We start from the raw sequence: 72,089 nt of genomic DNA on the forward strand, positions 1-72,089 counted from the left end.
AAGTGCCATTCATAAAAAAACATGAGATTCAAGGGACAATATAAGACATGTATACAAAACCAAAGCCTGACATTGACAGGGGAATTTGTTGCATTTAAAAAGTCTTATGTCAGTCTTCTCAGCCAAGACTGAGTTTCTAAACTATAAACACTTGAGAGCTCACTCAGTTTCAGTTGTTGAGAGGAATCACGAAGATATAAATTGATGCAGATTAGAGACAGTTAGAGCAGCAATATCTAGTTTGACATCACCTTATCTAAATCCAGTGAAGTCTAGGTTTCATCTTCCCAAGTTATTAAATTCCAGTTCTCTTGTGTACCGGTTGGTTAGATCATTAGCTTGCAGTGTAAGCTTGGAGAGGACATTGTAAAGTCCATTTAAATGGTGGTGAAACAGCTGTTGAAGGTCTCCACACTCGACATCTTCCTCTCTGGCTTTCCTGGACTCCAGGTCGGATTTTACTTGTTCATCCAGAATGCCCCACTCAATATCATTTCTGATGGACTTCAGGAGCAAGTAGTTGTCGTACAAGTCCCTCTGTTTGGAGACGTTGCTTTTTCTGTGATTGTCCTCTTCTTCCACTGGGATATCCCGCAGCAAACTGGGCACCATGATGGTTTCGCCCATGACGGTGGAAGCCGTGATAAATCTGTTTATAGCATTGAACAGGGAGTGACGGTTGTTCTTGAGTTCTGTAATCTGCATCATTTTACACAACTTGCAACAATGAATCTAAAATGGGGAGAAACAAACCAGAAGTCATTGAAAGTGAGGGACATAAATGCAACTGTGCAAAATATGAAAAGAAGTTCTCAGAAAGCCATATTTTGGTAAAGGATAAAAACAATTACAGCTAGATTTGCAAGAAACACAATCAAGTAATGACAGTGAGCCAAAAGAGCAGAATTTTAATTATAAGAAAATAATAGCGTAATCATAGAATTTAAAACATAAATATAAAATGCGCAAACCCGATCTCCTTTAATGAATAAAACCTACCAACAGCACATGTGTCACAGAAACTTCCTGCAGCAAAGTCAGGAGGAAAATAAAGTAAGCTGGAAAAAAGTTATTCAAGTTCAGCTTCAGAGCATTTCCCCTCTCACTCTGCTGGCTCTGCTTGGCTGTATAGTACTTTTCCGGTTCAATGGGTTCAGCACAATGTGTCCTTGGGCACTCCCTGTGTTTAGTAGCCTCAAAGATGACTGACAGCTTCATTAGTCAATCTATAAGCCAATAGTAACCATAAATACAGGATTTATATTTGCTATCAACCTATCAGCACCAGATTGGGGGGTGGGGGGGAGGTTATTGGCTCAGTTCAACCCATTTGCAATTGCGTGCCAATTTGCATCGACTGTTTGTAAACTGACCCAACCAATCAGAAGCGTAACTCTAGTGTAAACATATATTTCAGACAGGAACTCATACACATATGAGAAAAGAAGTTCCTATCTAAATAAAGTCACTGTGCCATCAGAGATACTGATTAGGGAATAAACACAGCCTCTATGGCTACAGAGAGTGCTTAGTGAAGAACAGTGTAAGACTTATTTTACCTTAAGACTTGATATCACTTCAAAATATCCAGGTACAGCACCAATTTTATCACATCTTCCGGTTCTGAATCTCCTTAAGTGACCTCTATCAGAGGTGAACACTTTCTCCAAAGTAGGAGTATCAGTCTTCAAATAAAACAATTTGTTGTATAGTATTAAACCAACTGAAAGAACTTGTATTTATATAGTGTCTTTCATGACCTTAGGACACTCAAAGTTCAACCAATTAAGTACTTTTAAAGAGTAGGCACTTGTAATGTAGCAAAACACAGCAGCTAATTTGTGCACAGCAAGGTCCCACAAACAGCAATTAGATAAATGTTAAGATAATTTTTTTTAAGTGATGTTGGTTGTGGGATAAATATTGGCCAGTGAACTAGGAGAACTCCCCTGCTGTTTTTGCAAATAATGCCATGTGATCCTTTACATCCACCCGAGAGGACCTTGGTTGAATGTTTCATCCTCTAGTGTCAAACTAAATTAGGTGCTCCACTCTGAAGTGTGGATTGAACCCACATATTTGACGTATGGGAGAAAATAGGACCATTGAGCCTTAAGCTGACAACTAAAATCTCAATACAATAGCAAAATACTGCGGATGCTGGAAATCTGACATAACAGAAAACACTGCAAAAACTCAGCAGGCCAGGCAGCATCCATGGAGAGAGAAACAGAGTCAACGTTTCAGGTCGAAAAACTTCCGTCAGAACTGGAAAAAAGCAGGAAAAGGAACAGATTTTATAGCACGTTTAGGGGCTGGGAAATGGGGGAGGGGATGAAAGAACAAAAGGGATGGTCTAATAGTATGGAAGGCAGGAGAAGTAAAGAGGCATTAAGAGATATTCAAGGCAAGAGATGGATAAGAAACAAAGGATGGCTCTAGGTGAAGTGTGAATGGCACTGGCAGAATGAAAGACAGCTGCCATGTGGGAGGGAAGAAAAAAAGGGGAGGCGCAAACAAAAAGTGTGGATAAAAAATGTGATATAGGGGCCGAGGTTATGATCTGAAATTGTTGAAACTCTATGTTGAGTCCGGCAGGCTGTTAGGTGCCTAATCAAAAGATGAGGTGCTGTTCCTCGAGCTTACGCTGAGCTTTCGTGGAACAATGCAAGAGCCCGAGGACGGTGAGGTCTGAGTGGGAATGGAGCGGAGAATTAAAGTGAGAGGCAACCGGGAGCTCGGGGTCCCCCTTACGGACTGAACGGAGGTGTTCCGCAAAACGGTCACCCAATCTGCGTTTGGTCTCCCCAATGTAGAGGATACCACATCGTGAGCAGTGAATACAGTATACTAAATTGCAGGAAGTTCAAGTAAATCGCTGTTTCACCTGGAAGGGGTGTTTGGTGCCCTGAACAGTGGGAAGGGGGGAGGTATAAGGGCATGTGTTGCATCTCCTGCGCTTGCACAGGGAGGTGCCGGGCGAAAGGGAAAGGGTGCTGGGGGTGATAGAGAAGTGGACTAGGGTGTCGCGGAGGGAGCAGTCCCTATGGAATGCTGAAAGGGGTGAGGGGAAGATGCGTTTGGTAATGGCGGAGGATGATCCGTTGAATGTGGAGGCTGGTGGGGTGAAAGGTGAAGACAAGGGGAACTCTATTGTGGTTTCGGGAGGGAGGGGCAGGGGTGAGGGCAGAAGTGCGGGAGATAGAACGGACACGGTCGAGGGCCATGTCAACCACAGTAGAGGGGAATCTCTGGTTGAGGAAAAAGGAAGACATGTCGGAAGCACTGGTATGGAAGGTGGCACGTCAGAGCAGATGCAGCGGAGACGGAGAGACTGGGAGAATGGAATAGAAACATAGAAGATAGGAGCAGGAGTAGGCCATTCGGCCCTTCGAGCCTGCTCTGCCATTCAATGAGATCATGGCTGATCATCCAAATTCAGTACCCTGTCCCTGCCTTCTCCCCATATCCCTTGATCCCTTTAGCCTCAAGAAATATATCCAACTCTTTCTTGAATATATTTAATGAACTGGCCTCCACCGCCCTCTGTGGCAGAGAATTCCACAGGTTCACCACTCTCTGGGTGAAGAAATTCCTCCTCATTTCAGTCCTAAATGGTGTACCCCTTATCCTTAGACTATGACCCCTGGTTCTGGACTCCCTGGCCATCCAGAACATTCTTCCTGCATCTAGTCTGTCCAGACCTGACAGAATTTTATAGGTTTCGATGAGATCCCCTCTCAATCTTCTAAACTCCAGGGAGTATAAGCCCAATCGACACAATCTCTCCTCATACGTCATTCCTGCCATCCCAGGTATCAGCCTGGTGAATCTTCACTGCACCCCCTCCATGGCAAGAACGTCCTTCCTCAGGTAAGGTGACCAAAACTGCACACAATACTCAAGGTGCAGTCTCACCAAGGCCCTGTACAACTGTAGCAAGACATCCTTGTTCCTGTACTCGAACCCTCTTGCTACGAAGGCCAACATACCATTTGCCGCCTTAACCGCCTGCTGCACCTGCATGCTTACCTTCAGCGACTGGTGCACAATAACACCCAGGTCTCGTTGCACTTCCCCTTCTCCCAATCTATTGCCATTCAAATAATAATCTGCCTTCCTGTTTTTGCCACCAAAGTGGATAACCTCACATTTATCCACATTATAGTGCATTTGCCATGTTTTTGCCCAATCACCCAACCTGTCCAAATCGTACTGGAGTTTCACGACATCCTCCTCACAGCTTACCCTCCCACCCAGCTTTGTGTCGTCTGCAAATTTGGAGATATTACATCCAATTCCCTCATCCAGATCATTAATATATATTGTGAACAGCTGGGGTCCTAGGACCGATCCTTGCGGTACCCCACTAGTCACTGCCTGCCACTTGGAAAACGACCCGTTTATTCCAACTCTTTGCTTTCTGTCCGCCAACCAGTTCTCTATCCAAGTCAATACCTTGCCCCAATCCCATGTGCCTTAATTTTGCACGCTAATCTCTGATGTGGGACCTTATCGAAAGCCTTCCGAAAGTCCAAATACACCACATCCACTGGTTCTCCCTTATCTATTTTACCAGTTACATCCTCAAAAAATTCCAGTAGATTAGTCAAGCATGATTTACCTTTTGTAAATCCATGTTGACTTTGTCCGATCCTGTCACTGCTTTCCAAGTGCTCTGCTATTACATCTTTTATAATGGACTCTAGCATTTTCCCCACTACCGATGTCAGGCTTACCGGTCTATAATTCCCCGCTTTTTCTCTACCACCTTTTTTGAATAGTGGGGTAACATTAGCTACCCTCCAATCCATGGGTACCGTTCCAGAGTCTATCGAGTTCTGGAAGATGACCAGCAATGTATCTACTATCTCTAGGACCACTTCCTTAAGTGCCCTGGGATGTAGACCATCAGGCCCTGAGGATTTATCGGCCTTCAGTCCCATCAATTTCCCTAACACCATTTCCCTACAAATACTGATTTCTTTCAGTTCCTCCCTTTCATCAGACCCTATGTTCCCTGGCATCTCTGGAAGGTTATTTGTGTCCTCCTTTGTGAAGACAGAACCAAAGTATGTATTTAGTTGGTCTGCCATTTCCTTGTTTCCCATTATAAATTCCCCTGATTCTGACTGTAAGGGACCTACGCTTGACTTCACCAATCTTTTTCTCTTCACATATCTATAAAAGCTTTTACAGTCAGTTTTTATGTTCCCTACTAGCTTACTCTCATATTCTATTTTCCCTTTCTTAATTAATCCCTTTGTCCTCCTTTGTTGACTCCTAAACTGCTCCCAATCCTCAGGATTATTGCTTTTTCTAGCCAATTTATATGTCCTCTCCTTGGATCTTATGCTATCCCTAATTTCCCTTGTTAGCCACGGTTGAGTCACCTTTTTTGTTTTATTTTTATGCCAAACTGGGATGAACAAATTCTGTAGTTCATCCATTCGGTCTTTGAATGTTTGCCATTGCCTATCCACCGTCAACCCTTTGAGTGCCATTCCCCAATCAATCCTACGCAACTTGCTCCTCAGACCATCGTAGTTTCCTTTATTTAAATTGAGGACCCTTGTCATAGAGTCATAGAGTTTTACAGTGCAGAAAGAGGCCCTTCGGCCCATCGTGTCTGCGCCGTCCATCAATCCCTGTCCAGTCTAATCCCATTTTCCAGCATTTGGTCCATAGCCTTGTATGCAATGGCATTTCAAGTGCCCATCCAAATGCTTCTTGAATGTTGTGAGGGTTCCTGCCTCTACCACCCTTTCAGGCAGTGAGTTCCAGCTTCCAACCACCCTTTGGGTGAAAAAGTTCCTCCTCAAATCCCCTCTAAATCTCCTGCCCCTTACCCTGAATCTATGCCCCCTTGTTATTGACCCCCCTACTAAGGGGAAAAGTTCCTCTTTATCTACCCTATCTATGCCCCTCATCATTTTGTACACCTCAATCAGGTCCCCCCTCAGCCTCCTTTGCTCCAAGGAAAACAACCCCAGCCTGTTTAGTCTTTCTTCATAGCTGAGGCGCTCCATCCCAGGTAACATCCTGGTGAATCTTCTCTGCACCCTCTCCAAAGCAATCACATCCTTCCTATAGTGAGGCGACCAGAACTGCACACAGTACTCCAGCTGTGGCCTCACCAGCGTTTTGTACAGCTCCATCATAACCTCCCTGCTCTTATATTCTATGCCTCTGCTAATGAAGGCAAGTATCCCATATGCCTTTTTAACCACCTTATCTACCTGTTCCGTTGCCTTCAGGGATCTATGTACATGTACACCAAGGTCCCTCTGACCCTCTGTACTTCCTAGGGTCCTACCACTCATTGTGTATTCCCTTGCCTTATTTGTCCGTCCAAAATGCATCACCTCGCACTTTTCAGGGTTAAATTCCATTTGCCACTTTTCCGCCCATCTGACCAACCCGTTTATATCGTCCTGTAGCCTGACGCTTTCCTCCTCGCAATTTACCACCCCACCAATTTTCGTGTCATCCGCGAACTTACTGATCATACCTTTTACATTCTCATCCAAATCATTAATGTAGATCATAAACAGCAAGGGACCCAGCACCGATCCCTGAGGTACCCCACTGGACACAGGCTTCCAGTCACAAAAGCAACCTTCGACCATCACCCTCTGCCTCCTGCCACTCAGCCAGTTTAGGATCCAACGCGCCAAGGCCCCCTGGATCCCATGGGCTCTTACCTTCTTGACCAGTCTCCTATGCGAGACTTTGTCAAAAGCTTTACTGAAGTCCATGTAAACCACATCCACAGCATTTCCCTCATCCACACACCTAGTCACCCCCTCGAAAAATTCAATCAGATTGGTCAGACATGATTTACCCTTGACAAAGCCATGCTGACTATCTCCGATTAATCCTTGCCTCTCCAAGTGGAGACTAATTTTGTCCCTCAGAATTTTTCCAATAATTTCCCTACCACAGATGTTAGGCTCACTGGCCTGTAATTCCCTGGTTTATCCCTGCTACCCTTCTTGAATAATGGTACTACGTTAGCTGTTCTCCAGTCCTCTGGTACATCCCCTGTGGCCAGAGAGGTTCTGAAAATTTGTGTCAGAGCCCCTGCAATCTCCTCCTTTGCCTCACACAACAGCCTGGGATACATCTCGTCCGGGCCTGGGGATTTATCCACTTTTTGGCCTGCTAAAACCGCTAGTACCTCCTCCCTCTCGATGCTAATATGTTCAAGTATGTCACAGTCCCCTTGCCCGACTTCTATGTCTACATCGTCTTTCTCCATAGTGAACACAGATGCAAAAAATTCATTTAAAACCCCACCTACTTCATCTGGCTCTACACACAGATTGCCACTTTGGTCCCTAATGGGCCCTACCCTTTCCCTGGTTATCCTCTTGCCCTTAATATACTTATAAAACATCTTAGGATTTTCCTTTATTTTGCTCGCCAGTGTTATTTCATGGCTCCTCCCCGCCCTCCTAATTTCCTTTTTAAGTATGCCCCTGCACTTTTTATACTCCTCTAGGGCTTCCTCCGTCTTTAGTCTTTTGTAACTGCCAAAAGCCCCCCTTTTTTTCCTAATGCATTTTTGTATATCCCTTGTCATCCAAGGTTCCCTTTGCTTGTTGGTCCCACCCTTGACCTTTACGGGAACATGTTGGCGTTGTACTCTCTCTATTTCCCTTCTGAAAGTCTCCCACTGTTTTGATGTGGATTTTCCTATAAGTAGCTGCTCCCAGTCCACTTTGGCCAGATCCTGCCTTATCATATTAAAATCGGCCTTCCCCCAATTTAGAACCCTTATTTCCGGGCCGTCATTGTCTTTTTCCATGACCACCTTAAATCTCACCGAATTATGGTCACTGTCGCCAAAATGCTCTCCTACAGACACTTCCACCACCTGCCCGGCTACATTCCCTAGAATTAGGTCCAGTACCGCCCCCTCTCTTGTAGGACTTTCTACATGTTGGCTCAAAAAGCTCTCCTGGATGCACTTTAAGAATTCTGCGCCCTCTAAGCCTTTCACACTCTGACTATCCCAATTTATATTGGGGAAGTTGAAATCCCCCACTATTATTACCCTATTATTTTCACACTTCCCTGAGATTTGCCTACATATCTGTTCCTCTATCTCCCCCTGACTGTTTGGGGGCCTATAGTACACTCCCAGCAAAGTGCTTGCCCCCTTTTTGTTTTTAAGTTCTACCCATATGGCCTCATTAGAGGAACCCGCTAATATATCATCCCTCCTTACAGCAGTAATTGACTCCTTAATTAATATTGCAACACCCCCTCCCCTTTTACACCCCCCTCTGTCTCGCCTGAAGATTCTATACCCCGGAATATTGAGCTGCCAGTCCTGACCCTCCCTCAACTATGTCTCCGTGATAGCAACAATATCGTACTCCCATGTGTTCAACAACAACTTCAGTTCATCCACCTTATTTGCAAGACTCCTTGCATTAAAATAAATGCCTTCCAGCCCTGCCATATTCCCTTTTGCCTTCACATATTTGCTCTGCCTTCCCTGCTGACTTGTTTTTTCCTCCGTATTTGGCTGTAAATCACCCCCTACTATAGCTCCACTCTGTATCCCATCCCTCTGCCAAGTTAGTTTAAACCCCCCCCAGCAGTGCTAGCAAACCTCCCCGCAAGGATATTGGTTCCCCTCTGGTTCAGGTGTAAACCGTCCAACTTGTACAAGTCCCACCTTTCCCAGAAGCAGACCCAGTGATCCAGGAAACTAAAGCCCTCCCCCCTGCACCATCCCTTTAGCCACGCATTCATCTGTTCCATCCTCCTATTCCTATACTCACTAGCACGTGGCACCGGGAGTAATCCAGAGATTACAACCTTTGAGGTCCTGCTCTTTAATCTTCCACCTAGCTCCCTAAATTCTTGCTGCAGGACCTCATCCCTCTTTTTACCTATTGATGTGCCATCAATTACTCAAAAGACTGAGGTTGAGCGAGTAACAATCAGGCTTTTATTAACTAAAGAATGAAGGTCTTGTCTCGAGTGGTCGACCCGTCCAGAATACTAAGGGACTGGCAGGTAGTCACTTATATACCTGGAATAGTGGGAGGAGTTAGCCGAGGCATGTCCAGACCTGTACCTAGTGGAATACACATACCTCTACAGATAGGTATAACAGTGGTTTACCACATTCACCCCTTGTTTAAAAATGAGTCCGGCGGGGTGAAGTGTATTTAAAAGTTCGTGTATTGGAGTCTCTCCGGAGGTCTTGTCTGCCGCTGTGATCGACGTGGCGACGGCAGGGGTGGTGGAGCTTCTGGCGTCGCGTCCCGTGTAGGCTGGGGCCCTGGAGTGTAGTCCTCGTGGGTGACGGTCCAAGGCGAGCCGGCTGCTGGGGTTGGATATCGGGTCGTGGGGGGGGGGGGTGGTAATGGGTAGTGGGTTACAGCGCTCCCCGAGGGTGCGAGGTCTCGTATGGAGACTGTGTCCTCCCGCCCTACAGCGGTCCCCGAGGGTGCGAGGTCTCGTATGGAGACTGTGTCCTCCCGCCCGTCCGGGTACGCAATGTAAGCGTACTGGGGGTTGGCGTGGAGGAGATCGACCCTCTCGACCAGGGGGTCCATTTTATTGGCCCTCACGTGTCTTCTCAGTAGTACCGGCCCTGGGGACGTCAGCCATGGCGGTAACGATGTCCCCGATGTGGACTTCCTTGGGAAGACAAACATTTTCTCGTGAGGGGTGGCATTGGTGGCAGTGCAGAGCAGTGACCGAATCGAGTGGAGCGCATCGGGGAGCACCTCCTGCCAGCGGGAGGTCGGAAGGCCCCTAGACTTTAAGGCTAGTAGGGCGGCCTTCCAAACTGTCGCATTCTCTCTTTCCACCTGTCCGTTCCCCCGGGGGTTGTAACTGGTGGTCCTGCTTGTGGCTATACCCCTAGCGAGCAGGTACTGGCGGAGTTCATCACTCATAAACGATGAGCCCCGTTCGCTATGGATATAGCTGGGGAAACCGAACAGGGTGAAGAGGCTGTTCAGAGATTTAATGACCGTGGCACTGGTCATGTCCGAGCAGGGGATAGCGAACGGGAAACGGGAGTACTCGTCAATGATGTTGAGGAAGTACACATTGCGGTCGGAGGAGGGGAGAGGCCCTTTAAAATCGACGCTCAGGCTTTCGAAAGGGCGAGTGGCTTTTATCAGGTGGGCTCTGTCTGGTCTATAAAAGTGCGGTTTGCACTCAGCGCAGACTTGGCAGTTCTTGGTCATGGTCCTGACCTCCTTGATGGAGTAAGGCAGGTTGCGGGCCTTGATGAAGTGGAAGAACCTGGTGACCCCCGGGTGGCAGAGGTCATTGTGGAGGGCCCTCAGCCTATCGATCTGCATGCTGGCGCAGGTGCCACGCGATAGGGCATCTGGGGGTTCATTGAGCTTCCCAGGCCGGTACAAGATCTCGTAGTTGTAGGTGGAAAGTTCGATTCTCCACCTCAAGATCTTGTCATTTTTGATTTTGCCCCTCTGCTTGTTGTTGAACATAAAAGCAACTGAACGCTGGTCAGTGAGCAGGGTAAATCGTTTTCCGGCCAGGTAGTGCCTCCAATGACGCACAGCCTCCACAATAGCCTGGGCCTCCTTCTCGACCGCGGAGTGTCTGGTCTCCGGGCCCTGGAGGGTTCGTGAGAAGAATGCCACAGGTCTCCCCCGCCTGATTAAGGGTGGCGGCCAGAGCGAAGTCGGACGCATCGCTTTCCACCTGGAAGGGGATGGATTCATCCACTGCGTGCATGGTGGCTTTGGCAATGTCCTCCTTGATGCGGTGGAAGGCCGAGCGGGCCTCTGCCATCAGGGGAAAAGAGGTGGATTTGATCAGCGGACGGGCTTTGTCTGCATAGTAGGGGACCCACTGAGCGTAGTAGGAAAAAAACCCTAGGCACCTCTTCAGGGCTTTTAGGCAGTGGGAGTTCCATAAGGGGACGCATCCGGTCTGGGTCGGGACCGATGACCCCGTGTTCCACAACACAGCCAAGGATGGCGAGGCGGTCTGTGCGGAATATGCACTTCTCCTTGTTATATGTCAGGTTCAGGAGTTGGGCGGTGCGGAGGAATTTCTCGAGGTTTGCGTCATGGTCCTGCAAGTCCTGGCCGCAGATGGTCACATTGTCTAGGGAAGGGAAAGTGGCCTGCAGCGCGTTTTGATCGACCATCCGGTCCATCTCCCTTTGGAAGACGGAGACCCCATTGGTAACGCCGAAGGGAACCCTAAGGAAGTGATAGAGGCGGCCGTTTGCCTCAAAAGCAGTATACTGGCGGTCTTCAGGGCGGATGGGGAGCTGGTGGTATGCTGATTTCAGGTCAATGGTCGAAAAGACGCGGTACTGCGCGATCTGGTTGACCATGTCAGCTATGCGGGGGAGTGGGTAGGCGTCCAGCAGGGTGTAGCGGTTTATTGTTTGGCTGTAGTCGATGACCAGGCGTTGTTTCTCGCCGGTCTTAACGACCACAACCTGGGCTCGCCAGGGGCTGGAGCTGCCCTCAATAATCCCCTCCTTCAGGAGTCGCTCCACTTCGGTTTTGATGAAAACCCTGTCCCCGGCACTGTATCGCCTGCTCTTTGTGGCGATGGGCTTACAGTCGGGGGTGAGGTTAGCAAACAGTGGGGGGGGTGGGACTCTGAGTGTGGAGAGGTTGCATCTGGTGCGCGGCGGGCAATTTGGAGGCTGCTGGCTGCGGACTGTGAGTGGGGGGAGGGGGCCACCGTACGCCATCGTAACGCTTTTGAGGTGGCACTGGAAATCCAACCCCAGTAGGACGGCAGCGCAGAGGTCGGGCAGGACCAGGAGTTTAAAATTATTGAATACAGTCCCGTCTACTACTAGTGTCACCACGCAGTAGCCGCCAATGTCCGCTGACTGGGACTCGGAGGCCATAGAAATCCGCTGGTGCGCAGGCAGGACTGGGAGAGAGCAACGCCGCACCGTGTCGGGGTGGATGAAGCTCTCTGTGCTCCCGGAGTCAAAAAGGCAGTTTATTGCATAGCCGTTTACCTTAACGTCCATTTTGGACCGAGCTAGTTGGTGCGGTCTCGTTTGGTCCAGCGTAACAGAGGCCAGCGTAGGGGTCGGTGTGTCGCTGCGGGTATCAGATGGGGGGGGGGGTTGGCGGTCTGCTGCGTCCCGGCTGGTGTCCAAGATGGCGGCGTCCATGATTCCCATGTGGCTGGAGTCGTCCAAGATGGCTGCTGCTGCGGTGGTTCGCACATGGCTGGGGAGGCCCAAGATGGCAGCCTGCACGGCCCACACGCGGCGCTGTTGGGGGCCCAAGATGGCGGCTCGCCCGGCCCACGCGCGGCGCTGCTGGCGTTCGGGGTGGCTTTGGCCTTGCAGACGCTGGCGTAGTGTCCCTTTTTCCCGCAGCCTGAGCAGGTCGCATTCTTCGCCGGGCAGCGCGCTCTGGGGTGTTTGGCCTGGCCACAGAAGTAGCATTTCTGGCCTTGGGATACTGCTGTCTGGCTTTGGGACACTGCTGCGGTAGTTGGGCCGTTGTTGGGCTGTGGCTGGGGTGGCACGGTGCTATGGGGCTGTCCTACCGTGTCCCAGGTTGTCGTTCCCTGCGGCGTCCACGGTGCAGAGGAGTAGGCATCCATGCCCCGGTAGGCTGCGTCCAGCGTTAGTGCGATTTCGGAGGCTTTGTTGAGGTTGAGGTCGCTCTGCTCCAGCAGACGCTGTCGGGTGTAGTTGGACCTGTGGCCCGCTACGAAGGCATCCCGGATCAGTTCCTCCGTGTACTTAGCGGGCGTTACCGCCTTACACCCACAGGCCCGGCCAAGCACGGACAGTGCTTGGAGGTATTCCTCAGTCGATTCCCCAGGTTGTTGCTTGCGACTCCCCAGGAGGTGCCTGGCGTACACTTCATTCACAGGGCGCGCGTACTGGGTCTTGAGGAGCTGGAGGGCGTCTGTGTACGAGGTCGTGTCCTGGATGACTGAGTACACTCGGTGGTTCACCTTGGAGATCAGGACAGACAGTTTGTCCGCATCCGTTGTGACCGCAGTGGAGGCAGTCAGGAATGTCTCGAAGCACATGAGCCAGTGAGCAAACTTGGTGGAAGCATCCGCTTCCCGACTGTCCAGGTCCAGGCATGCTGGTGTGAGGATCTTCTCCATTATAAAAATTTAGTTAATAAAATTGATGCGCCATCAATTACTCAAAAGACTGAGGTTGAGCGAGTAACAATCAGGCTTTTATTAACTAAAGAATGAAGGTCTTGTCTCGAGTGGTCGACCCGTCCAGAATACTAAGGGACTGGGAGGTAGTCACTTATATACCTGGAATAGTGGGAGGAGTCAGCCGAGGCATGTCCAGACCTGTACCTAGTGGAATACACATACCTCTACAGACAGGTATAACAGTGGTTTACCACACCTATGTCGTTGGTACCAATGTGGACCACGACCTCTGGCTGTTCACCCTCCCCCTCCAGAATGCCCTGCAGCCGCTCAGTGACATCCTTGACCCTGGCACCAGGGAGGCAACAAACCATCCTGGATTCACGTCTATGGCCACAGAAACGCCTATCTGTTCCCCTTACTATAGAATCCCCTACCACTATTGCTCTCCCACTCTTTTTCCTCCCTTCCTGGGCAGCAGGAGCACCCCCAGTGCCAGGAAGTTGGCTGCTGCTGCCTTCCCCTGGTGATTCATCCCCCTCAACAGTATCCAAATCGGTATACCTGTTTGAGAGGGGAATGGTCACAGGGGTTTCCTGCACTACCTGCCTGCTTCTATTGCTCCGCCTGGCGGTCACCCATTTCCTTTCTTCCTGTGCAGCCCTTCCCTGCGGTGTGACCAACTCACTAAACGGGTTATCCACGACCCTCTCAGCATCGTGAATGCTCAACAACCCATCCACCCGCAGCTCCAGCGTTTCAATGCGGTCTGCTAGTAGCTGCAGATGGATGCATTTCCTGCACACGTGGTCATCAGGGGCAGTGTCCCTGAATTCCCACATGGAGCAAGAGGAGCACATCACGGGGCTGGGCTCTCCTGGCATGACTTACCCTTTAATTAATTTAAATTAATTTACTATCACCAATTTAAGATATCTCTAAGGCGCTTGTATAGTCTACCACAGTCCCTGCTACACCAGAAAAGACCCTAGTAACTATAAACTACAGAGTTAAAGTTTAAAAATGAGAAATACTCACCAACCAATCACTTACCTGCTCCCTGGTGACGTCACACACTGATTACTTTTTACCTCTCTCCCCGCTGCTGAGTTGGTATGCTTCGCTGCTCTCCGGTTTTTATACCGGGCTCCTCACCTCCCTGGCTCCGTGCTCCGACTGATCTCGGGCCTCACTGCTCTCCAGTTTTTATACCGGGCTCCTCACCTCCCTGGCTCCGTGCTCCGACTGGTCTCGGGCCTCGCTGCTCTCCGGTTTTTATACCGGGCTCCTCACCTCCCTGGCTCCGTGCTCCGACTGGTCTCTGAGTCAACTACTTCATTCTCCATCTTAATGAAGAATTCGACCATATTATGATCGCTCCGACCCAAGGGGCCTCATACAACAAGATTGCTAATTAATCCTTTCTCGTTACATAATACCCAGTCTAAGATGGCCTGATCTCTGGTTGGTTCCTCGACATATTGGTCCAGGAAACCATCCCATAAACACTCCAGGAATTCCTCCTCCACAGTATTGTTACTAATTTGGTTGGCCCAATCTATATGTAGATTAAAGCCACCCATGATGACTGCTATGCCCTTATTGCACGCTTCTTTAATTTCCCTTTTAATGCCATCCCCAACCTCCGCCTTACTGTTTGGAGGTCTATATACCACTCCCACTAATGTTTTTTTCCCCTTAGTATTTCTCAATTCTACCCATACAGATTCCACATCATCAGAGCTAATATCCTTCATTACAATTGTATTAATCCCTTCTTTAACCAGTACTGCTACCCCACCTCTCTTTCCTTTTTGCCTATCTTTCCTGAATATCGAATACCCCTGGATGTTGAGTTCCCAGTCTTGGCCATCCTTGAGCCACGTTTCCGTAATCCCAACCAAATCATAATCGTTTACCTCTATTTGCGCAGCCAATTCATCCACCTTATTACAAATGCTCTCCTTGCATTAAGACACAAAGCCTTCAGGCTTGTTTTTTTAATGCTCTTAGACCTATTAGAATTATTATTTACTGTGGCCACGTTTGATTTAAACCGTTGATTTCTCTGACTACCACTTTTGTTTTTCTCCTTGCTATCTTTTGCTTTTATCCCTGTTTTCCTTTCCTCTGTCTCCCTGCTCAGGTTCCCACCCCCCTGAACAGTGCTAGCAAACCTCCCCACAAGGATATTTGTCCCGCTCTGGTTCAGGTGCAACCCGTCCGACTTGTACAAGTCCCACCTTCCCCAGAAGCAGGCCCAGTGATCCAGGAAACTAAAGCCCTCCCTCCTTCACCAACTCTTTAGCCATGCATTCATCTGCTCTATCCTCCTATTCCTATACTCACTAGCACGTGGCACCGGGAGTAATCCAGAGATTACAACCTTTGAGGTCCTACTCTTTAATCTGCTACCTAGCTCCCTAAATTCTTGCTGCAGGACCTCATCCCTCTTCCTACCTATGTCGTTGGTCCCAATGTGAACCACGACCTCTGCCTGTTCACCCTCCCCCTTCAGAATGCCCTGCAGCCGTTCAGTGACATCCTTGACCCTAGCACCAGGTAGGCAACAAACCATCCTGGAGTCACGTCTATGGCCACAGAAATGCCTATCTGTTCCCCTTACGATAGAATATCCCCTACCACTATTGCTCTCCCACTCTTTTTCCTCCCTTCCTGAGCAGCAGAAGCACCCCATGTGCCAGGAATTTGGCTGCTGCTGCCTTCCCCTGGTGAGTCATCCCCCTCAACAGTATCCAAATTGGTATACCTGTTTGAAAGGGGGATGGCCACAGGGGTCCCCTGCACTACCTGCCTGCTTCTATTGCTCCGCCTGGTGGTCACCCATTTCCCTTCTGCCTGTGCAGCCCTACCCTGCGGCATGACCAACTCATCAAACGTGTAATCCATGACCCTCTCAGCAATGTGAATGCTCCACAACCCATCCATCCGCAGCTCCAGTGCCTCAATACGGCCCGTTAGTAGCTGCAGCTGGAAGCATTTCTGGCACACGTGGTCATCAGGGACACTGGCAGCGTCACTGAATTCCCACATAGAGCAAGAGGAGCATAACATGGGGCTGGGCTCTCCTGGCATGACTTACCCCTTTAATTAATTTAAATTAATTCAATACCACTAGTTAAAGATATACTCTAGGGCGCTTATTTACCAACTGTCCCCACTACACCACAGAGACCCAAGAAAATATAAACCGCAGAATTTAAGCTTGTAATGAAAAGAAGAAATACTCACCAACCAATCACTTACCTGCTTCCTGGTGACGTCACACTTGGAATACTTTTTACCTCTCTCCCCTGCTGTTGAATTGGTACGCCTCGCCTCGCTCACAGCCATCGCTTTTCAACTGCCGCCGGTCACTGCTCCCTCACAGGTCCGATGCTCTGGTCGGGCCTCGCCTCGCTCACAGCCGCCGCTTTTCAACTGCCGCCGGTCACTGCTCCCTCACAGGTCTGATGCTCTGGTCGGGCCTCGCCTCGCTCACAGCCGCCGCTTTTCAACTGCCGCCGGTCACTGCTCCCTCACAGGTCCGATGCTCTGGTCAGGCCTCGCCTCGCTCACAGCCGCCGCTTTTCAACTGCCGCTGGTCACTGCTCCCTTACAGGAAGCGGGGTGGGAGGAAGTGTAGTCCAGGTAGCTGTGGGAGTCAGTGGGCTTGTAGTGAATGTTTGTCAATAACCCATCCCCAGAGATGGAGATGGAGAAGTCGAGGAAGGGAAGAGTCGGAGATGCACCATGTGAAGGTGAGGGAAGGGTGGAAATTGGAAGTAAAGTGAATGAAATTGTCTAGTTCAGGGCGAGAGCAGGAAACGGCACCGATAGTCATCAATGTACCGAAAAAGAGGTGAGGGAGGGGACCCGAGTAGGACTGGAACAAAGTGTTCCACATATCCCACGAAAAGGCATAGAAACACAGAAGATAGGAGCAGGAGTAGGCCATTCGGCCCCTTGAGCCTGCTCCGCCATTCAATGCGATCATGGCTGATCATCCAAATTCAGTACCCGGTCCCTGCTTTCTCCCCATACCCCTTGATCCCTTTAGCCTTAAGAAATATATCCAACTCCTTCTTGAATATATTTAATGTATTGGCCTCTACTGTCTTCTGTGGTAGAGAATTCCACAGGTTCACCACTCTCTGGGTGAAGAAATTCCTCCTCATTTCTGTCCTAAACGGCCTACCCCTTATCCTTAGACTGAGACCCCTGGTTCTGGACTCCCCGACCAACGGGAACATTCTTCCTGCATCTAGTCTGTCCAGTCCTGTCAGAATTTTATAAGTTTCAATGAGATCCCCTCTCATCCTTCTAAACTCCAGCGAGTACAAACCCAATCGTCCCAATCTCTCCTCATACGTCATTCCCATTCCTGCCAACCCAGGTATCAGCCTGGTGAATCTTCGCTGAACTCCTTCCACGGCAAGAACATCCTTCCTCAGATAAGGCGACCAAAACTGCACACAATACTCAAGGTGTGGTCTCACCAAGGCCCTGTACAACTGCAGCAAGACATCCTTGTTCCTGTACTCAAACCCTCTCGCTACGAAGGCCACCATACCATTTGCCTTCTTAACCGCCTGCTGCAGCTGCATGCTTACCTTCAGCGACTGGTGCGCAAGGATACCCAGGTCTCGTTGCACTTCCCCTTCTCTCAATCTATTGCTATTCAGATAATAATCTGCCTTCCTGTTTTTGACACCAAAGTGGATAACCTCACATTTATCCACGTTATATTGCATCTGCTATGCTTCTGCCCAATCACCCAACCTGTCCAAATCATCCTGTAGTTTCTCGACATCCTCCTCACAGCACACATGCCCACCCAGCTTTGTGTCATCTGCAAATTTGGAGATATTACATCTAGTTCCCTTCTCTAGATCATTAATATATATTGTGAATAGCTGGGGTCCAAGGACCGAGCCCTGCGGTACCCCACAAGTCACTGCCTGCCATTCGGAAAAAGACCCGTTTATTCCAACTCTTTGCTTTCTGTCTGCCAACCAGTTCTCTATCCAAGTCAATACCTTGCCCTCAATCCCATGTGCCTTAACTTTACACGCTAATCTCTTATGCGGGACCTTATCGAAAGCCTTCTGAAAGTCCAAATACACCACATCCACTGGTTCTCCCTTATCTATTTTACTAGTTACATCCTCAAAAAATTCCAGTAGATTAGTCAAGCACGATTTACCTTTTGTAAATCCATATTGACTTTGTCCGATCCTGTCACTGTTTTCCAAGTGCTCTATTACATCTTTTATAATGGACTCTAGCATTTTCCCCACTACCGATGTCAGGCTTACCGGTCTGTAATTCCCCGTTTTCTCTCTACCACCTTTTTTGAATAGTGGGGTAACATTAGCTACCCTCCACTCCATGTGTACTGTTCCAGATTCCATTGAATGTTGGAAGATGATCAGCAATGCATCTACTATTTCTAGGGCCACTTCCTTAAGTACCCTAGGATGTAGATTATCAGGCCCTGGGGATTTATCGGCCTTCAATCCCATCAATTTCCCTAACACCGTTTCCCTACAAAGACGGATTTCTTTCAGTTCCGCCCTTTCAGCAGACCCTTTGTTCCCTGACATCGCTGGGAGGTTATTTGTGTCCTCCTTTGTGAAGACAGAACCAAAATATGTATTTATTTGGTTTGCCATTTCTTTGTTCCCCATTATAAATTCCCGATTCTGACTGCAAGGGACCTACAATTACTGCTGTGCCCTTATTGCACGCTTCTCTAATTTCCCTTTTATTGCCATCCCCAACCTCCGCATTACTGTTTGGAGATCTATATACACCACGCCCACTAACGTTTTCTGCCCCTTGGTATTTCTCAGTTCTACCCATACAGATTCCACATCATCAGAGCTAATAACCTTCCTTACAATTGTTAATCCCTTCTTTAACCAGCAATGCTACCCCACCTCCCTTTCCTTTTTGCCTATCTTTCCTGAATATTGATTACCCCTGGATGTTGAATTTCCAGCCTTGGCCAACCTGGAGCCATGTTTCCGTAATCCCAACCACATCATATTCGTTTACCTCTATTTGCGCAGCTAATTCATCCACCTTATTACGAATGCTCCTCATATTAAGACACAAAGCCTTCAGGCTTGTTTTTTTAACGCTCTGCAACCTATTAGAATTATTATTTAGTGTGGCCGGCGTAGCTAGGACCCATGTGGGTACCCATAGCAACACCTGTGAGTTGGAGGAAATGAGTGGAGTCAAAGGAGTTGTTGTTCAATGTGAGAACAAATTCAGCCAGGCAGAGGAGGGTGGTGGTAGATGGGGACTGGTTAGGCCTCTCTTCAAGGAAGAAGCGGAGTGCCCTCAGGCCATGCCCGCGGATGTAGGTGGGAAGAGACTGGACAAGGGGAGAAAGTGCCGAGATAGAAAGATAAGTTCCGTGGAGCAAGAACAGGCTGAAACGATGGGTCTACCAGGGTATTCCCGTTTGTGGATCTTGGGAAGGAGGTAGAAGCGGCCTGTGTGGGGTTGGGGAACTATGAGGTTGGCGGCCATTTTTGGGGGGGGGGGGGGGGGGGGAAAAAAAGAGAGGGAGGAGATCTCCAGAGGAGGTGAGGTCAGTGACAGTCTTGGAAATGGTGGCTTGATGTTCAGTCGTGGGGTCATGGTCCAGGTGGTGTCAGAGAGTTGGCGTTCAGCTAAAATATCGTGCTACAATTGACCACTTGAACATAACCTAATTTGTCTATATTTATTTTTAATGTTACATTTTCCCCTTTCTGCAGCACACAAGTGCCAGGCAATCATTATCTCCAACAAGAGAGCCTAGCCACTTCCCCATGACATTCAATTGCATACCATCACTGAATCCCCCATCAACATCCTGGGGATCACCATTGACCAGTAACTCAACTGGACCAACCACAAATACTGTGGCTACTACAGCAGGTCAAAGGTCAGATATTCTGCAACGAGTGGCTAACTGGACTCCAAACTTGAAAGAAAAAATTTGCAGGGCTACGAGGAAGTGGGACTAGCTGAAGTGCTCTTGTAGAAAGCTGGCATGGGCTCGACGGGCCAAGTGGCCTCCTTCTGTGCTGTAACCATTCTATGATTCTAAAAGCCACTCCACCAATTCCAAGGCACAAGTCAGGAGTGTGATGGAATACCTTCTACTTGCCTGAATGGGTGTTATCGAAACACTCGAGAAGCTTGACACCACCATCCAAGAGAATGCAGGCCACTTGATCGGCACCCCCCCTCCACCATCAGTGTAATGTGGTTGCAATGAAAACTATCTATTGGAGGTACTACAGCAACTTGCCAAGGCTTCAGCAGCATCTCCCACACCAAAAACTTCCTGCACCTAGAAGGGCAAGGACAGCAGGTGCATAGGAACAACCTCACCTCCAAGTCACACACCATCCTGGCTCCGACAAATATTGCCATTCCTTCATTGGCGCTGGGTTAAAATGTTGGCACTCACTACCTAACGGCACTGTGGGAATACTTTCACGACACTAGACTGTAGTGGCTCAAGGTGGTGGCCCCCACCACCTACGCAGAGCAACTAGGATGGGCAAAAAATGCTGGCTTTGCTCGTGATAACCAGATCCAGAGAATGAATTTTTAAAAATGAGTGGAAGTTGGTGAGGAACAGAGTAATGGTTATTTAAGGCTTTGTGCAGGAGGATTTGGGTTGCAGAGTTATGGATTAGCTAAAGTTTGTAGAGGTGGACAAAACTTAGAGGAATTGTAGCAATATTGCAGAAGAAACTATGCTTTTAGTTAACAGTTGATTAAACAAACATTCAATGCTCATAACAGAAAATATCCAGTGAGATGTTCAAGATGATTAAAGGATTTGATAGGGTAGAGAGAAACTATTTCCTCTGGCAGGCAAGTCCAGAACAAGGGGGCATAACCTTAAAATTAGAGCTAGACCAAATGGAGATTGATAGATGCCTCCATTAAATCTCCTTAGAACTTCTCTGCCACAGTGGAAATAGTCCAATAGTTTCCACAGCCCTGGGGAATGAACAATGAGCCAAATCTTGCTGGAAAAATAAATGGCGTGTTAACAATGCATGTTATTTATGCATAAATCAGCCAGCAAATTCAGGGGATTGAGATACGCCGAGTTGCAAATCTCCAGAACTTATTTACACTGCTCCGTTGTTTGATTCGCACAAACTGCATCTTGCAATTAGCCTCCCTGCTATTTAAGAACTTGCTGGATTTGCACATTAATTGACCATGAAACACTCCACAGAAAGTTAGGGCTGGTAATTAAGAGCACCAGTACTCTTAATGTAATAATTGTTAATGCAACGCCAAATCAAGCTCTCTGGTCCAGAAAGGAAACAATTTAAACTTATTCCTGCATGTAGTAAATTTAGAGATTAAAAATGTTTTACTTGCTTTTCCTTTGTCTCTTTTTCTGTTAATCCAATCTTTCTTTCCCCCTCTACTTCTCTTTCTGTACCTGATTTGACTACAACTCCCCCTCCTTTGTTTCTTTCTCAATCCCATTGGTGAAGGAAATGCACTATTGGTCCTGTCGTTTAGAGGTCCCAGATGCCCTGCTGCCCTTGTCGTGCCATCATTAGCTCGCACTTCCAGCAAGTTACAGTGCAAAGATTTGAGCTGAAGGGTGCAGGAAAAATTGTAACCAACAGCATCCACAAGATGCCCCACTCCAGCAAGATTTGGCCCATTAGCTTTAAATTCTGCAAAATCTGACCCTCGAAGGTGATCAAACAAGTTCCAGGAGACCATAGTGACTTGGAACCAGTGACTGGGGGAGACATCCCCTACAGTAACCCCCCCTACCCATGAGGTTATGTTGGCACACCATTCATCCAGCTCCTTCGAATACTTGCATGAATGCATTGACAACTTATTCCTCACTGCAAAAAAAGTACCCAACATCTAACCTATTTCTCTGCTCATTAAGTCTTAGTCCTCCCTAACCTATGTTGCTTAAACAGCCTATCCAACATAAGTCCAGATTTTGCAGTCAGCAGCAAACAGCGCCAGCTGTTCATTACTTAGACTTTTGCACTGAGTTTGCAAAACAGCATGGTGCCCTCTACAGGAGACGAGAGAGAACAGGGCAAGCAACTGTATCTCCTGAATCAGATTGAAGACTCCATTGTGCTACATGCAGTCTGAACCAGGAAGTGTAAATTAGAATATTTAATTTGATGCCAAATCATATGCAGAAAGCAAAGCAGGAAAGAAAGATTGGACAGCAAAGCAGGAAAGAAAGATTGGACAAAGAAAAAGTAAAATTAAAAAAAATTAAAATCTGATGGAATTATTCTCCACATTTGTAAATGTTAATTTACAGCACCAGATAGGTTTGGCACCAATTAAGATGTAACTGTTAAAAATTCACCGTAATGTACAAGCCCCAACTTTTCTGACATGTTTAGTGGGTATCTATCACAAGTACAGCAACTTCATGCCCACCACATGTTTCAATGGAGTCTTTCATATGCAGTCACCTGAAGTTGGTCAGATTTACTCCAACAGGGGAGCGCTGATTCACCATGTCATTTTTTACTGCACCATCTGGGCCAGTGTTTAACCCTTTCATTGGGCCATAATTTGTTGAACATGGTCACCTAACTTGCCCCTGCAAGTTTAGGTTCTAAACATTTTTTGCAAGGCAAGTTCTGGAAAGTGCAAACTGTTAATGGCGCAGTGAGGGAACTGGCCTCTGGGACCAGAGCATAGGGAGTACAACAATGAAATCTGCTGACTGCGCAAGTGCCATTAGAAGCACCAATATTTTGACAGGAAGATCGGTGCTAGTTTTTTGGAAACCCTGACTCAAATATCCTGTTAGAGAGTAAACATCCCCAGCTCCCCAAGCCAATCATGGTGACAAAGGGACTAGTCTGAACCTTTTCCAGGACCTCCATCACTAACAAGGGGACCAAAACTGGACATCGTATTCAAGATGAAGCTTGAACAAGGCTTTGTACAGGGACAGAATAATATTGTGTTTAATCCTACTGCCAATACCTGTCTGGGCTTATCTACCTGCATTCACTTTCAGGGAATTATGTAATTAAAATCCATCATTGCTCACTGCCTTTAGTGTCTTTTTCATTGAATGTATATTTCCATTCCTCAAAAAAGTACACTACTTCACTCCACATTAAATTGCACCAGACACAATCCACCTAGGACTTCCTGATGTCTTTTATACTCCTAGTCACTGACACTTGCGCAGTCAGCAAATTTCAATGTTTTACTTCTTATGCTTTACAGACACCACTAACTTAGGTGTACAAATACCAACCCTTCGCCAATCCAAACACCCAGAAGACCATAGGTTCTAATTGGAAGGATTCTGGCGTTGTCAGGAACAAGTTACCACATACCAACTATAGCCAAATTATGGGAAAATGAGTCAGCCTTCTTCCCCCTACCCAATGCAATGGAGTTGGAATCTAGGTTCAAAAGCAGATGTTGGCACAGCATACTGGCATACTAGTGCCCAAACCAACAGGAGACTTGGGTGTGAAAAACACTCATGCTGGACTGTGGCAAGATACCAAACAGAGGCCCGGGGGGGGGGGGGGCGTGCAGAAGAGGAAGAGAAGGCATGTGAGCAAAATTACACTGCCACCAGAAGAAAGTTTGGATGGGGGAAAAAAACCACAATAATTGGCTCCTGTAATTAGTTTATTTTTAAATCAAGTAACTTACATATACAATAGAGGAAGTCACTGAAAAGTATTAAATGCTCCATTACACTGAAGCTTATGTCTCTACACAGCGTCCAGTGCTAAAAATTGTGAAAGGGTTGTAAAGAGGTATAAATAGGAAACCTACACTACACTGAAAGGAGGGGGTGGGAGGAAACTGCAGCATTCCACCTTGATGTACTGTAGGAGCTAATGCTGACTTTCTCCAGCCTTTTAAAAGTGAATCAAGAGCTGCATTAAGGTTGATATAACTTGCATGCCAATTTCATCGAGGGAACAGTGTGACTTAGATATTCCCATTTTGTTTTCTATTTGAGGCCAATCAAGCTCATTTAATTGATTAAAAGTTACATTATACAGTCCAAACAACCCACTTTGGTTTAAGATTGCAATCTTAATGTTGGATTTTAGCAATGTACACAAAGTGCACTTTAGAACACTAAAAACAAGGCTATGGAATAAGATACACAGAATCAAAACAATTTGGCAGTACAAGATTTACCACACTGTTTTTGTTAATATCCCAAATGCAAGATACAACTCCAACTAATTTTGTAGTATCAGTGCTTTATCACCAGATTCCATCAATTTGTTTGAAATCATCCTAATTTAAGGCCATACTGTGAGCAGGTGAGGGAAGGAGAGAAGAGAAACAAAAACATTAATTATCCAGGACATTGGAAAATATTTACTTCACCTTTAGAAAATGCAGTAGTCTCTGTAAAATAGCTTAAACCCAATACATTGTAGAAAGAAAAGTGTTGTGTTCCATTCCTTCCAATAGGACAAGCTTCAATTTTGTAAAAAAATGAAAAAACTTCAGCTTGTATGACAAAAGGTTTAGTTTTTGAAAATAAAGGCACCAACATTGATCATAAATCCAAAGCTGAGAAAATCTCAATACAAGAAAGCTCAAGGTAGTAAATTCATGGCACCAAGAGAAACTACAATTTAAGGCTTTGCTGATTAAACTGATTTCTACATTTTTTCACTAACCAGTGCAGCCTTATACATATCTAAACTTCAAAGATAAATGTGAAGAGTTTAAAAACTTTGTGGTACATTACACCATAAGCATGCAAAACATTGTACAAAATCAGTTTTGCTTGGAGCAAACTCTGCTGGCTTGGTTCCTTTAACTGTACTGAGGTTTTGGTGTTGAAACAGGTCTCCTAAAGGAGAAAGAGCAAAAGTTAGAGATTCACCCGTGAGCCAGCAAAGATAAAGTGACCAACGTAATGATTAGTACGAGAAGTGGACAGGCTATACATCAAGCTATTTGCAGTTGCTTTGGTGATTTGTTTCCAGGTTTAATGACCAGCATGAACTAGTAAAAGGTCACCAACCATATGAACACATGGAGCCAAGTGGTTTGGTGGCAGGGGGGGGGGGGGGGGGGAAGAATGTGTTAAACCCTTGGGAATCTGGTTTTCACTTTATACACCCTCACCATGCAAATGCTGTACTTGGGAGTGAATGATCATAGAAACAAGGAACAATCTGGGTTTATCACCTTTAAGGATTGGAGTCTCAGATGCATGCCAGAGATTGCAAATGCACACATGTTATGAAGCATCCAGCCAGCGGGTACATGATCACCAAAATAGGATTTGTACAATGCAGTATGGATTGTTTCACCCAAAGAACAACCCATTGCTGGAAATTTAAAATCATAGGTAGTTTTAAATTCACACATTACCTGGCTAGGTCCATTAAACCATTTCATATTGGTTGTTTGTGATGTATCTAGATAGACAACAGGCCAGCAAGATCCCAATCAACTGCAAGAGTGGTATGGAAGAGAGGAAAATAAAGTTTCTATACAAGTGAAAACTAAACATTGCTACAAGACAATCGACATGTGAATGTTAGTTTACATTACATCTGCATTAAGGAATGAATTAATGCCTGGCAGAGTTTAAAACCTTCTTGTACATGTAGCATGCACATCCCTGCTGTAAACCTATTGATATGCTCCTGTCGAAGTGACAGACGAGTCTCGGTTGCGGATGCGCTGAGGGGGAGAAGAGACCAATCCTGGATGCACATCACTCATTGAAAGCCAGATAAAGCAGGTAGGTGAGCTGCCTTATGTGCCTTTGTGACAACCTGGAAAGCAGCACATCGAGTGGATGATGGAGAGAGGCATTCTGTGCATTAGCTGGTCCACACTGACCATGCCCACTGCTGAGGTGCACCTCAACAAGAGGACTAGTAGGCATAGGGCAGCATGCTGTGAAGAGCCCAGGATAAAGTCCACAGACTGAACTCATTTACAGCCAAGGTGACCACAACCTGGTGCCAGGGCTGCACTACAGTGCTGGGCAAGAGTGTTGAGTCTACTGTAGTGTTGCAGGACTATCGCCTCAGTCCAGTTATTGTTTGGAACCCTCCTAGATTAATTGTTAATACAGGCTCATGAAGTCAATGCCCCAGGTCAGATCTATTTTATTCTTACACAAAAAACCTCCTATCTGGAATACAGCCATCTATATGACTTAGCTTCAAGTGGATTGAAATCATATTAGTTCAAGTTATAAAAATCTTAAAAGTATTCAAGAGAACATGTGGGAGAAGTGACGAACATAGTCCAAAGTGATCTACCAAAAGGACCTTACAAGAAAGTGACTAAAATTTTATTAAGCATGGGAAATTTTAAAAGCTACAGAAAAACACATTAATGCAATTAGAAATGGTGAACACTTAAATTTGGGTTGTTGAGCTATACAGGGTGACTGGTAGTGGCAATTACTTAATTCATGAAACATTAAAAGCATATTCCTATAACATTCATATCCTAAAGTCTATGACAACGCTGGACATACCTGGAAAAAGCCAATTCCAAAAGCAATTCCAGCAATGATTCCAATATTAGTCTCCATGAAGTTAATGACCAATAGAATGCAACCCTGCAATAAATAAAATCATTTTAAACTTAGTTGGTAAAGATTGGCAAATGTCAGCTGTCACAGTTTAGACCTAAAGGCCACAAGCCTTGTTACTAGCGTTCCAGTCTAAAAGTTGATGGTAAAACTTGTATCCGATACAAGGTGTGTATGGGAGCTGAATGCCAACTTCAAGCAGGTAAATAGCAACTTCATAAATTATTTTATTGTAGTATAACAATGGGAATGGCCCAAATGGGCTAGGCAGAAAAAGAATTCAGGATCCTGCTCACTATGTGGATAGGATCAGACTCTGCACAAATTAAATAATTTACCAACACTCACTATGCTCAGACATGAAGAACTGTCATTTTGGTGAAGTAACAGAGGGCTGCTGGCAGTGAACTGCATCCTCAGAAATGTCACCATCTTCAGCAGAGGTGACGAGGTTTTTTTTTGGGGGGGTGGGGCGTGGAGAATAGGGGTAAGGAACAATTAAATGCTGGCTCTGGCAATGGAGGTTCAAGACAATTGAAGTAAAATTAGACTCAACCAGACCATGGCCAAATAAAACCTTAAAAAAAAAAAAATCTGCAAGTTGCCTTTAGTACCCCTATAAATAATCAAATTTGAAGGGGGTCTTGATAGAGTAAAGTGACTAAGAGCCCACTTGCATCTAGAACCCTGTAATGGATAGTGTAAAGTGACTATACATATAATTAGATTTTTCAATGAACAGTCTGGTTTTACAGGAACAGTAAAGTGAAGGCAGTCACAATTATGAAGCTGCATTAACTTAGAAAATGGAGCATCTATAGTCATACCTGTTTAAAGACTTTGTCTTTGGCAGTAGTCATGTTTTTCAGATCTCCAGGTTTGCAGTCACTGTCATTTCTACAGCAGCTAACTGGGATTCCATTCATTTTGAAGTAGGCAGTACCATTCCAATCAGTGTAGTTCTGAACACCACAGCAATGCAACTGCAAAACAAAAGGTCTAAGTTTCAGTGCAAGGACTATTACAAAGCCTTATACTATTCTTGTAAGGCTGTCTAGCACCATCATTTGATTTGCACAAGGCATCCTAACTATCTCAAAAGTTTTACTATGATTTACAGCCATTACAGAGAAAAACCAAAACTGTACCCAAAACTGTACTAGTTGTAGTTTGAAAAGGGACATTCTCCTGCTTGATGAGTCAGCTCAACATAGTAGGCAATGTAAAACAGTAAAATATTATAAAAAGTTACAAGTACAGTAGCCTTTCAGCAGGAAACATACTGGAATCTACTCTAAGAGGTAGGCTGGAGCACCTCTAACAACCAGCGTGGACTTGACAGATAAGGTCCTGCCCATTAAGCCTTCCAAGAGCTTTAGGAAACAATACTCATAAGGGCCGTCAGTCTGGCATTTTGATAGAGTCTTGGTGCTTGGACCCTGGTTCCTAATCTACAAGTGACCTGGAAAACAACACCAGGCTTGCTAATGTAATGATTGAGGGACTAGCATACAGAAGGGGGGGGGGGGGGAATTGGGTATACAAGTACCTCCCAGATGGTTCTGCAGTGGAAGGCAAAATGCTGTTATAATTGTCAATCAGCATCATCTGCTGCTCTATATAGAGAAGTATTTGAAGTTTTGTCTGAAAAGTTATATATCTTGTTAGCTGGTGTTTAAATGGGTCTTCATAATTGGCACCTTGACAAAGACATCTAATCAGTAGTTTGGAGGGTGGGGTGGGAAGAGAAAGAGATAGAACATCAGGAGCTCAAGGAAAGAATATTTTGGTCATGCAACAATTGCTTTCTTGGACTTAACTGAAGAGGATTCAGTTTGAACAGAGATGACTTTGCAGAACCAAATTAAAATTTACCACCTTTAGGCCTTGGCAAACAGGGATCCATTAACTTTCTACATTAATATGCAACTGACAACCCTACTGAACATATGCCACAACTACAACAACTTGCATTTATATAGCACCATTAACTTGGATCATCCCAAGGTGCTTCACTGGGATGTAACCAGCCTAAAGTAGCCACCGAGTCCAGGGGGGTTAGGGTTAGTCAAGGAGGTGGGTTTTAAAAGAGGAAGGTGGAGGAGGAGTTTAGAGCAGGAATTTGAGTGTGGGGATTAAACAACTGAAGGCATGGCCACCAATGGTAGGGAGGTGTTGCACAATAGGTCAGAGGAATGGAGAATTAAGGTGGAGGGGAAAAGATTACAACATTAGGGAAGTGGAAGTGCAAAGCCACAAAGGAATTTAAACACCAGATTGAGAATTTTATATTGGAAATGTAAAACCAGAAGCTGACTTAGGTGGTGAAAACAGGGGTGATGGGTAAGCACAACAGGATGGGTAGTAGAGCTTTGGATAAGCTGAAGTTTACAGAACATGAGGATGACAGGTCAGCCAGGAGAGCATTGGAATAGTTGAGACTAGAGGTGACAAAGGCATGGACGATGATTTCAGCAGATACGCCAGGGAAGGGGCATTATGGAGGTGGAAGTAGGCACCCTTTATGGTGGTGAGGATATGGGGTGGAAAGAACCCATTTATATAGCACTTTATTACCCCAGCATTTTACAGCCAACGAATTATTTTTTTGAAGTGCAATCACTTGTAATGTAGGAAACAAGGCAGCTGATTTGCAGCAAGATCCCACAAACAGCAATGAAATAAGTGACCAATTAATCTGTTTGTGATTTTGGTTGAGGGGTAACTGTTGGCCATGACACCAGGGAGAACTCTCCTGCTTTGTGAACAAGAGCCATGGAATCTTTTACATGCACTAAAAGGCCAGACAGCACCTTCAACAGTGCAGCACAGAAGTGCCAGCTTAGGTTAAGTGCTCAGATCTCTGGAGTGTGGCTTAAACCCACAACCTTCTGGCTCAGGCGAGTGTGCCATCACTGAACCAAGACTGAGCTCAGCTCAGTTAAATAGAACTCAGGTTTTGAACAGTCTAGTTCAACCCAAGACACAGGCTAGGGAGGGAGATGGAAGCAGAAATGAGAGAGAGAGAGTTTGTATCAGGGACTGATGAGTGTTGGTCTTCCCAAATGTTTAACTGGATGAACTTGCAGCTCATTCAAGACTAGATGTCAGGCAAGGAGCCTTGGCAGAGAAGTCAAGAGGTGGAGAGATAGAGCAGGGCGCTCAGCATATATATGGAAGCTGACCCTATGTCTTCAGAGGATGTTGACAAGGAGCAGCATGTTTATGAGAAAGAAGGAGCAACGGATAGAAGGGGTGGGACAGAAGTGATGGCTGGAAATTCTCTGGCTACAAATGGAAGAGTGGAATCAAACTAGGGCAATGATCTGGAAAACAGGAGAAACATAGAAGATAGGAGCAGGAGTAGGCCATTCGGCCCCTCGCCGCCATTCAATGAGATCATGGCTGATCATCCAAATTCAGTACCCTGTCCCTGCCTTCTCCCCATATCCCTTGAGCCTTAAGAAATATATCTAACTCCTTGAATATATTTAATGAATTGGCCTCAACTGCCTTCTGTGGTAGAGAATTCCACAGGTTCACCACTCTCTGGGTGAAGAAATTCCTCCTTATCTCTGTCCTAAATGGCTTACCCCTTATCTTTAGACTGTGACACCTGATTCTGGACTCCCCCACCATCAGGAACATCCTTCCTGCATCTAGTCTGTCTAGTCCTGTTTGAAACTTATAAAATTCTATGAGTTTCGAGGAGGTGTTGGAAAATGATGCTGCAGGTGAACAAATCAAAGGCTGTAGAGGTTGAGAAGGACAAGGTGGACAATGCATCCCTGGCTACACAATGTCATCCGTCACTGATCAGGGCTGTTTCTGTGCTGTGGCAGGGGTGTGAAACTCAGAGATTTTCAAACATTGAATTGTGGAAAAGGTGGACATGGATTTGGGAAGCAACTTCCCAAATGCATGTTCAAGGACTTGAGGAAAGGGAGGTTGGAGATGGGGGTGGGGTAGTTTTGAGGGGCAAGAGCTATTTTGAAATGGGAGGGGGTGGTGGGGAACAGTACCCGAGCAGTGTCAACTAGCATGGGGCCCAGGAAGGGAAGTGGAGCAGTTTGGGGTGAATGGAGAGCAGGAAATGGGTTCGTAGACATGAGCTCAGAGGGTACAAGATTGTTTGTTTGTTTAGTACTTTCATCACTAAACTACAGTACCTGGTCACAAAATATGAAATCTGCCAAGCAGATTGTTGCAGTTTTGAATAGAGCTGGAGGCTACAATGGGAGCTGCATACTGAAAGGGTGTGTCAAATGCTGTTTGATAACACTCCGGAGAAGCACCTTCGGATGTTTTACTATGTTAAAGGCGCTATATAAATGCAAACTGCTGTTGCAATCGTCTGAATAGGCTTTTTGTCCTAGATTTCTCATTACTCTGAAAATCAAGATGGAAGGGTGACCCCAACCTTCTGTAGCTGAAGGTCATACTTTTCTTTATGCAATACAATGAGCAACTTTTTAGGTGGAACCAATTTGAAACTTATTCCTCTGGAAAACCAAGTACTCCCAATGATCTATAAAGCATTTGAGGTTTACTGTTGAACACATCTTTTGGTAGAAAAAACAACTGCATCTCACTGCAAGATCACATACAATGCAGAAGTGAGTCAGTTTTTCATTATGAACTTACCAGCTAGTTAAGCGGTCTCTGATTAACAAGGTCACTTGTTCCTATATTACTTACATTCCGCTGGATGTAATCCACAGGGGACTCCGTTGCATTGTATTTCTGTACAGCTTCTCTGAAGGTGTCCTTGAAAATGATTTTAATCTAGAACACAAATACATGAGTCAACTAATTTGCAATAAAGCTTTGCAAAACCTTCTGTTAAAAAGCACAGCTTAGCATTTGATTCCAAGGTTCAGAGTGACCTAAAACTTTTTTTTTTAATGCAAGTTTAGAGCAATTTATCTGCTCTCAATGGCTAAGCAAACATCACAGTAATGCAAGAGCCGAGTCATTAACAGTTCCCCTCTTAAGATTCAACAGCTGCATTGCAACAAGCCAAGATTTGGCATCTACTTGGACCTCAGTAAATCTAAACATTTGTATTGAAGTTGAAGTCCTAGGAGAGTCCAAGACCTGCACCATACCACTGTTTTATAGCAAGGCCCAACTTTGCTCACATCCATGATTTGACAAAGGTTGTGCATCCCATGTTAAATGAAATGAAAATTTAAAAAATCATTTGTACAATATCATGGCACAGCCATTTAGTTTGAAAAAAAATTAAGTACTGAACAGGTCAGGACAGAAGTACACATACATGGAACCTCCTTTGGGTGCTTAATGACCAAATACAGGAGACACCTAAATCAGATGGCAAATCACAAGATCCAGCAAAATTAGAATTCTGATCAAGGGTTACATCTGAAATATTAGCTTGTCTATTCTCCCACAGATGCTGGCGGACTACATTTCCATTATTTGTATTTCAGATCTAATTTCTTTGCCTTTTTTTAAAAATTGCAAGTGGCATCATTCTAACTAAAAAAACCTGGCATTTAAAAATAAAAGTGGACAAGTGATCTGGAAGGAAACTGCTCTTATGATACATTGCCAGGGAATTGGCACAAGACATGGCCATGTCTGTGCACTTGCAAAAGCACAATGCAAGCATTCAGATGCACAGAATTAGCTGTACATTTAATAGCAGCTGACTACTAATCTGATGGCAGCTCAAGATGCATTAAAAGTAGCTTCCAATGCGGTTAGAATTCCAAAGGTTGCATTATTCACTGCACCATTATCAGGAGAACACCATGTCTGCTGTCAGTAGCACTTCAATCCAAAAATCAGCTTTAGTTCTTCACCTCATTGGTCAGAACAGTGACAGGCCTATGAAAACCAGTGTTTTAACCCCATTATACAGCTCAAAATGCACAATTATGCATCAACACCTACAGTATGGCTGTAAAATTCACAGCATTAAATTTTACTGAAATGCTAGTGACCAAGGCAGAATTAGTAAAGTGACTGACATTGCAAGCCAGTCACCTAACTTCAAACACTGGCAGCTGCTGGTAGTATAACCATTTGGGTCACAGTAAAGTCATGGAATCATGCTCACTAAATTGTAATGAAGTGATTTTATACAATTTGAATCATCTACATCTCCAGCACCGCTCACCCACCTTCCAACAGTCAAGTTAGCTCAAGGCTCACCTCTATTATACTGTGCAGTTAGGACAGTAAATAAAAAAGTGTACACTCCAGTTCAAGAATTAAGAAAGCAAGGGTTTATGCAAAAAACTTGCCATACCACCTGGCCTGTTAAAAAGGACCCAGTAGTTCAGTACTCCATTCATGTCAGGATACAAAGTAACTGATGCACATCTAAATTTTCTGAATACTAGATGAAGCTGTTTATCAAGTCAAGGGTGAGCAAAAAGACAATGCTCAAGAACTACAATCCAGAGCATACAGCAAAGGTGTAGACCTTTCTTACCCCATCAGCTGTTCGAACAAGTTACTTCATTTCACAAACCCTATGGAAAAAACATGTGCCAAGCAATAGGCACATAAGCTTGAAGTCAGAGACTGCAGCACAAAGTCTTCTGATCCATACAAGCCTGATTATCAAATCTCAAATGCCTCAAGTTAATTATACTAGTAGATTATTCAACATCTGGGAAAAGCCAACAGCTTGTTAAGAGGGAAAAAGGGCAAGACCAGGTTTTTTGCTCAAGCCAGCAAATTAATCCAGCCTGCCATCATGCAATTCCAGTGTCCATGTACAAAAGATGACCCATTGTACAGGAAACTCTTAACCAGCACCTAACTATCTGGAAATCTCTCTTAACCAGCAAAATTCAGGAGTAGGTTCAGGTAAGTTTTACTATATATTAGTGGCCGTGTAACCGGGGTTCCTGCACCTGTGGCCGTGCAACAGGATCTCCTGGATCTGTGGCTGTGTAACCAGGATTCCTGCACAAGTGCCGTGTAACCGGGGCTCCTGCACCTGTGACTGTGTACGGGGCTCTCGTACCTTGGTAAGTATACCTCTGTAATCCGGACTTTTTGATCAACTGGCACCATGCCGGTCCTGTCGATGCCGGTTTAAAAAAGTTTCCTGTACAAGAGTCAAATACTGTACCTTGTTTGTAACAATAAAAATCAATTTTGAAAGGCACTCCAAAAATCAAGCTTTTCTTTTAAAATACCATTGCAATCAATGCAATGGAAAATACAGACAGCTTGGATTGGCTTAACTGCGTAATTCTCTAGTTATGGCTATACCAATATTTTAGATCTGCAGGACTCAACGTTGCCCTGCTTGGAGAGTTTGGTGAACTGAAAAATTGCTCTAAAGAACAGATTGCAAATTTGGTTTAGTGCGTTATCTTGGTGCCACTTGATGGCACTCATACAATGCAGCCTACTGCATTGCAGGACAGCAGCCACTAGGTGACCCTGCAGGAAATGGACCAAACTTTCTGTACAAGCCATCTAGTGGCTGAAAATGAGCATGTCATCCCATTTTTACAAGAACAGTGTAATTGATGTGGTTCTGTAAACAAGTGGACTTCAGTTGCCAAATCAAACTGATGTAGATTAGGCAACAGAACAGCTCATTGCAAAGTCACATTCCACCTTTGACTTAAGGAAGCACATTCCCAGAGGTCAGCGTCAGGCATATGCAGGCAAATTCCAAATGCAAATCAACTTACCCACACCACTGGCACTTTCCAATGTAAAAGCCTGGAAAAAAATCCCATTGAGGATTTCAACACCTGGATACAAGAGTGCAGGATTGCCTGACACTGATATTGCTAGGCAACCATATAGTGCGACATTCCTTTTATTATGGAGGCATAAAAAACAAAACAGAAAATTAAACAAAAAAAAAAATCAAGTGGAAGATAGGAAATGTCAGGAGCTCAAAAAAGGAAAGTTGTTCATCCATCTACTATTGACTTCTAGGATCAGCAGTTTCAGTGCATACTGGTCCTAGAATCCTTCATGAAACAATTGATTTTTCTGTAATTGAAGGGTGGTAATATTCCAAACTAAAATCACTCAGGTTATCAGTGGTACAAGCAAAAATAGGAAGTCGGACCTTTACCCCTGCCTAGGAAGTCGGACCTTTACCCCTACCTAGGAAGTCGGACCTTTACCCCTACCAGTGATTGATTTTATCCCTTAGAAAAGGAAACCTATAATCGTCCCATTACAGCATCTAGTTTCTAAATCAGCCAAAGGGTCTCAACCACCCTTCTTGGCAAGCTATTCCACCTTCTACAGGAAATACTTTATATTTCCTAAATTTACCCTTCACAGCTATATCCAAGCATATGCTCTTATGCATGTAGACTAAGTATTACTCCAGGTTTATGTTCTCTTCTGTTAAATGACAAGGTCCCCTCAAGACATTCATCATGGGTAATCCTTGGTGTGCAAGGAAAGAGCTTCCTGGCTCTTCCCTGCAGTGCCTCTTACGTTGCAATGGCCAGAAACAAATGCAACATTACAAACAGTATGACCAAGGTAATGTCAGGCTTTAGCACAACTTGGGTGAGAGCTCAGATTTAGCCATATAGCCTTGTTTCATGGTCATCGCACACTGTTGGAAATGGTGAGAAACAAACATCCCATGGTCACCAAAGCTATCTCTCTCTCCATGGATTACAAGCACCTCCTAGTCTTACTTCCAAGATGCAGTACCTTTGTCCATACTGAACTTCATTGATCACTGAATGCCATTGATCAGTTCCTTGCAAGAGCACACATGCCTTCCAAGTCCACCTTAGCTTATATTGTTTGCAAACTTAAGCCAGTTGGAATTCTAGGCCCTCAAATGTATATTAGAAACAGGGGGGGAAAAAGAGAAAGAGAGAGGGTAGGGGTACCAAGACAGATCGAGACACTCCACTCAATGCCTCCCCATTGTGACTAGCTCCTTTTAGGAAGAACCTCTGCTTTTAGAAAAAAAAAAAAGTTACTAATCCAAGTCTTCCTTTAATTACCCACTACCAATTTATAAAGGAGTTGTCTTAGTACTTTTTGGAAGTCTAGGTATAGATCATATGGTTTTCTCCCACTCAAGCAGAGATGGCATTAAAAATAAGGTTGGTCAGGCAAAATCTACACATTCAAAAAATCAGTATTGGCTGCCCAATCTGCAGTTGCCTGAATATGGGAACTACATTAATTGTCAGAGCTTCCCAATTATTCAACAACTCGTCAAAAAGCTTAGTGTTTTACAAACCTCTTTTCTCCAACTACCCTGGGATATATCTGAATTTTAAAAAAAATTCAGGCCACCTAGAGCCTCCATGTAACCATCAAAATTCCAGAGCAAAGTTTGCTATGCCCTTTGATTAAAAACCTTCAAGTAGGGAAGTAGTCATTTAGCCACCCTGCCCTCCACCACCCCCCCTCCCCTCAAATATATTCTGTACTGGCATGAGCAATTTCTCAAGTATAATCCTTATGGGCTCAGCATTTTATGTATGTCCACAAGGATACAGATCAAGGTCAACTTCTGAGGAAAGGCAGGCCCTCTGCATAAAAATCCATGCTGCAGTTCTACTCAGTGAATACTCAGCAATACATTTGGAATGGAAACACTCAAAATACAAGTTAAAGCACTCAATAGCTGCTGTAAAAAGTTGATCTTACCTCATGTCGAAAGACAAATCCAGAAATTCCAGCTACAAGTTGCGCCAAGAAGAGTAGTGACAGGATCATAGCATACTGGCAAAGAAAAAGGGGGTTATTTCACTTAACATTTGCTAGAAAGTAAAGTCATGTATTTAGAAAAGGTAGAAACAAAAAGGGAAAACAAAGCTGGTCCAACAAGTCTGTTTGTACAGGAACCAAGTCAAGACCAAGGGACTATTCTGCACTGGAGTTCAATAGTCTGCCAAGTGCCTGGTTTTATCAAAATACCGTTGTGTTTTATCAGCAATATTACCAGAACAGCTGCTGAACTCTATACCTAAAGATAATCTTTAAAACATGGCAGGTTTGTAAAATGTAAGAAATCACAACACCAGGTTATAGTCCAACAGCTTTATTTGAAATCACAAGCTTTCGGAGCGCTGCTCCTTCTTCAGGTGAAGTGGAGAAATGCATAAAGACACAGCTTATAAAGAATCAGTCTCATTCCTGGACACACGAATCTCCATCAAAGACGGACACCTCAGCACTTCACTCTACCGCAAGCCCACGGACAACCTCACGATGCTTCACTTCTCCAGCTTCCACCCTAACTACGTTAAAGAAGCCATCCCCTATGGACAAGCCCTGCGAATACACAGGATCTGCTCAGACGAGGAGGAACGTGATGGACACCTACAGACACTGAAAGACGCCCTTGTAAGAACTGGATATGACGCTCGACTCGCGAAAAATCGCATAGACCTCCTCAGAAGACAAACACGGGACACAACCAACAGAGTACCCTTCGTCGTCCAGTACTTCCCCGGAGCGGAGAAACTACGTCATGTTCTTCGCAGCCTTCAACATGTCATCGATGACGACAAACACCTCGCTAAGGCCATCCCCACGCCTCCACTACTCGCTTTCAAACAGCCGCCTAACCTCAAACAGACCATCGTTCGCAGCAAATTACCCAGCTTCCAGGAGAACAGCAACCATGACACCACACAACCCTGCCACAGCAACCTCTGCAAGACATGCCAGATCATCAACACAGATACCATCATCACACGTGAGGACACCACCCACCAGGTACATGGTACATACTCATGTGACTCGGCCAACGTTGTCTACCTCATACGTTGCAGGAAAGGATGCCCCGGAGCATGGTACATCGGCGAGACCATGCAGACACTGCGACAACGGATGAACGGACACCGCGCAACAATCACCAGGCAGGAGTGTTCCCTCCCAGTCGGGGAACACTTCAGCAGTCAAGGACATTCAGCCTCCGATCTTCAGGTAAGCATTCTCCAAGGTGGCCTTCGAGACACACGACAACGCAAAATCGTCGAGCAGAAACTGATAGCCAAGTTCCGCACCCATGAGGACGGCCTTAACCGAGATCTTGGGTTCATGTCACGCTACATGTAACCCCACCTGATGCAGGGTCATCCAGACTCGAGTCGACATTGGCTTGTTCTCTCTACACAAATGCGGCCGGACCTGCTGTGATTTCCAGCCCAAAAAAAATGTTTTTTGTCTGTTTTCTTGTTTTTCCATACAGACCCCAGCATCTGCAATATTTGACCCCTTGTAACCCCACCTCATTGTCCTTTGATGTAATGTTTCCCTGACTGACCTGTTTGGACACCATTCACACCTTTGACTGCTGTGATTATCTCTCTGCCGAGGTGTGATCAATGGCAGTTGGAAAGGTTACCTGTAAACATCTGACATGATTCTCTGACTATATAAGCTGTGTCTTTATGCATTTCTCCACTTCACCTGAAGGAGCAGCGCTCCGAAAGCTTGCGATTTCAAATAAAGCTGTTGGACTATAACCTGGTGTTGTGTGATTTCTTACATTTGTCCACCCCAGTCCAACTCCGGCATCTCCACACCATGTTTGTAAAAGGCCACTTGACTTCAATTCCTCTGGGAAGTCAGTAACTGCAGAGACACTGAATGGGGTAGAAGAGTAAAGGGATCTATGGATACAGGTAAACAAATTATAGCAACATCGTAGGTCAGCAAAGCAATTAAAAATGCTAACAAAGCACTTGCATTTATTTCTAGGGGTGCAGAATTCAAAAGTAGTGAAGTTATGTTAAACTTGTATAGGACCCTGGTCAGGCTACACTTACTGCACATAGATCTGGTCTCCATACTATGAAAAGGACATAGAAGCACTGGAGAAGTGCAAAAAAGTGACCAAAACTGAGATTACATTATCAGGAAAGATTGAACAAGTCAGGGCTTTTTTCTTTTAGAAGAGATTTAGGGGAGACCGGATAGAGGACAGGGTTTAAGTGGAGAGAATGGCCTGGATTGTGGTCAGCAGTGAAGTGACGGTGCTCAATGCTGACCTCCAAGAAAGCTGCCCACAAACTTTGAGTGGGCTCTGTGGCGTCGATTTCACCTTTTCCGACAATTTCATTCTGACGCCATCTATAGGGGAAATCTCTGGTGTCCAGCAACAGTGATGTCATCAAGTAGGCTAAGCAGCCAATCACATTGAAGAATTCAGAGCAAACCAGGAATTAACAAGCAGGTTTTATTATTCACTTTTTATAATTTTATAAAAAAAGTGAACTAAAGATTGGGACACACACAGGATTAAGGTAGAAACTGAAATATCAAACTTTAAAAATTTTTATTTAAAAAATCTATGGAATTATCATGGAATGGAGCAAATGACACCACAAATATAAAATTAGTTTTTCAGGGCCAGAGAGGTTGTTCAGCAATGATGACTTAGTACACTGTTAAAAACTCATTCAATAAGGCTTAATTTTTGAAGTTTAAAAAAAATATATAAACAGGAGAGCATAAAAAGTGGAAGCTTTCATCAATTCAGTGATTTCTAATTGATTTCCATTTGTGAGGACTGCAACAGCACACCCTGTGGAGGAGCAAAGATTCATCAACAGCAACTTCAGGATTTCTGCGTTAAAATGCGCATGGCAGACTCAAAGTTGCCGTGAGTTTTACAGGGTAATGACGGCGAACACTGACAGTTTCGCCATCATTACAACCGCAAATTCTGGACTAATGTTTCCACCTGTGGGAGAATCCAAAACTAGGGGCCATAAATCCAATCAGGAAATGAGGAGAAATGTCTTTACTCAAGAGTGGTTAGAATGTGGAACTCGCTACCACAGGAAGAGCGGTTGAAGCAAACAGCTTAGACGCTTTCAAAAAAGGAAACTAGATGAGTGCATGAGAGAAAAGGGGATAGACAGAAAGACACTGGAAAGCTATGATGATGTAAATAGAATGGGAGGAGACTCATGGCATATAAACACCAGCAAATACTAGTTGGGCCCAATGGCTGGTTTCTGTGCTGCAAATTCTATGTAACTGCTGGGTTACCTAGTGTGCAATTGAATTAAACTATTAACCCAGCACAAATAGGTGATATTATGTACACAGAAGAGGTTTACATAATCTTCCTTTACATGAAATACACCACTACACTGCTCTACAAAGATGCAAAATTAAGATGAGAGTTTGGCAATGTAGGCAATTTAAAAAAGACTTACTAGTTTTAACATCCATGTGCTGCCTCGGCATGTTGCAAAGCATCCAAAGAAACCAAATATGATGATGGCTGCACCAGTTCCAATGAGTACATAGGGAGCATTTGTACTTTTCTCAGCCACTAGAGACAGGTATTCTTCCAGACTCACTTTGCCCCATACACCCACTGCCAAAAGCACAGTACCTGCAACCTAAGAAAGAACAGTTAAAATGTAGAGACCAAAAACAGCCTGTAAGCAAGACATTGGTCAGATTGCAGCCCTCAACAAATTGGTGACCGAATTTAACTTGTTCTGATTTGCTAAGCATATTTAAAAAGGAATTTTTTCCCCACTGATGTTCATAGAATTGATGAGTTACTGCAATTAAAAAGTGCATTTTCTACCTACCTCCACTGCCCTAGAAGGGTCAAATTACATTGCACTTTTGCATATTAACAAATCATTGGTCATTCTCATAGTACATATTTAGTGAGTTTTATGTGCAACTGCTTGCACATTTAGAAGCTTTTACTGCATCCCACAATTCAGGGTAGCAAAAGAAAGTCAGCTATTTTAACTGCTTTAATACAGGCCACAGCACCATTACGGAGGATGGTACTAAAATCAGTCAGAATATCTCCTACTTTTGTAGTTTCCTAAACACTGATTCAATCTTTTGACTCTTGCTGCAGTGTGGTTTAAGAGGTGAAAGTTTAGTCAAAAAGGCAAATCTTAAGGTTTTAGTAGTCAGATTTGAAACTTCTAAATAATTCAAAACAGCATAAAAACCAGGGATCAGACACCCTCAGCTGAACTTAGACTTGAGGGAAGGAGAGGAAGAAAACCAACACAATTGATTAAAAGTTTGGTCTAAATGAGACACTACTGTCCAGTCAATTCAGCAGCTCTGCCCTCTAACACTTCCAGTGGCTGCTCAGCTGACTCCCCACACTGCACTGCAAGTCATGTCAAAATCTACTTCTAAAAGAGACAGATCTTAGCATTGTGCTTCTTCAGCTTCCACCCAAACGACCAGACAAACCTTCAGAGCAGTCTGCAATGGTGAAAGGATTACATTCTACTGGTACTTTTTTTTTTTCAGCTGTACAGTATAAATATAGAGTGCAATACTCTAGCAGTCAACAGCACACAATATAAACTAGGGAAATTGTGCCTGTAGTGGACCTGAATTTGTGGGTCCATGGAGCAAAGATTGGAGCAGCTGAAAGATAGGGCTGTTGCTAGTAGCCCTCCAATGGGAAATGGGCTGCATGCAGGATAGGGTTGCCAACTCAGTTGGGGGTATCCCTGGAGGTTTGACCATGTAATGTCTGCAAATATTATTCCATTTACTTTATTAAAAGGTTGGGTCTTCTGTAGTCCAGCATCTTTGCTCATGGTTCAGTGCCAGCAGCTGTTGTGCAAGACATTGAGAACCACCGGGAGGTGACGGAAGGGAAACCAGAGGTGGGAAGAACTTTGATTCCACCAGTAACTAATAGTAACTCAGAAATTGCACCGATAACTTAATAGCAATACTGACAACAGATTTTTCTCAACTGTAATACAATACCACGTAATAATAGGTAATACCCAGATACCCTACCTGTAACTAGTGGCAATCCTATAACCTGTTATAGAATTCCCCCACAAGTTGCAGTCAAGCTCCCCAGAATTATAGAAATTACAGCACGGAGGCCATTCAGAATATGAAAACAGCTTAGAAACATAGAAGATAGGAGTAGGCCATTCGGCCCCTCGAGCCTGTTCCGCCATTTAATGAGATCATGGCTGATCATCCAAAATCAGTACCCTGTCCCCGCTTTCTCCCCATATCCCTTTAGCCTTAAGAAATATATCTAACTCCTTCTTGAATATATTTAATGAATTGGCCTCAACTGCCTTCTGTGGTAGAGAATTCCACAGGTTCACCACTCTGGGTGAAGAAATTCCTCCTCATCTGTCTTAAATGGCTTACCCCTGATCCTTAGACTGTGACTTTTGGTTCTGGGCTCCCCCACCATCAGGAACATCCTTCCTGCATCTAGTCTGTCTAGTCCTTAGAATTTTATAAGTTTCAATGAGATCCCCTCTCATTTCTTCTAAACTCGGGCGAATAGGCACCTAATCGACCCAATCTATCTTCATAAGTCATTCCTGCCATCCCAGGTCTGGTGAATCTTTGCTGCACTCCCTCCATGGCAAGAACATCCTTCCTCAGATAAGGCGACCAAAACGGCACACAATACTCAAGGTGTGGTCTCACCAAGGCCCTGTACAACTGCAGCAAGACATCCTTGCTTCTGTACTCTAATCCTCTTGCTACGAAGGCCAACATATCATTTGCCACCTTAACCGCCTGCTGCACCTGCATGCTTACCTTCAGTGACTGGTGCACAAGGACACCCAGGTCTCGTTGCACTTCCCCTTCTCCCAATCTATTGCCATTCAGATAATAATCTGCCTTCCTGTTTTTGACACCAAAGTGGATAACCTCGCATTTATCCACGTTATATTGCATCTGCCATGCTTCTGCCCAATCACCCAACCTGTCCAAATCATACTGGAGTTTCTCAGCATCCTCCTCACAGCACCCAGCTTTGTGTCATCTGCAAACTTGGATATTACATCTCGTTCCCTCGTCTAGATCATTAATAGTGACTAGCTGGGGTCCTAGGACCGATCCCTGCGGTACCCCACTAGTCACTGCCTGCCACTCGGGAAAAAGACCTGTTTATTCCAACTCTGCTTTCTGTCTGCCAACCAGTTCTCTATCCAAATCAATACCTTGCCCCCAATCCCATGTGCCTTCACTTTACACGCTAATCTCTTAGGCAGGATCTTATCGAAAGCCTTCTGAAAGTCCAAATGCACCACATCCACTGGTTCTCCCTTATCTATTTTTCCAGTTACATCCTCAAAATTCCAGTAGATTAGTCAAGCACGATTTACTTTTTGTAAATCCATGTTGACTTTGTCCGATCCAGTCACTGTTTTCCAAGTGCTCTGCTATTACATCTTTTATAATGGACTCTAGCATTTTCCCCACTACCGCTGTCAGGCTTACCAGTCTATAATTCCCCACCACCTTTTTTGAATAGTGGGGTAACATTAGCTACCCTCCAATCCATGGGTACTGTTCCAGAGTCTATCGAATTTTGGAAGATGACCAGCAATGCATCTACTATTTCTAGGGCCACTTCCTTAAGTACTCTAAGATGTAGATTATCAGGCCCTGGAGATTTATCAGCCTTCAATCCCATCAATTTCCCTAACACCATTCCCCTACAAATACAGATTTCTTTCAGTTCCTCCCTCTCATTAGACCCTATGTTCCCCAACATCTCTGGGAGGTTATTTGTGTCCTCCTTTGTGAAGACAGAACCAAAGTATGTATTTAATTGGTCTGCCATCTTTGTTCCCCATTATAAATTCCCCTGATTCTGACTGCAAGGGACCTACATTTGACTTCACCAATCTTTTTCTCTTCATATCTATAGAAGCTTTTACAGTCAGTTTTTATGTTCCCTGCAAGCTTACTCTCATACTCTATTTTCCCCTTCTTAATTAATCACTTTGTCCTCCTTTGTTGAATCCTAAACTGCTCCCAATCCTCAGGTTTACTGCTTTTTCTGGCCAATTTATATGTCCTCTTCTTGGATCTTATGCTGTCCCTAATTTCCCTCGTTAGCCACAGTTGAGTCACCTTTTTTGTTTTATTTTTATGCCAAACTGGGATCATCGTAGTTTCCTTTATTTAAATTCAGGACCATCGTCTGAGTCAACTACTTCTCTATCTTAAATGAAGAATTCTATAATTATGATCGCTCTTCTCCAAGGGGCCACGCATAGCAACATTGCTAATTAACCCTCATTACATAATACCTAGTCTAAGATGGCCTGATCTCTAGTTGGTTCCTCGACATATTGGTCCAGGAAACCATCCCATATACACTCTAGGAATTCCTCCTCCACTGTATTGTTACTAATTTGGTTAGCTCAATCTATATGTAGATTAATTTAAAAAAGTCACCCATGATAACTGCTGTGCCCTTATTGCATGCGTCTCTAATTTCCTGTTTAATGTCATCCCCAACCTCAGCATTACTGTTTGGGGGTCTGTATACAACTTTCACTAATGTTTTCTGCCCCATGGTATTTCTCAGCTCTACCCATACAGATTCCACATCAGAGCCAATATCCTTCCTTACTATTGTGTTAATCTCTTTAACCAGCAATGCTACCCCACCTCCTTTTCCTTTTTGCCTGTCCTTCCTGAATATTGAATACCCCTGGATGTTGAATTCCCAGCCTTGGTCACCCTGGAGCCATGTCTCCGTAATTCCAATTACATCATATCCGTTTACATCTATTTGCGCAGCTAATTCATCCACCTTATTACGAATGCTTCTTGCATTATGACACAAAGCCTTCAGGCTTGTTTTTAACACTTAGTCCTTTTAGAATTATTATTTACTGTAGCCCTGTTTGATTTACACCCTTGATTTCTCTGCCTTCCACTTTTGCTTTTCTCCTTCCTGTCTTTTGTTTCTATCCTTGCTTCCCTTTCCTCTGTCTCCCTGCACAGGTTCCCAACCCCCTGCCATTTTAGTTTAAACTCTCCCCAACAGCACTAGCAAACACTCCCCCTAGGACATCGGTCCTGGTTAGGTGCAAACTGTCCAGTTTGTACTGGTCCCACCTCCCCCAGAGCCGGTTCCAATGTCCCAGGAATTTGAATCCCTCCCCCTTGCACATTCCTCTAGCCACGTATTCATCTGAAATATCCTTCTATTTCTACTCTGACTAGCACATGGCACTGGTAGCAATCCTGAGATTACTACCTTGGAGGTCCTATTTTTTTTTAATTTACCTCCCAACTCCCTATATTCAGCTTTTAGGACCCATCCCGTTTTTTACCTATATCGTTGGTACCTGTATGCACCACGACAACTGGTTGTTCACCCTCCCCCTCCAGAATGCCCTGCAGCCACCCAGAGACATCCTTGACCCTTGCACCAGGGAGGCAACATACCATCCTGGAGTCTCGTTTGCGGCTGCAGAAATGCCTATCTATTCTCCTTACAATAGAATCCCCTATCACTATAGCTCTCCCAGTCTTTTTCCTCCCGTCCTGTGCAGCAGAACCACCCACGGTGCCAGGAAGTTGGCGGCTGCTGCTGCTGCCTTCCCCAGATAAGCCATCTCCCTCAACAATATCCAAAGTGGTATATCTGAGGGGGATGACCACAGGGGACCCCTGCACTACCTGCCTGCGCCTGCTACTCTGCCTGGTGGTCACCCATTCCCTTCCTGCCTGTGCAGCCTTTACTTGCGGTGTGACCAACTCCCTAAACGTGCTATCCACGATGTCCTCAGCATCGCGAATGCTTCAGTATGTATCCATTCGCAGCTCCAGCACCGCAATGCGGTCTGTCGGTAGCTGCAGCTGGATACACTTCCCGCACAGTCGTCAGGGACACAGGAAGTGACTTACATGACTTACCTTTTAATTAATTTAAATTAATTAATCAAATCAATACCACTAATTACACTACAATTAAATGATATACTCAAGGGCCTTTGGTTACTAGCACACCGATACACAACAGAGACCTTAGAAACTATAACCACAAAAATTAAGACTTCCTAAATTTTATAAACTATTAATCTTAACTGTCAAACTAGAGTATAAATACTCACCTGGTACTCACCCAATCTTTGTCCAGGCTGCAGTATGGGCATGTAGCAGAGTATTCATAATGTGGCACATGTTCTCTTGGAGGCAATTCTTGGTGTCTGCTCCAGACGCATCTGGAGTTGCAAATTAGAGCTAGCCCCTTATCATCTGGAACAGCTGAATAATTTTAAATGGGAACCATCTGACCACTGAACATTACAAGCTAAATATGCAGCAGCAACCAGCTGGTGATACGCAAGATTATTGGGGTGGAGGTTGCCTTGCCTGCTTGTCTCAAGCCCGAGTACATGGCTGTGCAACCTTGGGACAAGCTTTCAACCAGTTTGCTTAAAAGCTTTCTGTGAGCAGTGGGCACCTGCAGCACCTGTCACGGTGGCTCTGGGCTAGCCTAATATCACTATTGGTTCAAAGAAAATAGAACCCAGTCAGTAGTTTCCCCCCCCCCCACCTGGTTTTAGAAGGTGGCTCTAGAACAACTTTAATTTTACCTAAAGATAAAAACCTTTTCAGGAATTCAGTCGAATTAACAACCATTTACATGTGCCAAAGAAATTTGGCTAAATGCCTCATTTCTATAGTACTGTAGATTCCTGAACATTGAAAATCAACTCTGGAAGTGACCTGTACAGCTCAGACAGGCTTCATTCTGAACAAGGCTGGGATCAATGTTCTCACTGGGAAGACAACTAGTGTCCTTGAGGCAGTGAAAAGGATTTGGGCATGTGATGAAGGAGGGGAAGATGACAAGGAAGTAGAAAGGAAAAGCAAAAAGGAACTGTAGGAAAGATAAAGGATTAGAACAAGATCCTGAAAGAGGCAGGTTTTAGATGCCTATACATAAATGCACCAAGTATTGTGAATAAAATTAGAGCTAGAGGCACAAATTACTATGGGGTATGATAGCATCATGAGACTTGACATAGGCTAGAGCATGGCTAGAGTAGGTAAAGTCTGGGAGGGTTGGCATTGTTAATTGAAGATTTCATTCGGGAATGGTGCAAAAGGTGAATCTATTTGGTTAGACAAAGGAATAGGAGAAATGTTAGACTTCCAGTGAAAGATATGTAGACAAATTAGAGAAAAATACAACAGAGCCATAATGACTTGGTCTCCAATGACAGATGGAGGTAAAGTAATGCTGGTATCCAGTGCTGCTTTCTAGATAAACATGTTTAGTTTAAGAAAGCAGTGCTAGATCAGGTTCTGGGAAATGAAATGGGGCATGCAAGCAATGCTAGAAATGGGGAACATCTAGGAAACAGCGACTAACATTAAAGTTAAATATAAAATTGAAAAGGGGAAGGCATTAAAGATAAAAACACTTTCTTGGGAAAAGAGTCAACTTCAACAAGGTCAAATTTAACTAGACTAGAGACAGTGACAATAGCAAGGGACATTTAAACAAGAAATGTTTAAGGTATAACCTAGACAATCCCACAAAAGCTGGAGTTTTTTGGACAAGAGGAGACTTGAGAGACACAAAAATAGAGTGCTAATAAAAGGTATTTAAGCAGAGTAAAGGGTATTCCCTGGGATCTGTTCTGGAGCCTCAATTTTTCACCATATTTATTAATGACTTGAAGGGAGAGAGAGTTGTATATCCAAGTTTGCAGATGAAATTAAAGTTAGAGGGACAGTAAGCAGTGCCAATGGGGGCAGGTAATTGCCAATGCACAGATTAAGTGAGTTGGGAAAACTGGCAATTGGAGTTCAATGTGGGCAAGTGTGAGGTCATCCACTATGGACCCAAGAAAATTAAATTGGAGTATATTCAAAATGGCATGAAACTAGATATTGTAGAGGGTCAGATTTGAGAGTCCAAGTACACAAATTAATGGTTAGTAGACAGGTACAAAATGCAATCAAAAAGGCTAATGAAATGTCTGCTTTTACAAAGGATTGGAGAGACAGATAGCACTAAAGCAAGAAATAGTAAGGTATTAGGTGGGGTTAGACTAAGAACACAGGATGGTCTAAGTTAGGTTTACAGTGCATGTATGTGAACACACAAAGCACAAGGTTGGTGAGCTGCAGGAGCAAATAGCCACATGGGAATATGTTGTGGCAATAACAGAGACAAAAAAGGCCAGGATTGGGTATTAATACTCCTGGATATAGGGTGTTCAGGAAAGATAGGAGGTGGTGTGGCAGTATTGGTTAAGGAGAATATTACAGTACTGGAGAGAGAGGATGTCCTGGAGAGGTCAAGGACAGAATTATTTGGTTAGAGGTACCATTATACTACTAAGTGTATTCTATAGGCCACAAACTAGTGGGAAAAATATGGAGGAACAAATTTGCAGAGAAATTACTGAGATGCAAGAACTAGAGTAGTGATAATGGGGGACTTCAACTAGCCTAATATAGACTGGGATGGTAATTGCATAAAGGGCAGAATTTCTGAAGTGTGCTCAGGAGAACTTTCTGAATCAGTATGTTTCCAGCCCAATGAGGAAGGAGGCATTGCTGGATCTGGTTCTGGGGAAATGAGGTAGGTCAAGTGGAGCAAGTGTCAGTAACTGAACATTCAGGGAACAGTGATCATAGTATAAGGTTTAGATTAGCTATGGAAAAGGACAGGGAGCAATCTAGAGTAAAAATACTTAGAGGAAGGCAAATTTCAGTGAGATGAGAACGGATCTAGCCCAGGTAAACTGGAATCAAAGATTGGCAGGCAAAACTGCAGTGGAATAATTCAATTCAATTTTATTTGTCATATATGCAGCAGACGTGTGTACTGCACAATGAAATGTTGATTTTTACAAGTCCTCCCAACATTGGAATAAATATGGCATAACAATGATAAAATACAAAGAAATACAGTAATAAAAACAGTAATAAATAATAAATTATACATTCATGAGTCTTATGGCCTGGGGGGGTAGAAGCTGTTTCAAAACCTGCTGGGACGAGACCATATGCTTCAGTATCTCTTACCGGATGGGAGCAGGGCGAAGAGGTTGTGGCTGGGGTGGCTCGCGTCTTTAATGATTCGCAGGGCCTTCCCCCGGCACCTCTCGGGGTAGATATCCTGGACAGCAGGTAGTTTAATTCCTATAGTATGTTGTGCAGCTTTCGCCACCATCTGTAGAGCCTTGCGGTCTGTGGCGGTGCAGTTGCCATACCAGGTAGTGATGCAGCCGGACAGGATACTCTCGATGGTGCACCGTTAGAAGTTGGCGAGAATCTGGGGGGGCCATTCCAAATGGGCTGCCTTTCAAGAGGAAATAGTTCGGGTACAGTCGAGGTGCATTCCCACTAGGGGGGAGGTAGGGCAACTAAAGTCAGAGCTCCCTGGATGACGAAAGAGATGGAGAACAAGATGAAGCAGAAAAAGAGTGCATATGACAGATGTCAGGGTCAAGAATACATCTGAGAATCAGGCTAAATATAGAAAGTTCAGAGAAGTGAAAAAGAAAATAAGGGTGGCAGTGAGAGGGTATGAGAAATGAATGGCAGCTAACAAGGGGTAATCCAAAAGTCTTCTCTAGGCATATAATTACTAAACGGGTAGTAAGAAAAGGAGTGGGGCCGATTAGGGACCAAAAAGGAGACCTGTGCATGGAGGTGGAGGGTGTGGCTGAGGTACTAAATGAGTACTTTGCATCTGTCTTCACCAAGGAAGACGACATTGCCATAGACATAGTGAAGGAGGTGGTAGAGGAGATATTAGATGGGATAAGAATTGATAAAGACAAGGTACTAGAAAGGCTGGCTGTAATTAAAGTGGATAAGTCACCAGGACCAGATCAGATGCATCCTAGGACGTTGAGGGAAGTGAAAAGAAATTGCAGAGGTACTGGCCATAATCTTCCAATCCTCCTTAGAAACAGGGGTGGTGCCAGAGGACTGGAGAATTGTAAATGTTACACCCTCTTTTGAACAAGGGTGTAAAGATAAATCCAGCAACTGTAGGCTGGTCAGTTTAACCTTGGTAGTAGGGGAGCTTTTAGAAATAATCAGGGAAAAAATTAACAGTCACTGACAAGTGTGGATTAATTAAGGAAAGCCAGTATGGATTTGTTAAAGGCAAATCATGTTTAACCAACTTGATCGAGTTTTTGATGAGGTAACAGAGAAGGTTGATGAGGGCAATGTGGTGGACGTGGATTTCTAAAAGGTGTTCGACAAAGTGCCACATAATAGGCTTGCCAGCAAAGTTGAAGCCCATGGAATAAAAGTGACAGTGGCAGCATGGATATGAAATTGGCCAAGTGACAGGAAACAGCAGTGAACGGTTTCTTTTGGACTGGAGGAAGGTATACAGCAGTGTTCCCCAGGGGTCGGTTCTAGGACCACTGCTTTTCTTGATATATATTAATGACTTGGACTTGGGGTGTACAGGGCACAAGTTCAAAATTTGCAGGTGACTCAAAACTTGTTAGTATAGTGAACAGTGAGGAGCAGAGTGATAGACTTCAAGAGGACATAGACGGGTTGGTGGAATGGGCAGATACGTGGCAGATGAAATTTAACAGAAAAGTATGAAGTGATACATTTTGGTAGAAAGAATGAGGGGGGGAAATATAAACTAAAGGGTACAATCCTAAAGCAGATGCATGAACAGAGACACCTAGGGGTATATGTGCACAAATCATTGCAGGTGGCAAGGTAGGTTGAGAAAGCAGGTAAAAAAAGCTAATGGGATCCTGGGCTTCATCAATAGAGGTATAGAGTACAAAAGTGTGGAAGTGATGAACCACCTGTATAAAACACTGGTTTGGCCTCAACTGGAGTATTGTGTCCAATTCTGGGCAGCGCACTTTAGGAAGGATGAAGGCCTTAGAGAGGGTGCAGAAAGATTTACAAGAATGATAGACTGGAGAAGCTGGGGTTGCTCTCCTTGGAGCAGAGAAGGTTGAGAGAAGATTTGATAGAGGTGTTCAAAATCATGATGGTCTGGACAGAGTAGATAAACAGTTCCCATTGGGAGAAGGGTCGAGAACCAGAGGACACAGATTTAAGGGATTTGGCTATGCAGCGAGTGGTTAGGATCTGGAATGCACTGCCTGAAGGGTGGAGGAGGCAGACTCAATCACAGCTTTCAAAAGAGAGTTGAATAAGTAACAGAAAAAAAAATTGCAGGGCTACGGGGAAAGGGCAGGAGAGTGGGACTAGCTGAGGTGCTCTTGTATTACTATCATTGAACCCCCCACCATCAACATCCTGGGGGGGGGGGGGGGGAAAGAGAAAAGAGAGAGGAGAAATAGGTCACCATTGGCCAGGAACTTAACTGGACCAGCCACAAATACTGTGGCTACAAGAGCAGGTCAGAGGCTGGGTATTCTGCAGCAAGTGTCTCACCTCCTCAATCCCCAAAGCCACTCCACCATCTACAAGGCACAAGTCAGGAGTGTGATGGAATATCTCCACTTGCCTGGATGAGTGCAACTCCAACACTACAAGAAGCTTGACATCATCCAGGTCAAAGCAGCCTGCTTGATTGGCACCCCATCCACCACCTTAAATATTCACTCCCTCCACCACCGGCACACTGCAGTGTGTACCGTCTACAAAATGCACAGTAGCAACTCACCAAAGCTTCTTCAACCACATCTCCCAAACCTGCATCTTCTGCCACCTAGAAAGGGCAGCAGCTGCATGGGAACACGACCACCTGCAAGTTCCCCTCCAATTCACCATCCTGACTTGGAAATAGATTACCGTTCCTTCATTGTTGCTGGGTCAAAAACCTAAAGCTCTCTCCCCAACAGCACTGTGGGAGTACCTTCACCTCAAGACTGCAGTGGTTCAAAAAGGCAGCACACCACCACCTTCGAGGCCAATAAATGCCCTGCCAGCGATGCCCACATCCCATGAATGAGTTAAAAAAATGTTGCCCACATCCTCTTCTCTAGTGAAGACAGATGCAAAGTACTCATTTAGTACCTCAGCTATGCCCTCTGCCTCCACAAGAATATTTCCTTTTTGGTCCCTAATCGGCCCCACCCTTCCACTAGTTTATGTTTATAGAAGAGACTTTTGGACTCGCTTTTATGTTAGCTGCTAATCTATTTTCATAATACTTTTTACTCATTCCCTTTTTTAGGTCTCCTCTGTACTTTCTATATACAGTACAAAAAAAGAGGTAATGCTAATTCTATGCAAATAATTGGTTAGAATGCAGTTAGAATAGTGTCTAGTTTCGTGCATCCTACTTCAGGAAGATGGTCAAGGTATTAGAAGGTGCAGAAGTTAAATACCAAGTACTGTACATGAAGCTTTAATGAGGAGACGACTACTAAAGAAACTGGGGCCTTGGTGCCCTTTTCGTTAGGGCAAAGAATATTGAGGGGTTCAGAAATGTATTTATTTCTAGTAGTTATCAAAACAACAAAAGGGAGAGGTTAAAAGAATATGAAGGGAGGTTGAAAGTTATTAAACAGGATTGTAAGGACATGGAATGCTCCATCAATGTGATGGAAACAGAATACACAATAGCTTTTAGAAGGAAGTGAATTGAAAAAAAGTTAAAAGCAATACAGGGAAAGGACAGGCAAATAGGATTAAGTAGCAACCTCTCAAGCCATCTCCAAATGGCCACCTATGCTATAAAATTCTATTCCATTTCCAGCACATTACAAAAGCTGACTTGAGTTATTCTATTAGACGTTACTATCCCTTTGATCCCTTGCACAATGTCTAATACACAAGTTAAACAGTAGTTTGAATTTATTGATCACCTACAAGAATGAATTCTGATAAAACAAGCCATTTTGTGGGAGACGGGGGGGGGGGGGGGGGGGGGGGAGAGAAAGAGAAAAAAGTGGTAACAGGAAAATTAAAAAAGTAGCAAATTCTGAGCAGTGATAATCAGGTATTTTTTTTGAACAGCTCCTGGGATCTCATCAAATCTGATTAAGTACACCACAAGGTAGACAGTGGGGAAAAAACATCGCTCCAGATCTGCCCTTTTACCATACTTTGCAGTTAAAGCTGCACAACGTCAAACATATTGCAGGACAAACTCAAACCTTTGTTAATTTTAGAACCAACTATGAGCACAAAACTGAAGCAAACACCCAGATAGATGTGCTACAAACGGCTGCAAAACATTGATGTATTTGCTGCACTGTCTACTAAAACTGGATCGCTCCTACAACTACCTAAAAACAGTTTAATACTTGTAATTCATGCCTACTTGTACCATTGATACAGGACTGTGGAGTTATCCTGCATGTGCATGACTGCAATCTAGGTAGTCTGTATGCTCTACACATGCATTGAGCGTTCTGCTTATTTGGTCAAACAGAAAATGTCCTAGAAGTCCTTCACAAGCAGACAACTCCGAGAGTGCATTGCCATAACCGTGCTGACCATACCGTGCCTCATGTGGTTCCTCCAAGAGGAGGGGGTGGGAAATGCAGAGCTTCAGCAGTTGCTTGCACCTCTAACCCACGCATGATAGGCACAAAACTGTGGGTATACCCAAATCACTAGTGTTAGCTGCTAGCAGCTATCATTCCAAATTAAGTTTCCTCTTCAGCTAAGGCAGTTTGCATCATCCTTTAATATTCAGAATGACCACGTCCAATGGCACATACCAGGCCTACTCACTCATTGATTACTTAATTGCTTAATCAAGGTCTCGGTGAAGGGCTTTAGCAAAGAGGCACGTTCAAAGCAAAATTCCTCCTCTAGGGTACTCCATGACTGGAGTGTAGGCCAGGGCTTTTGTTCTATACAGCCATTTTCCCTTTTGCCTCGTCCACTGGTTTTGGATCTATTGTTAGCCAGAGGAAGCTCTTCTTTGGAAGTCTAGAAACTCAACCATGAACAGTTGACATTAGCCTGCAGTGGCATAAGCAGGGTTATACGATTGCATCAACTCAACACAAAACCACTTTGCATCAACAGGATGGGCATTAATGGCTGCATCCATTTTTAAAGCCACCAAGTACTCACTGACTCAACTAAAAAGTTAACAGATTTTCCAATATAACTTTGCAAAGTGTCATGCTAGTACACTTGCTTCTGGTCAGTCATTTTAACCATGAAGGAATGAGGTAGTTATGCTACTTTACACAACTAAAAATTGCATTTGGATAATTGTAGAAGTTTGGTTGCACAGCAACTTGAATACTAGACGTGGAAATAGTTGATGGCAGAAAGGCTAGTTACTGAAACACAGGTATACATGACATCACAGTAATACCAAGTCATGTCCAAAAACAAATTGTTAAAATAGTGCATTCGTATCCTTCAGCCTCAGTCTATACTAATGGCTGCAACTCTCCCACGCTCTTGCTCCAACAGGGAGGGGGGCAAGGCTACTCCTGTACAGTCCATGCTTTCCTTGCCTTCAAAAAAGGTGAAACAATCCAAGAGCTAATAGCCAAGATTATAGAAAAAGAACCAGAGGCTACATGAGGAAACATTAAAAAGTTGTGATCTGGAGTGCACCTGAAAGACTGGTGTAAGCAGATTCAATAGTAACAATCCCAAAAGCAAATTGGATAAATACTTGAAGGGAAATGTTTTTATAGGGCTATGGGGAAAGAGCAGGGGAGTGGGATTAATTGGCTAGCTCTACCAAAGAGTCAGCACAAGCATGATGGGCCTAATGGCCTCTTCTGTGCTGTATGATTAAGAGTGTCTATGCTAAAGGGAAGCTTGTTCCTTTGCATCTAATCCATCAAGACTGCTTTCTTTCACATCTAGGATAATATCCACCTCCACCCTACTTTTCTTGTTGTTGAAATTCTAATTTACCCCTTTTATCACCTCAAGGCAATACCTTCTTTGCAGCATACTCACATCTACACAGAGGTCATTTCAATTTACAATCCTTCTCTGCTAAATTGGATTACTTGCCAGAGGGTAGGTATTGGAAACAAAAAGGGTACCATCCTTCATATATTATGATATGGTGCTAAGACTTTCCCTTTTTGAGCAGTAATGAGTAGTATAATCAATGCAGAGGAGGCAGCAATCAGTGCATTTGCTGGACTATAGAAAAATTAAAGGTTCAGTGTACATAAATTGTCAGTACTTTTTAAGCAAACTCCATTATCTTAAATTGATCAAAATATCCTGGTATAACCCCATTCTTATGGTATCAGGGGCGGGCACGGTGTAGAAGAGGAAAGAGACGAGAAAAAAAAATTACAGCACTGTCAAAGTTAGGATGAGGCCAAGAAAGGTTCATTGTACCAGGCTGAGATATGGGGATCATCTGCTGAGGAACAATATTGTTGCCATAATCAAAGATGATAAAGGTAATGTTGCAGAAGACAGTCCACCCAAGGAAGAAATGGCTCATGGTTGCAGAAATACTGCTGCATTTGCTGCTTATGCAACAAGTGCAGCACTTTGTTGCATGAAGGGTTGATACTGACACAGCACTTCTCAATGCCACTCAATTATATAAAAGGGACTAGTTTATGGTTTGAAATTGCACCACAGTAAAATGGTCATCAGTTCACCTTCTTTAAAAAGAGAGCAAGGTTCAAGTAGCAGCACACAAGACATTTCAATAGCTAGTATATAGAGCAAGGGTTCCATGTTACAATGCCCAGGCTATGCTATTGTTTAACTAGATATGGAGCAGTAAAAGGGTCATTTCAGATTTTAGGGGATGCAAGGGTTTTTCCCCCCAGGAATGACCAGTGACAATGAACCCAAGAACACCCAGCAAAAAACCTGAAAATTGCATATGCAAAGAGAAATGGTAACAAAGATTTAAACAAAGTACTTTATTAGGCTCAGTTTAGAACTTGTACAAAGCCCATTTAAACTGTGTACCTATATTTTTCTATATGGCAAGTATTTTATTATGCTAATAAAGGGAGTCAATTCAGGCTTAACGTGGTGCTTCATATAGAGAGAGCACCTCCTAATAGACAAGTGCCAGGGGTATCAAAATAAAACAAAATCTGGCACACAGAACTATTAAATAGCAAAGAAAACATTTAATTTCCATTGAAGTTTATAGCCTGGGATATGCATGTAATGTTCAGCTTGTATGGGAGGAAATTTGAACACAAGATATCTTGACACAAGATATCTTAAAAGATAGACGGCTAGATAACATTTTCCCGTAAGGAGTGATAATTCATGGGGACATCGGGACTCTGCTTGGCCGCACGGTTATAAAGGTTGGACTGTTCAGCTACTTCTCAAAATAAATCAGTGCCGTGTCGAGCAAGGAACTTCGTTATCTCTCGAACTCTTAAAACCATCCGATAGCGACGCGGGGAACAAAAACAAAGCAGGAACCTCACAGCCGGGAACAAGTTGACTTCGAACAAAAGGAGCTTCAAAGTTAATACTTCGGGGCTTTGAGCTCGCGGGGCGGGGTGTAAAAGTTATTTAACAGCTGTTAAAGAGTTCGAAATAACATTGTTTAAAAATCTTTTCACCCAAATACTTTTCAACAGAATTTTTCTTGGGTGTAGATTCCAGAAAAGAAAAATAGGAGTTCACAAAAAGTTTAAAACTTTTTAAACAATTAAAACCTAAAACGCCGACACGCTTATCGAGGGCTGGCGCTGGAACCACTTTCTCTTCCTATCATGGACTTTTAACCCAGGGAAGGTTTATTTTTTTTTTAATTATCTGAACACTGAGGAGCTGCAGTCTGGGCGCCAACAAACTTTTTTGCTTATTTAAAAAAAAAAGTTTTGAAAGCAACAGATTCTGATTTCAGAGAAAGCGGTTTATAGTGCCGCTGCCCAACTTTCAGCCGGAGTTGTGACCATCTCCTCCGCTCTTTGTGTAGCGGCTGCTCCGCTCTGGCCGCCCGGGGGGTTGGGTTGGGAGGAGGACGGACTGTACCCCGGGGATCGCCCCCTCTCTCTAGGGAGCTCCGACTCCCGAGCCCGCACTCACCCAGAAGATAAAGCTGAAGACGATGAGGAAGGATTTGAGACAGGTGATGACGGGCTTGGTCTGCAGGCGCCGTGCTGAAGACGCTGCCATGTTTCTAGCCGACTGTCTTTCCAAGCTTCAGGCTGAGGGCGGCGCGGCCTCCTCCGTTTAACGCCCCCCCTCGCCCGCTGCCAAGGAAGTGACGTCACCAGCGACTCCACATCCGGCCGCTTCATTGCACGGCCCAGCTGTCAATCATCCCAGCATAGGCGGGGGATGAGTGGGGCTGACAGACTCCAGGGCAACAGGTGATGGGGACAAGCGCCCACCAGACAATGGAGCTGGGTTTGGTGCCTCACAACTTGAGCCGTCTCGAGGAGATGCCCTCCGTGCCTTTCCATTCTGCGCGGAGGGGTTTCCTGTACGGGCTGCTCTTGCACACCTTCCACTTTGCCATCTTCGCCTGCCGTCCGGACACGCCGTGGCGTGCCGTTTTACCTTCCGGCGGAGGCGGAGGTCCCCAATGGGGGGCTCTCTATGCGGGAGTCTTCCCTTGTTCTATTGGGGACTTGGCCTGGAGGGTGTTGCACAGAGCAGTCCCGTGCAATAGGTTTTTAAGTAGGTTCACGGACTCCCGGGCCGCCTGTTTGTTCTGTGGTCTGGAGGAGTCCGTGTTCCATGTTTATGTCGAGTGTGGGAGGTTGCAGCCCCTCTTTCACTATTTGAAGGGGCTGCTCCTCAAATTTTGGTTGCACTTCAGTCCCACGCTCTTGATCTACGGTCACCCGGTGCGGAGGGGAGCGGGCAGGTTGGAGGACCTCCTCGTGGGCCTGCTCCTGGGCCTGGCCAAGAAAGCCATTAATTGGTCCAGGCAGCGGGCGGCCGAGGGGGTCGTCCGGCCGGATTGCCTCCCTCTCTTCCGCGGCCATGTTCGCGGCCGGGTGGCCCTGGAGATGGAGCACGCGGTGTCCGCCGGTGAGCTCGAGCTCTTTCGTGACCGGTGGGCGCCGCGGGGACTGGAGTGCGTAATCGATTTAAGGGGCCAAATTTTAATTTGATTAATCGGGTTTATTTAAAGGGTTTATTTGTTTAATGGTTTTTTTTGGTCTATAAAAAAAGAGGACAAAGGAGCTGGCAGTAAATCAGGAATGGGAACCACAGTTAATGGCAGACTCTCGCATTTATGAACAATGAGCTGGATTTTTAAAATATTGTCTCATTACAGTGCTTTGTTTTCTGGTATACTTTGTCAGCCGTGGCTCAGTTGGTAGCACACTCGCCTCTGAGCCAGAAGGTTGTGAGTTCATAGTCCCACTCCAGGGAATTAAGCATATAAATCTAGGATGACACTTCAGTGCAGTGCTGATGGAGTGCTGCACTGTCGGAGGTGCCGTCTTTCGGATGAGACGTTAAACCGAGGCCCCGTCTGCCCTCAGGTGGACGTAAAAGATCCCATGGCACGATTTTGAAGAGCAGGGGAGTTATACAGGGCCTTGGTGAGACCACACCTGGAGTATTGTGTGCAGATTTGGTCTCCTTACCTAATAAAGGATATACTTGCCATAGAGGGAGTGCAACGAAGGTTCACTAGACTGATTCCTGGGATGGCTGGACTGTTGTATGAGGAGAGATTGGGTCGACTAGGCCTGTATTCACTAGAGTTTAGAAGAATGAGAGGGGATCTCATTGAAACGTATAAAATTCTGACAGGGCTAGACAGACTGGATGCAGGGAGCATGTTTCCCCTGGCTGGGGGGTCTAGAACGAGGGGTCACAATATCCGGATATGGGGTAGGACATTTAGGACTGAGATGAGGAGAAATTTCTTCACTCAGAGGGTGGTGAACATGTGGAATTCACTACCACAGAAGGCTGTGAAGGCCAAGTCACTGAATATATTTAAGAAGGAGATAGATAGATTTCTAGACACAAAAGGCATCAAGGGGTATGGGGAGAGAGCGGGAATATGGTATTGAGATAGAGGATCAGCTATGAACATATTGAATGGCGGAGGGCCAAATGACCTACTCCTGCCCCTATTTTTCTATGTCTATGTTTCTAATGTATTCTAACCTCGGTGTCCTTATCCCTGAACCAACATAACAAAAACAGATCATCTGGTCATTATCACATTGCTGTTTGTGGGAGCTTGCAGTGCGCAAATTGGCTGCCGCGTTTCCCACATTACAACAGTGGCTCCACTTCAAAAAGTACTTCTTTGACTGTAAGCGCTTTGAGAAATCCCAATGGTCGTGAAAGGCGCTACATAAATGCAAGTCTTTCTTTTTTCTTTACTTTGGGTCAGATTGAGGACAACACAGCAATCACAAAATGGGAGTAACTTGCAATTAGACCTAATTTGTAGGGACTTTGAATTGTTTTGGCAATGGGAGGTCGTGTTGAAACCGCCAGAATACATCCAACTAGAGTTGGCAACCCTAAACGCCTAAGCGGCCCGCCCATCTGAAACAGGTGGGGGGGGGTTACTTAAATATGCAAATTGGGGGTCTATGCCAGTTGTAGGAACCCGATTGTAATTTTCCGTTATAAATAGGCGGACCAAGCTTTGAGGGGCATAACCAGCAATGAATGACCTCCTTCTGTGCTGTAAATTTCTATGATTCTATGAGACCACTCAAGAAATGGACAATTATATTTTCAATTTTTATTTTTGCGGGGCTCAGAGGATCGTCTCTCTCCCACAATTGGTTAGCTGCAGTGGGGTGCCCGTTTGGTGCCCACAGTTTGCCAGCAGCATTTAAATGAGGCCTGAATCAGAATATTGATCGGGCCTGTTGACGCCAGTGAGTGCCGAGACTGCTCCGCCAACTTTGCGTCCATTCCTGGTGGAATTTGACTCCCCCCCACCCACCCACTCTGTGTCTTGTTTTCATTTTAGAAATTTCTAAACACCTTTTGGCCTAGATTTTCCGTTTTAATTGGGGTCAGTCTTCAGTGTGGCAAGACTTCTGCCTATCGCAAAGATCTATCTGTGACCCTGGTTGATGTTTCAGTCTTGGGATCAGTTACATAACTTTGGCAGGCTTCTTGGCCTCTATTTGGAAGCCTGCCTGTGTTTGGGGAGGGGCAGAGATTGGCTGCAGCTGCCCTTGGAGACCAACTGTAGCATAGTGTCAGCCTTGGCTCAGTGGCAGAACTCTTGCCTCTGAGTCAGTAGGTTGTGGATTTAAGCCCCACTCCAGAGACATTTTCAAGTAAATAGCTGAATGACAGCAACCTAAAATTTCTTATGAACTGAAACCTGCGTTTTTATTCTCTATTATATTTGGATTAATGTCCCTCATCTCTAACAATTAACCTGATCTCGGTAAATTGCATATTGGAGAATACAAAGGACATCCACTACAGCTTCCTGTCAATAAGGAAGGTGGAAAATATCAGATCATTTAAATAGGCTAAACTACTCTTCCAGATTTATTTACAAATAAAATAAAGTGCAGAAACAAAAAGACATATGCAAAATATAATAAGCACAAAAATTAAATGAAAGAATTGAAATCAACCACAAGAAGTTTATGACAAAAATGAAGTATTTGGGCTGGGAATCTGTGGTCCTCTTGGAGTACTTCCGCTGTAGTTCCGATAGGAGTACCCTGTACAGTGGAAGTGCCCTCAATTAGGCCAGGACCCAGTTACAGTGCGGGGCATTGTTAGGGGAGGAGCCTTCATCTGCCTCAAACAAGTTTAGTGATGTAAGATGGGGCACGACCAGTGGAGGGGACTCCCATTCCCTGGCCTGGCAGGACATCAGCAGGTTGGTACACTGAGTGAAAACAAGATGTATCAGCCTACTAAACGGCAGCTGTAGGGCCCACATTGGTGGTCCAGGCCCGGGCCCCAAATATTTCAACATTTTACACTTTTCTCAAGCCCCTCATAAAGGGCGCAGACCCATGGTAGGGGCACATCAAGCCATGCTAATAAGCTGAACCCACAAATCCTGGCAGATTCAGGTCAGATCACTTCAGGTGACCTGTGCCTGATTAGAACTCCAGTCGAGGGTGGGGGGAAGAGGGCGGGAGGGAGAGAAATATGGGGCTAATATCTGTAATTGTACTGTTAGGTCTTTTTCAAAGTTCAAAATGGCCAAAACTTCTCACACTTGCCAAAATCCCATGTAAAAATATCCTCAGTGTGGCTGCCTCCAGTACAATTTACTAAGGCTTTCAATTTACTCGCAAATCCACTGATTTGCATAGGGTTTTAATTTTTGCATTTCACATGGAAATTTTAAGTGTAGCTTTCTACACGTTTAAATTGCCCATGTGCAGCGGGAGCATTTCACAAGATAGATCCAGATGTTCTGCAACTGATTTGGTCTCAAAAAACTTCCACAAATCATGGGACTAGCAAGTGTAGGCAATACTGCAATAAACTGACTGGTAAATAGAACAAAAATAGTTTAATTAGCTGTTCTCTCATCAATTGTTTACTGAAGGATGCATCCAATCTGAGCAGAGACTTAACCTCAAAGAACTGAGTGAAGCAACATTTATTGCATAAAACACTGTAATTTCCTGTCTAGCCATCAAACAAAGCCGTCCTAACCAACAATAAATTCAGCCTTGAACACATATCTAGAGCGTGCATTTTAAACTATATAATACAGATTGAGCGTCCAAAATCCGGAGTTCCCGAAGTCAAAATGTTCCAGAATCCGGAACTCTGGCTTTTGGATGCTCAACCTGTACTTCAAAAAGCCATTAACCTTTGTTGTCTTTTTTTGAAAAATCCTATGAAAAATGCGAGTGATGCAATAAAACTTTAGTGTTGTGTTTTATCCTCCTTAATCTGCACAGCTCCACTAAGTGTTTCCGCCAGGCTGCGGCCACGGCACCACGCCGCCCTGGTGGCCTAGTGTGGGCCATCGGATGCTCTGCCGAGCTCGCAGCATCCCTCCCCTTTAACAGAAGGGGAGGGGTGGAGTAACGCATCAGCGCTACGCGGAGCGGCCCAGGCATTTCCGGACTCGAAGCGTGTTTCTGATGTCCGAAGTCCGGAAACGCCCGAGCCCAGGTTGCGATATTTCTGGACTTCGAAGTCCGGAAAAACACGAAAACCGGCTCGGCCTCGGTCCTGAGCTTGCCGGATTCAGGTCGCTCAACCTGTACTACTAGGGTAAAGTACTTGTAGAGGCCTACCAGTGTATAATAGGAGCACTGGGTATGATTTGAATATTGCACCAGAGACATATTGAACAAAATTAAAGTATATTAGCTTAAGTGTGAGTTTTTTTCCTTGTATTGATAGCAATACACTAAATAAACTTAATGACAACATTGTAATATATTTAATGACTTTTTTTTCAAATTTACTGTAATCCTCATATAAAGTGAAAGAAACATAGCAAATGATGTATTCATGGTGAGAGCTTTTTATGTGCTCTTGCCTCTTGAGTCAAAAGATTGTGAGTTTAATCCCCATTACAGGATATGAGTACATAATCTAGGTTGACATTTCAGTCCAGTCTTGAGGGCGTGCAGCAGTGTCAGATTTGCTGTCTTTTGGCTGAGACATTAAAACAAGGCCTTGTCTGCCTGTTCAGGTGGATATTAAAGAACCCATGACACTGTTTGAAGGAGAGCAGGGGATCTCTCCTGGTATCATCCCTCAAGCAACACCACCATATCAGATTAACGGGTCATTATCTGACTGCTGTCTGTGGAATTTTGCTGAGTGCAGTTTGGTTGCTGCTTTTGCCTACTTAATTAATTAGCTGTAAAGTGTTTTGGACCCTACATATCTGTAAGTTCTTTCTTTTACATCAAGATTTTGTTTGATTGTTAATACAGGAGAATGGCAGATATTCATATTGTATATGCAGTGACAGCATTAGTTATTAGGTAGGTGCGGTATTGGGCAATGTGTCCGATAGTCACTGTGCTCTCTGAGAACTCTATTTCCACACTGCTTATTGCAGGATGGACTTTGGAGCACCAGTAGCAACCCTGGAACAATTGCACACATTTCCAAGTTGCAATAGCGATTTTCCGTTTCAGGCAGCATATGATCCTTGATGTTGGGGCAGCATGGTGGCATAGTGGTTAGCACTGTTGCCTCACAGCGCCAGGGACCCGGGTTCGAATCCAGCCTCGGGTGACTGTCTGTGTGGAGTTTGCACATTCTCCCCGTGTTTGCGTGGGTTTCCTCCGGGTGCTCCGGTTTCCTCCCACAGTCCAAAGATGTGCGGGTTAGGTTGATTGGCTATGATAAATTGACCCTTAGTGTTAGGGGGATTAAATACGTGGGGTTACGGGGATAGGGTGGGATATGTGTTGGTATAGGGGTTACAGGGATAGGGTGGGATATGTGTCGGTGCAGGCTCGCTGGGCCGAAATGGCCTCTATCTGCACTGTGGGGTTTCTGTGATTCTGTGATTCTGTGATCTGTACATGTCACCAACTTAAAATTTGCATTGCTGGCCTTTATGTATAAGCTGTGAGCTCAGCAGGTCACAGAACAAGATAGTAGCATGCGGCGTCCAGTTATGATTGGCAGAAGTGGTTCAGTGCCTCGAGCAGCATGGGGAAAAACCAGTACATATACCAAAATGGTTATCAGGCTGTTAAATAGAAAATGTTGCAAAATGAACCCAAACTGTAATGATATGAATGTGCGGCTTTATCATATAGCTAGCTGCCACTTGGGAGTAGAAGTAGAGTTAGCAACATCAGGGGTATGTTAGGAATGAGATTTATAATTAAAGAGAGTGAGATAGATTGCAAATCTATTTAATGATGGAGCTTTGTTTACTTTTGGGCCTGAGATACAGAAAAATAGATTAAGATTTTAACCCAAACAAGTGAGTCTCACTCGAAGTGAGTGATAGTTGTTAGACCTGGGTGGATGCATGTCTCAGAACCACAGTTTCAATTAAAATCCTCAGTACAACGTGAGTAGGCAACAGCTAGGGTTCTGGATTGCAGTTGTGATTTATGATGGTTTTTTGTGAGGTGGTGGTTTGGGAAAGTGAAGAGGAAATGAAAATTAAATAAAGTATAAATTAAAAATAAGTAGTGTTACAAGTCCACGAGGCATAGGTAACAATAATGTAACATTTAATCAGAATAGTTGGGAGCGGCAGGTGAGTTTGCACACAGCGGGTGGGGGAGCGGCAGCGGCCAGCCGTCAACCGCGCCACCCGCGGGGGAGCTCAGCTGGGGTCCATCTCGGCCCGAGAGCCCAGCTGGGCCTGAAGCGCTAGGCCCCGCACGGCCGGTATCACAACGGCACCGGGCCTCAGGCGCTAGGCAGCGAGAGGGGAGGGAGGGACAGAGAGAGGGGGAGAGGCAGGAACAGAAAGAGGGGACAGACAGGGGCAGGGAGACCGCATGGCCCAAAATTGCCCTGGCAACGCCGGGCACCCCTAGCTAGTATAAGCTAATACAGCAACAGTTTCCTTGATGATGGTTAAAGGCCATGCAATCAGAAGGCCCCAGGATTGATTCCCAGAATGTGATAAGTTGGTTGGTCTCAGCTGGGGCATCAGTTGGGACATTACAATTGGCCTCAGTGTCGCTGGGATGGGGAAAGGGAAAATTAGCTAAGTTTCTCATTGTTGATTGCCGGTGATCACTATTGCAAAGCACATGCAGATGGAAGTCAGGTGAGGGTAGAATTTGGCTTGGCTATTATTTCTCCATGGCCAAATAGCCTGCTGATAATGTCTTAGGTTCACACATGAAGAATGGCAACTTAGGTGAGGTACCAGAGGGCTGCTGGTGTCCTTGGCAAAAGGCTTCAGCAAAAATAAGAGCCTTGACGAGGTAAAAGAAGGGACCATTTGGGGGAAGGAAACATGTTAACATTATTACTAATAAAAGAATGCTGCAGTGAGATTGTATTATGAGATCCTACCTAATTTTATCAATCATGTTTGGCATAAAATCGAATGTTTCCAGCTAATAATTCTGACACTCACTTTTACTGTGATTAGTTGAGGTTTCGCAAGATTTATTACTTAAGCAGATCATCGATTAAATCTGCAATGACACCATGTTTACCATGAGTTTCATCACTCAGCAAATATTTACCACGATGTTCCGTTTCTTGTTTTCAATCACTGTAGTTGAAAGAGTTTAAGTTATATATCAAATCAGTTGATCCATTGAAACTAAGTACTTCTCCACTGTAGAGAAAATGCCCTGTAAATTGCTTGGATTATGTTCTGAAAATGCAGTTTTAGTAAAAGTGGCAAAGGAATATGGAGTCAGTAGTTAAACTGAATGCTGGGAACTGACTGGGAAAGAAAACTAATTAAGACTAAGACATTTATGTAAACAACATTCCACACCAGTGATCAGACAGATAACATTGATGACTGCGATCAGAAATAGTTTGTTATTTACACATAAGTATGCTACACCTTATCTGATCATGTGTAAGACTCTTTGTTAAAGGAAAAATTGGAAAGTTAGGGGAGAAAAAGTAGAACTTGGCTATGCCTAGATATCCATGCCTCATTAACTTTGACATCTTCAAGAACCTTTATGTGTCTGTTAGAAGTGATTGACACTGAAAGAGGTGAACCCTTCGAACATTAGTTAATTGTATGAAAAGAAGTTTTTCTTTAAATTTAAAAAAAGAAAGACTTGTATTTATATAGCGCCTTTCATGACCACCGGATGTCCCAAAGAACTTTACAGCCAATTAAGTACTTTTTGAAGTGTAGTCACTGTTGTAATGTAGGAAACGCGGCAGCCAATTTGCACACAGCAAACTCCTGTAAACAGCAATGTGATAATGACCAGTTAAGTGTTTGAGTGATGTTGATTGAGGGATAAATATTGGCCAGGACACCAGGGATAACTCCCCTGCTCTTCTTCGAAATAGTGCCATGGGATCTTTTAGGTCCACCTAAGAGAACAGACAGGGCTTTGGTTTAATGTCTCATCTGAAAGACAGCACCTCTGACAGTGCAGCACTCCCTCAGTACTGCACTGGAGTGTCAGCGTAGATTTTTATGCTCAAGTCTCTGGAGTGGGACTTGAACACACAACCTTCTGACTCAGAAGCGAGGGTGCTACCAACTGAGCCACAGCTGACACAAATTTATGACATATTAAGGAGTCCTTGACACACCTCTCATTAGATTCTCTTTGTCTTCGTTACATGCAGTTTTTCTTTCATAGAATCATAGAATAATACAGCACAGAAGGAGATCATTCTGCCTGTGCTGGCTCTTTGGTAGAGCTATCCAATTAATCGCAGTCCCCTGCTATTTCCCCATAGCTCTGTAAATTTTTTCCCTTCAAGTATTTATCCAATTCTCTTTTGAATGTTACAATTGAAACTGTTTCCAGCACCCTTTCAGGCAGTGCATTCCAGATCACAATAGCTCGCCGTGTAAAAAAATGTTTCCTCATGTTGCCTCTGGTTCTTTTGCCAATCACCTGAAATCTGTGTCCTCTGGTTCTCGACCCTTCCGCCAATGGGAACAGTTTCTCTATCTACCCTGTCTAGACCCATCATGATTTTGAACATCTCTATCAAATCTCCTCTTAACCTTCTCTGCTCCAGCTTCTCCAGTGCCTCCACATAACTGAACTCCCTCATCCCTGGTACCATTCTAGCAGATCTCTTCTGCACCCTCTCCAAGGCCTTGACATTCTTCCTAAAGTGTGGTGCCCAGAATTGAACATAATACTCCAGCTGAGGCCTAACTAGTGTTTTATAAAGGTTTAGCATAACTTCCTTGCTTTTGCACTCTATGGGCAGGATTTTCATTGGGCCGTGGAGGCGGGATTGGAGGCGTGCGGGGGGTTAAAATCTCGAAATCGGGGGGCACGAACCCATCCCGCCCCCAACCCGCCTCCATGCCAGTTTCAAAGGAGGCGGATACCCGACCTGTACTGGGACCCGCCTCCCTGAGGCAGGAAGGGGATTAGTGCCAATTAACTGCCTGTTAACAGGCAGTTTTTAGCTTAATCCCTATTTTTATTGCTGAAGTGTGGGATTCCCGACGGCTCCAAACCACTCCAAGTTAGCGAGGCGGACCATCGGGCTGAAGGACTTGAAGGGTTCGAGATGTCCGGTGTTCAGGTGAGTGAGGGGTGCAAGAGTGCAGAGGTAAGTGTGTTTCGTGTGTGTAAAGTGTTTAAAGAAGTATTACTTACATTTACTTACCTTTACAGCCTTCCTTCCTGCAGGTCTCGGGAGTCCCTCATCTCACCGGCGCAGAAAGCAGAATGGCCGCGAGTTGTCAAAAGTTGCAGCATTCAGCTTTCTGTTCTGGAGAAATCTCTAAATCAGCCTGAGAGGAAGGAATTAACCTGGAGTACAGATTGCCAGTGTTTGACAGCTTCAAACAGCTGTCAAACATTGATATTTCATCTGTCAAAAGCTTTTGACAGATGAAATGTCAATCTGTGACATCACCTGTTGCCGGGTGGCCCTTAATTGGCCTGCTGAGCCCGCTGGGCGGGCTCAACAAGGTCAATCAAGTGAAAATCGCGTGGATTGGCCACAACTCGCTGGAGGCGGGACTACAACCCCGAAAGTTGTAGTCCCGCCTCCTACACGCCTCCTCAATGAAAATCCAGTCCTATGCCTCTATTAATAAAGTCAAGGATTCCATAGCCTTTTTTAACAGCCTTCTAAACTTGTCCTGCCAACTTCAAAGATTTGTTTACATACACCCCCAGGTCTCTCTGTTCCTGCACCCCCTTTAAAATTGTATCATTTAGTTTATATTGCCTCTCCTCATTCTTCCTACCAAAATGTATCACTTCTCTGCGTTAAATTTCATCTGCCACGTGTAAATGCATTTTGTAGTTCGAAGAAGATTCTCTTTGTCTTCTTCTGTAGTAACCTTTACTTAGCAGATTTAGAAGGGTATCTTTATAAGTACAAGTATATTCAAGACAGAGACTAAGAGGTTATGAAAGTCAGATCGCACAGATATATGAGCCAGTTACAGGCAGAAATAAGTGTGTCACCTAACTGTACAAGTATCTGAGATCAAGGAAGGTGGCAGTCAATCCAGTTAGCTAACATCGCTCGTGCTTAAGGTGGATTCAGCTGGAACAGGGGACCCAAGTAGAACAGACAACCCAGCTAACTCCACCATCCCAGGGAGGAAGAAGATCAACTTGACTACGCCGCTCACAAGGACAAGGCCGTATAAACTCTGGAAACATTGCTAATTAGCAGCACATAGACTTTAATCTATTCAACAGATTGGTTATCCAATGCTGTTAGCTTGTCAGCTATCTAAGAAGTTTACTCCTAGAGTAATCTCACCAATTTTCAGTAGTCTCAGACACTAGTCTCAACTATAATTTGATAATCAGTAATTCAGATAATTGCCCATTATAACCTCTGCTATGCATTTTATTAAGTAACTCTGTTATTAATTATTTGCTATTCAAACTGCTAGATAATCCTGTCTATAAATATTTATATATAATAATTGTTTATATACTCAATATTTAAATGCAAGTAGTGATAATTATGATCTTGTATTAGATAAATAGTTGTTAGTGCATGACTTCTTGTCTGACTTCTTTGACGATTTGGAAAGAAAGGGTTCATTCATTCACTCAGTAGCTTGTGGGTATCCTAATTGAGGGTTGGTCAGGTAAACTCAAATTCAATCTGAACTGGGTGGTGCAAGACAGTTCGACGAACCACACTTGGATATCTTTCATTCCTAGAACTAAGCTGGCAGTAAATCCCAGACAGTTCCTTATTGAGATGTTAAGGTGAAGTGGTTAAGGTTCATCTGGTTCCTTGACATGCCTTGGGATGCCGAAACCCAGTGTTCTTACACTACTGAACACTAATTAACTCTTTAAAACAGAGTTTAACATTGCATTGTTAGCAAAGGATAAAACTACTCTCAACTTTAAAATTTCAGTCTAAAATGTTCTGCTTTCTCTAAGAACCTTCTGTTTGCAGTAATGTCACTGCACATTTACCACCAATTGTTATCAATGGTGGTAATGCAACTAGCCCTTAATCTTGACAAATTCCATGGATTTTCAAGGCATACCACAGATTAACTAAAGCACCAATTCAACCAATTATTAGGAAGCAGATATGAATAAAGAAAATGAGAAACATGGGGATGAATTTCCTCACCTGTTCTGTTGCAATCCCGCTGTATCTCGAGAAGGAGTCCACTGGATTGGCTTGGAAAACAGCTGAGACCCAGATATGTCAGATGCTGATCTCATTTGGGACATCTCGCTCAGCTGTATAAGGGTTGGAGCTAAGTCAGAGGGGATGAAGCTGGGCGCAGACTCCAGACCCTGTCAGTTTCTGCTTCAACGGCCCATAAGGATCCCAATGTAGGACTGGAAGGCGGTAGGCCAAGTCATATAAGAAATATTGGTCTCATAAGGGGGGAAAGGCCCCACTGTCGGAGTCCAGGTGTAGGAATTAAAAAATATATAGTATTGGCACCCTTACACAGAGACTGAAATAGTGACATTAAACCAATTTTAATCTGCCCTCTGAAGATCCCATGTCAATTTTCAAAGATGACCGGTGAAGTTCTTCCGGTGTTCTGGCCAACATTTATCCCTGAACCACCTCCAAAAACAGATTATCCCATCATTTATCTCATTGCTGTTTATGGGACCTTGCTGTGTGCAGATTGGTTACTGTGTTTGCATACATTACAACGGTGACTACATTTCAAAACTACTTCATTGGCTTTGAAGCGCTTTGAGATGTCCTGAGGTTTTAACAGGTGCTATAGAAATGCAAATTCTTTCTTCTTTCTCTGGGCAAGGAGGAGCGGGTGCTGAGATGCACCCAAGGTTGCCCGCTGGCCCCATGCTAATGAGGTGTCCTCTCCATGACCCTACAAACTCTGGGGACTCACTGCTGGAGAGCAACAGAAGGCACTCCAGCAGGTATGATGCCAATGTATACTGTAAGGTTTATGGCCCTCAGATTTCTGGCCCCATGCTACACCCGTGAAATAACCCCAAAGTCCAAAGGGGAGAAATTCGGTATCGCCCCGTTTGGGGCGCAATTATCGGCCGGGCGCAAAGTTTAGTGCCTGCCGCTAATTATCGCCTCCGACAGCAAACTTGGCTTCTATCGCCCCTGGAGACGATTGGAGCGCTAAATCAGGCGCTACACACCTCTCCTAAGGCGCTAACGCCGAGGAGCGAGGCGCTACCTCAGAGCGCCGGTGAAGCTCATGCGATGTCAGTCAGCAATGGAACACAGACACACTGGCGCTGGCCAGTTTTTAAAGGGGAGGGTCGATCTTGCTTTCCATCCACACCCTGCTCATTGCAGCTTTGAATCTCGGCCTGGAGAGACCTGTACATCAAATCTGCTGGAAAGAACAATAGAGAGGCCCAGGGAAAGAGCTCAGAGTGTAGCCCCCATAGTCTCTTCTAAATCGATGCAAGGAAGGTCAAATCAAAATGAATCTGCAAAGTGCTGCTCAGTACCCAAAACACCTTCACACAGCATTGAATCTCTCCAGAAGTCTCTCTCTCTCTCTCAGAATGCGTGGTGCAAAAATGTCGCCGACAAAAAAAGGCAGGAAGCGGTCACCTTTAAATAGCGCTCCCCCAGTCCCTTCCCGACTGCAAAATGCTCCCCTCAACCTGTCGTTGCTAGCGGCAGGCGGTAAGGCAGAGGGGCGCCACTCAATATCCGGTTCGGGGCGCTACCGGGGCGTTGCACGCTCGACTGACGTCACGATCTGCGGGCAAAGGAGATTGTGGTGGTATGGTAGTGTTTAGCGTCGCCGCAAAATGTCTGGTCAATTTTGCGAGCGGCGCAAACATCGCCACGCTTGGGCGCTAGTTGCCTTGTGAGCCATTAGCGCCCTCTTAGGGCGCAAACGGGAGGCACAAAGCAAATGAATTTTCCCCCCAAGAGTTATATTTAATCATAATTGATGTAATGGGAGCAGCAACGAACTTAAAGAGGAGCACCCGAGACCAGTGCCCAGAGTGGGGGCTCGCTGGGAACTTTAAAAGGAGCGCCCGAGACCAGTGCCCAGAGTGGGAGCTCGCTGGGAACTTTAAAAGGAGCGCCCGAGACCAGTGCCCAGAGTGGGAGCTCACTGGGAACTTAAAAAGGAGAGCCTGAGACCAGTGCCCAGAGCGGGAGCAGCGGCGAACTTAAAAAGGAGCGCCCGAGACCAGCGCCCAGAGCGAGAACTCGCTGGGAACTTAAAAAGGAGCGCGCGAGACCAGCACCCAGAGCGGGAGCTCGCTGGGAACTTAAAAAGGAGCGCCCGAGACCAGTGCCCAGAGCGGGAGCTCGCTGGGAGCAGAGCGAACGGACCTTTGAGGGGGAAAAAAAAATCAAAGTGCGACGACACAGGAAAGCAGGTAAGTGAGCAGTTGGTGAGTATTTCTCTCTTTTTTCCAAACTTGGGCATTGGTTCAAATTAAGATCCGTGATTACAGATTAAAAACTACACTTAGATAATTGATATTTCGAAACTTGAAAACCTAATTAGTTAAAGAAAATACAATAGCGATGGCAGGGCAGGTGATGTGTTGCAGCTGTAGCATATGGGAGCTGGTGGACCCCAGTGTGATCCACGGCGACCTTATCTGCAGTAAGTGTTGGCAGCTCGAGGACCTTGGGTTCATGTTGATGAGTTGGAGTCCGAGCTTCGGACACTGCGATACATCAGGGAGGGGGAGAGTTACCTGGACACTGTGTTCCAGGAGGCAATCACACCCCTTAGGGTAAATACTTAAAATTTGGTCCATTGTCAGGGACAGGAGGGTGTGACTATGAGTGAGGCAGGTATGGGGATCCAAAAGGTAGCATTGGAGGAGCCTCAGCCCTTGCGCTTGTTCAACAGGTACAAGGTTCTTGCTCCCTGTGTGGACGAGAGCAGGGACTGCAGGGAGCATGAGCAAACTGACCACAACACCATGGTACAGGGGGCCATTCAAGCTGGGGGAGTAAAAAGAAATGTAGTAGTGGTAGGGGACAGTATAGTTAGGGGGATAGATACTGTTCTCTGCAGCCGGGAGCGTGAGTCCCGAAGGCTGTGTTGCCTGCCAGGCTTAAGGACATCTCCTCTGGGCTGGAGAAGAGCTTCGAGTGGGGGGGAAAGATCCACTTAGGTACCAACGACATAGGTAGGACAAAGGAAGAGGTTCTGCTGAGGGAGTATGAGCAGCTAGGGGCTAAATTAAAAAGCAGAACCACAAAGGTAATAATCTCTGGATTACTACCTGAGCCACGAGCAAATTGGCATAGGGTAAATAAGATCAGAGAGTTGAATGTGTGGCTCAAAGATTGGTGTGGGAGAAATGGGTTTTGATTCATGGGGCACTGGCACCAGTACTGGGGAAAGAGGGAGCTGTTCTGTTGGGACGGGCTTCACTTGAACCATGCTGAGACCAGTGTCCTGGCGAATTGAATAACTAGGGCTGTAGGTAGGGCTTTAAACTAAATAGTAGGGGGGAGGGGTCAGGTGAGGGGAAATTAAAAAAGTCAAAGAGAATGGAGAAGGCAATAGTGCAGGGTAACAATAGGGGTAATGATAACCAGAGTGTGACAGGAAGGGACAGAGCATATAAATATAAGAGTACACCAGAAAGTAGAGTCAGAGTAGGGAAAAATGGTATAAAGACAAAATTAAAAGCTCTTTATTTGAATGTATGCAGCATTTGTAACAAGATAGATGAGTTGACGGCACAAATATAAATAAATGGATATGATCTGATAGCCATTACAGAGACGTGGGGCTGGATTTTCATTCAGCAGTCGG

At 44.8% G+C, this 72,089-nt stretch overlaps 2 protein-coding genes across 2 annotated transcripts in view; both read right to left on the minus strand.

The window, feature by feature from the left end:
• LOC147125094 (mid1-interacting protein 1-like) overlaps window positions 1–1,167 on the minus strand; it is a 1,274-nt gene extending 107 nt beyond the window's left edge. Inside the window, exons 1-2 of the mRNA XM_086008939.1 lie at window positions 1,000–1,167; window positions 1–732 (exon numbers count right to left, since the gene is read on the minus strand). The exon at window positions 1–732 is cut by the window's left edge and continues 107 nt beyond it. Coding sequence (XP_085865065.1) covers window positions 280–708 — 429 coding nt within the window. The 5' untranslated portion in view covers window positions 709–732; window positions 1,000–1,167 and the 3' untranslated portion in view covers window positions 1–279. The remainder of the gene's footprint in view (window positions 733–999) is intronic.
• A 22,617-nt stretch (window positions 1,168–23,784) lies between these two features.
• LOC147125095 (tetraspanin-7-like) lies at window positions 23,785–56,557 on the minus strand. The gene is made up of 8 exons (XM_085997265.1): window positions 56,381–56,557; window positions 39,871–40,059; window positions 36,344–36,418; window positions 31,406–31,492; window positions 27,535–27,690; window positions 26,651–26,734; window positions 25,525–25,606; window positions 23,785–24,997 (listed from the first exon to the last, which is right to left on the minus strand). The coding sequence occupies exons 1-7, from the start codon at window positions 56,468–56,470 to the stop codon at window positions 25,538–25,540; spliced, it is 750 nt and encodes a 249-aa protein (XP_085853391.1). The 5' UTR covers window positions 56,471–56,557; the 3' UTR covers window positions 23,785–24,997; window positions 25,525–25,537.
• Window positions 56,558–72,089: the final 15,532 nt, after the last annotated feature.

Source organism: Somniosus microcephalus, chromosome 1 (genome assembly GCF_052327205.1).
Source record: "Somniosus microcephalus isolate GS21.2 chromosome 1, FLI_Smic_1.0, whole genome shotgun sequence".
NCBI lineage: Eukaryota > Metazoa > Chordata > Chondrichthyes > Squaliformes > Somniosidae > Somniosus > Somniosus microcephalus.

Excerpts from the sequence above, each read along its gene's own strand:
- LOC147125095 (XM_085997265.1), bottom strand. The coding sequence starts at position 56,470 with ATGGCAGCGTCTTCAGCACGGCGCCTGCAGACCAAGCCCGTCATCACC. Across the intron at positions 31,493-36,343 it reads GATTTGTCTTTCGACATGAG|ATTAAAATCATTTTCAAGGA; the intron begins GTAAGATCAACT and ends TTTGTGTTCTAG. Across the intron at positions 26,735-27,534 it reads AAGACAAAGTCTTTAAACAG|GGTTGCATTCTATTGGTCAT; the intron begins GTATGACTATAG and ends TATTTATTGCAG.